The sequence below is a fragment of the Phalacrocorax carbo genome, chromosome 5 (genome assembly GCF_963921805.1).
Source record: "Phalacrocorax carbo chromosome 5, bPhaCar2.1, whole genome shotgun sequence".
NCBI classification, from domain to species: domain Eukaryota; kingdom Metazoa; phylum Chordata; class Aves; order Suliformes; family Phalacrocoracidae; genus Phalacrocorax; species Phalacrocorax carbo.
The window spans coordinates 58,796-130,884 of NC_087517.1; the positions used below are offsets into that span (position 1 = coordinate 58,796).

The following is a 72,089-nucleotide window of genomic DNA, read 5'->3' on the forward strand; positions in this document are numbered from 1 at the left end:
GCAGAACAAAGTGGTCAACTGGAATCCTAGTGCCAGAACACTACACCTTGCAGCATGTTGTGTGAAACAACATGGCCGACTGGAAGTCCTGTGTTGGAGGACTGCATTTCCTGGTATGCAGTGCAGAAGAACATGGCCGACCGGAAGCTCGATCCCAGAAGTTTGCGTCTCCCAGCATGTTGTGTGAGCAACATGGCTGACCAAAAGCATATATCTCCCAGCATGCAGCGCAGAAGAACATGGCCTACTGGAAGCTCAGTGCCCAAGTGCAGAGCAACCTGACCGGCTAGAATCCCAGTTCCGGAGGCTGAATGGTTGCTGGCATGCCGCAGTGTGAACAGCTGTGCAAACCTACGAACAGTTCGGTTCTCCTGTCCAGACCCGGAAGCCACTATGGAATGCAGAGCGCCACTCTGTGATCCCCAACACCGGCCGCTGCTACTGGCCTGCAGGTCAGCTCCGACAGTGTACAAGCCTCACCACCACCACCACATACAACCCCACTGCCCTCTGGCACCGTGCTGTGCTTCCAGATCAGCCCCAAACTGCACCAACCCCCTTCACCTCCCCTCCCTGCCCCGGACCCTCCAGTTCGACACCGCCCTGACCCGGCCGTGTGTCCAACTCACCCAGAGCTACTCCGACTCCTGGCACAGCCCCAGCACTCCAGCAGCTTCACACCATGTCAGCATGGCCCTACCATGACTCTGGCCCCTCATTGCCACTGTGCACCCTCTCTGCCACCTGCGGCCCCAGTACACTGCAGCCTCCTGCACTGCCCCAGGCCAGTTCTCCCTTTGCTCTTTGCCTGCTGGGCCCCTAACTGTTTATATCGCAGAACCTGCAGCCCAAGCATGAAACAACCACCTGTGCTCAGTCACTCTATGGTTGCAGCCATAGTTCTGGTGCCAGCTGGTGGTGTTAAGCAACTCCCCCACATGCAACTGTCTCTCAGGGGCAACACAGCACACACCTATCTGCCTTCAGTTGGAGCCTGGCCCACCAGCCCCTGGGTTCACAGCTGCAGTCCATCAGGAATACAGGGGCCATCAAACATAACCCCTGAGTATCTCCACCAGGGAAAGCTGGGCCTGACAGGGCAGCAAAGGTGTATGCTGACTCCCGAGAACAGCTTGCTGAAAGCTGAAGAGAGTGCCCTGGAGTGTGCAGATGGGAAAGAGAAGTATTATTAAGTGGACAAGAGAACAAATGGAGAGTCTAACAGTGGAACAAAAGGGGGGGGAAGAGAGGAAAAACCCACCATGCAGTAATGGGGCAAATGGATGACTCTGGGAGTGAGGAGAAGCAGAGGGCCTTGGTACACACCAAAGGGCTCCTAATGCATGCAGTAGGGCTCAGTGGAGCCAAGGGGAAGTCAGCTATCACCATGGAAACTCCATCTCCCACCCCTGCCAGCAAATGCCCTACACCTTGCCACCAGACACACTGGGAACATCTCAGGAAGCTGATAGCAAATCCAGGGGCAACACAGCACTGGAGGAACCCTGGGTGCTCCCAGGGTGATGCAAGGCATTTGTAATAGCCAAATGTCGATGGCACTGCAAGAAAAATCCTCTGCAGCCCTGGGAACAGCACTGGGGTTGTCCTGGAATGTTGAGAAACCTTTAAGTGGTCCAAAAGCCCGTGGGACTGGTCCCCAGTCTCTTAGATGAAACGTGTAACCTCCTCCCTGTGGCACTGTGTTCAGGCACTTTTTATTGAGCACAAAGGGACATGGTATAGTGGTCATGGTCACAACCTATGAGGGTTACCTGATCTGCAGGTCTGTAAAGATCATGACCATGGGATTCTCCGGATTCTGCAATACACAAGGACATGGATGTCTCTGTTTCTGAGAATTTCTTTATTACAAATTACTAACAAAATACTGTTAAAAAACAAATATATATATGCATATATAAGTAGTATATATATAGGGGGTGTGTATCTATATATACACACACATATACACAGATAACTCTACAAGTCACTACAGAATTACCATTAGGAAAGCAAGCATATGTATTACAAAAGTAAAGCAAATATATGCGTACTACATGATAGTACAGAATTCCAACTAGGAAGCAAGTATATATTTATAAACATTTACCTGTGTGTACGCCTATAAATATGTGAGGTATTACTGGTATGACACTCACCAAATGGCTCCCAGGAGTGAGACTAATCAACAGCGGAAACGTCTCACTTCAAAGATGGTCTGTATCATGGAGCCTGGAGCCAGCTATGCATCCCCAGTGAGGGTCCAGTCTATCCAGCAGATCTCATGCACAAAACCTCAGGCAGAGAAGCTCATTTTGGGTAGGTAGGGAGTTACTTTTGATACCTTTTAGGTGTGGATATGTAAATGGGTGTAGGACATCAGTTCCTGGAATAGTTCTTTCTGACTCCCGTTGTCTTAGACGGCCAGTTCGTTATCACAGTTTCTTTGTCCTGCACCCATGAAGGTTGGTTTTTTTTTTAATCCTGTCAACTACTCCTCATCAGGGATGTTTCGGCTGAGCTTACCAGGGACATCTCAGGGAGACACCTTTCTTTGTCAGTATGTTTACCGGGTCACCTTTGTGGTGGCTCTGTTGTATGGACATGACTGGAAAGAATAAAGCAATTGTTTATTAATTAATGCACATAAATGCACCTAGGAGTGAGTGTATCACATGGCTTACTCCCCCTTCCTCTGAGACAGCTGATTCCACTGTTCATCATTCCAATAGGGAAGGATCACCTCCTGCTCCTGCCCTTGATGAGGCAAGAAACTTAAGTAGATGTCACACTGACCCTCCACCTCCTTTTTCCTTCAGAGATAGGATTCAGCTCTAGTATTTGAGAGGATAAGCCCTGATTTAACCTGTCTGCACTTCTGCCTTATCTCTGGAATAAATCCCCCCAAGAAATTTTCATGGCGCTCAGCTCACTCCTCACCTTAGCAGTCTGACTTTGTGTGTGGTGGCTGTACCGTATCTAATCCAGACCCCAGATGAGAGCACAGAGCTGAACCATCATTGGCACAGGAGAAGGTTACAAACCCCACATCTTTCACAGCCTAGTGTTTACAGTTCAGGGCATACAGTTTATTATCTTAGGATTTAGACATTTCCATTTTTATAGGTCATCAATCGTGAATCTAAGTTGTACGATTAAAATTGTTATTGGGGATTTAAGGTTTATAGGATTATGATATCTTTTAAACCCTGATGCCTGGTCAATAAATGAGTAAACTATAAACCCTGGCAAATACTGAGCCTCACAAAAGAAACTATAACCTCTGAGTAAGCTACAAACTCTAAAAAATAAACCATAAATGAAAGACACTGTACCCTCATTCTTAAGTAAGAAACACCAAAGCATATATAAGCAGGAAAACAGTAAAGAGAACCCAAGAAATTGCCCGCAGCTTTATAAGTTTCCAAGGAAGACGTGCAGCAGAATGCACTCCTGCAGAACCTACCTGCAACACCGTAAGCACTGCATTAGGGACAATTAACATAATTTTTTGGGGTCCTCTCAGCTCCACAGGCAAACATCCAGAGCCAGTCACATTTATTACCAACAACCAGCCTTTCCTTAAAGAAAGCCGAACCTACTGAGAGACAAAGAAGCATTTGTAACAACTGGTAATATTCTTCCTGCAGTCACTAACAGCACCTCAATAGCCTTTTCCCCTCGTAAGTAAATCCCACCCTCAAAACTAACCAGAAAATGCCTCACAGAGTAGCCAGAACAAGGGCAGAACACTGCAGCTGGGGAAATGTTTTTGGGTTGAGGGTTTTTTGTTTGTTTTAATGATGTAGAACATACATTTTTTAGCATACTACTTACATGGTGATCATTTGTAGTCCAAGCTACCTAAGTACCTGGCACACCACCGAGATTTGTACTGCCTCTGGCACACACATCAGGCCTACAGCTTCAGCCTCACAGAAAAAACCTCCAGCTCCCTGCACCCAGCAGCACCCAGACTGTCACACTGTCTGCCCTCTGTCCTGCAGGGCTCCACCCACTCGCCTGGCACCCGCAGGTGCCTGCCCCCCCACAGGGTTTAACCCTTGGGTATTCTCTTCCTCTCTATCTCTGGCCACTGGAATATCATCCGTAAGACCACACCTTTTCTTTATTCTCTGGAAACAGCTTTTCTAATGTTTTTCAAATGTGACCATGTGTTACTGCAAGTGTGTTGTGAAACCCCTGCAGTACCTGAGTATGTTTGTCTCTAAACATACAAGCAAATTTGTAGACTAGTTCATCAGTTAGTGTGATGGCAAAGAAACCCATCCATAACTGAAAGTTATTTGTTCTCTTCTTGTAACTTACGAATACTCTTAAGGTATGGTTGTGCAACAACAGCCATCATCTGTGTCAACTTGCCTATCTGCTGGTAATCCACCATCATTTGCTAAGGTTTTCCGTCAGCCTTCCTAGCAAGCCAAAACTGAGAATTATATGGGCCTAATCACTTGCAAAGCACCTTATCTAAATATCCTTTAACCATTTACCAGTCACAGCCTCTGTAGGATATTATCATTTAGGTACCGAACAGATGAACTGAGGGTGTCTGGGGAAGAATCATGTCTGCAGCCACACATCTATGGAAAGCACTCACACAAACTCAGAAGGGACTTTCACGACTTCCTGAGCCCCTGAGAAAGGGCACCTGTGCAACTGTGTTGGGGAACCAAGCTCACAGCAGTCAGCTCTGTGGACAAAACAAGTTTGAATGAAGCAGCCCTTAGTCCAAATTCCCCATCCTCCTACCCCACTTGTCCACCCCAGAAACACCAGGTCACAGTAGGAACTTTGGGCCCTCTTATCAGGACACGAGGCAATGCAAAATCAGCATCAAGTTGTCACAGAGTACCTGACTCTACAAAGGAATGTGCCACAAATTTAGCAAGCCCTCACAGGCATTTGGAGACGCAACAAATCTGTAAGCTGCCTGTCCTGCCATATCTGCACTCTCAGGCCCTCCATTCCTCATAGACACAGTTATATTGACAGTGGGGCAGAAAATTTGCACAGTGGTATTGGTTTTCACTCACCAATGTACAAAACTACTTGTTTTCTATTAGCTGTATAATCCCTATGTTTATACAAACGTTTTATCTCTATAGTGTATTATCTTCATAGTTAACAAAATCATGCATGCACTAAGATGACTGAGGGATTGTGGCATCATATGAGGAGAGGCTGAAAGACCTGAGATTGCTTAGCTTTGTGAAGAGAAGGGTCGGGGGGTGTGTGTGTGTGAATCCTATCAATGTGTGTAAGTATCTGATGGGAGGAAGTGAGGAAGGTGGAGCCAGCTCTTCTCAGTGGAGCCCAGCAACAGCACAAGAGAGGAATGGATACAAAGCGACATACAGGAAATGCCATTTAAACCTGAAAAAAACTTCCCCCCCTCCATGATCATGGTTAAACAGTGGAACAGGTCACCCATAGAAGCTGTAGATTTTCCACCCTTGGAGATATTAAAAACCTGACTGGGTATGGTCCTGAGCAACTTTTTCCCCTCAACTGCTTTAAGCAGGATATGTGTATGTGTGGGTGGCGGTAATGTTTGGACTTGCGATCCCTAACATCCTCAACCATTCTGTCATTCTATGAATTGGAGGTCTCTGGAGCATACAAAAAGAGGAATGGAAGGGTCCTGAAGAGTTTGAAGGGCAGATGGAGCAAACATAAGGCTCTCAGTGGGCAACAGTGGGACATGACACAAAGGCAAATGGAGAGGTAATAAGGGGATCTGAAGACGCCAGAGGAGCAGAGTGCCCTCAGTGCAAGGAGGGCAGATGAGTCATGAGAAGACAGAGTGACAAATCAATGGGTCCTGAAGGAAATAGATGACAGTCAGAGGGATCAGGGGAACACTGAAACGGAGGGATCCTGAGAGGGATCAGAGGACCAATGGCGGGGGGGGGTGTCCTGAGGGAACTACAAAATAAAAAGAGGGGGGTTCCTAATGGGAGTGACAGCACATGAAAGCATCCTGAGGGGATCAGAGCATAAACAAAGGGCTCTGGGGTGCAAAAGAGGCAAAGAAAAGGGCTCTGTGGCAGACTATAAGGACAACGAAGTAGCCCTGAGGGGATCTGAAATCTAATGGAGGGCTGTGGGGCATAATGGAGGCAAATAGCGATGTCTGGGTTGCACCAAAAAGCAAACTGAGGGGTCTTGAGGGAACCAGAAGGCAACTGGAGGACTATGTGGGGCACACCAGAAGACTCAAGGGCTCCTGAGGGGGTCAGAGGGCAAATCAGGTGTCCAAGGAGAGTGGAAGGCAAACAGAGGGATTTAGGGAAACGGAAAGGAAAATGGAGTGGTAGTAAGATAATCTGAGTGAAACAGAGGACATCTGAAAAGGCCAATGGGCCAACAGAGGGCTCTGCAATGCACTGGAAGGCAAACACAGGGAGCATGAGGGGAAAGGGTGGCAGATAGTGGCAAATCTTCCACCTGAACATGAGAAAAAACTTCTTTCCTGTGAGGGTGGCAGAGCAGTGGCACAGGCTGCCCAGAGAGGCTGTGGAGACACTTTCCCTGGAAATATTCAAAACCCACCTGGATGCAGTTCTGTGCCCCCTGCTCTGGTGTGCCTGCTCATGCAGGGGCGTTGGACAAGATGATCTCCAGAGGGCCCTTCCAACCCCAACCATTCTGTGAAATGGGGCAGTCCCAAGTAGACTAGGAGGCAACTCTCTGTATTTACCCACTTCCATTGTGTTTGGCAGAAATCAAGGGCCTAACTCGGGAACTCCTTCAGCCAGCCTCAGCTGCCAATTCTTCTCAAGTGCTCAGACTGCAGAAGAAAACAAGACTGCGTGTCATTTTCTGTAACACAGAAATGCATTGCAGTCTCCTATCCAATTCCATTTTCAACTCAGTGACCTATCCTAGACACACAATGTTACATACACATCCAGAAGCAACAACAAAGCCTGCACCCACTTCCTTTACTAGAGATCCCAAGACTTCAACATTGCACCAGTTGCACCACATAGCTATCAAGCACACATGGTGGCCTACTGGGAACACTCCCCTTCATTTTCCAAACAAGAAGCACACAGAATTCCACACACATAACCCACCTGACTCTAAAATGGAATAGTTCAATTGGAAGCAGCCTACAACCTACTTGACTCTAGAACAGAATAGTTCAGTTGGAAGGGGCCTACAATAATCACCTAGTCCAGCTGCCTGAAACACAGATACCATAGCTAGAATTAAACCCTCTACCCTTCCAACTCCAGTGCTACCTTATTACATACTAGATGACCCAGAACTCCAGGCTTTTCTGTTCTTCTGAAAGCTTACACTGCTCATCCTCTGCTGTTCCAGCATCTTTCTAGACCTCCTGTGTAAGACAATTGTCCAAATATTAATCCTGAAGTCACTTCCTCATAACGAAAGAGTGGCAGAACAGCCAGAACCAGTGCCATATTTGGGAGGAGCCTAACAATGCACTAGATGAAGGACATTTGAAATAATATAGCTCAGTGCAGTGCATGCAACCAAGAAAATGAGGCTGGCACAAAACAAAAGAATAGTACACATGCAGTAACAGAAGTCAGAGCTATGACATAGGAAAACATGCTCTCCCCCAGCACAGAAGAGCTGTAGAACCCCAGGATGGATGCCTGCAAGCATCTCCATCTGAGGGTGCAAAGGACATCTGAGGGAGCCACAGACCTAAGGACTCAAAATGGCACTGAGCAACACCTTTGGGCCATATCAATCCCATGGCTCTTAACTGGCCCCAGGATGAGATGAGGCACTCAACTCTGCAGCTTATTCCCATCAGCATGATGCTATCTACACTTCCATCTGTCATCACTGGCCTCACTGGGGAGACCTGGGCCCACCACAAAGAATCAGGTATACCTGGGAACTGCTAGAATCAGCCACAAGCTGTGGCCATTCCCTATGCCTCCAAACCCAGGGAGAGAACATGGTGCAGGCGTGAGACAGCATCAGCAGACAAGACAAATGCATGCTTGCACAGACACTTGCATGAATACATATATGCTTTGTGCTGACACAAATAACTTGCATGGACCCACAAGGGCTTGCATAGACAGATGCTCCCATGGACAGAGATCTCACAGCACAGGTAATGGAAGACAACAAATCCTGGTTGCTCCTGGCTACCCTTCTATAGCTAGGTAGGGTCTGGGTTGCAAGGCAGAGCTCTACTCAGGGGAGGCAGCTAGGGCTGGCAGCAGCATTATTTCCAGCATTCCAACCCTCTGCTCTTCACTGATTTCACCAAGATATTCCCCCATGTCACTCCTTCATTTGCACTGGAGCTCAACCAGGCTGCAGGACAACAAAGTGACAATTCACTTGACCCAAATTTGTATGTGGAACTGCAGCTACTTAAATTGCTCGCCTCCATGGAATGCTATTTGTTACAAGGACAGAAAAAAAAATTAATATCACGTCATCAATTTATTAGGCTATCAAGAGACCATGCCTGTAACTCTAAATGTATTGAGTGCATATGAAATACTGTCTGCTTCACTGTATGATGTTTTATGAAGCTATACCAGCTAACTCAGAAATTATTAAACTTTTATTATAAACCTGAATTAACTTTCTCCATAAATTAGTTAGAAACATTTTCACGTATATCCGGACCTTTACTTTTCAAATGAAGGTCTGAAAGAGAGCTGTATTTCAACTAATTTCTGGAATGATACTTCTGAGTGTTGGCACCAAATACCCAATGCCTAAGGTTACCAAAATGAGCACAGAAATGTGCAATTTCCTTAGCATTCCATTTTCATTCAAGTCTTACAGATGACAGGCCATCTCACGTAAAGCTATCAAAGTTAACTCTTAAAATCACATTAGTTCATTTCAGCTGTTAAGGCACATCCTTTCTTCCACACAAGTTAGTTTTACATACTGTAATGATAAACTAAACTCAAGGTATTTCAACATACTGCACTCTTTGCAGATATATTGTTACTGTACTAATTAAAATAGCTAACATAAATAGTTATAGCAAATACAGTTTCAATACATGTATGACAATTTATTGTACCACCAGTCATATAAAGCATTTTGATCCAAAATGGTCAGAAACAATCTTGAATAACTGCATAAGAATTTACAAACATTAGTAAAGATATACCACAGACTATAGCTTTCTAAGTTTTCAAGTGTAGGTTCTGGTAGATATCCATGTTTAAATAAAATGGACAATACCAGTAAAGATGCATACCTCTATTGTTTTTATTTATAAAGAAGTGACAACACTAGAAAACACATTGATAACCAGTGCTTTGAACAGTGAAGGTGGGATCTAAAAAAGTCTGATTAAACTAAACAACTGTAGGTCTTTATCAAGTTGCATATCTGCCAGGAATGCTGAAATGCAAGAGTTAACACCTGCAATATTCCGTAGTGGAACAGCCACATAATATCAAATATAATCTCCAATTTCCAAACCGGTACATAAAAAAAAAAGAGCCATCACTAACGCTAAGTATTAGAAGACCACTGCAAGTTCTTATTGCTTTTTGAGTTAAAAAATAATCTTCACATAAACCAAAACCCAAACAATCTTTACAGTATCTTGCTCATCCTCCTGTTCATTCATTAACACTGGAAGCAATCAGTTATTATACGATGCGGCAACAGAGGCATTTAAAAAAACCCAAACAAAACCTATTTAAGTACATGGACATCCCCACCCTCCCTGCCCACCCTCACCCTGAAACCCACTATAACCACTTAGTGCCAGTAGAGGAGCAAAACTCGATAGATTAAACCAGAAATCTGACTACAGTAAGAAGGAAACATAAAGGGAGATACAGCTTCCTTAAATATTCAAAATCTGATGCCTTCCAAAACAAAGCACATCCTCCTCATCATTTAAAAAGGGAAGTTGCTTTTTATGTATCTAATCCTCGTACATGCTGAGTAGTTCTCAAGTCCACTGAGTTCCACTGTGCAGCAGCTGATTTTGAATTCAACAACGCTTAAAAAACTACAGTAATATTTAATGCGCTTTTTACTAAGGAAAGGAAAACCCAAATGCATGTTGATGTTGTTCTTGCCAATTCAGCATTTCTGCAGCAATTCCATTTGTCTCGCAGTATGAAAGTTCTACCAGCATCAGTCTTCAGAATCATCCTCAGAAGCTGTTGGAACAACACAGTATAATCAGAAGCGCTGAAAAAGGTCCGTGAAATTAGAGTACTTTAAGATGAGCAGTGGAAATAAAGAGTGTAATACCCGCCCACACCTTGTGTAATTACATAGCTTAATTTTTAAATGCATCTCATGCCTGAAAAATACAGCATTTTCAAATCAAAACTCAGTATTACAAAATGCAGTGTCCTCCTGCTGTTCTTCCTCAAAGTAAAAGGAAGAAAACTTAATTACGCCAGAGATTCAACTTTTATCTAGTGTTTACAGTGGCTAATTCCAACAGTAGTCAGAGGAGAATATATTCAATCCATGACAGCAGCACCCAACAAAAGGGGAAGAAATGACTCAAAGTTAACAATTTGGATACTAAAATATCTATATAGGTTCAGCAGCCTAAACAGACAGATTCTTAAAAATTGTTTTATAGATGTGTGCTGCTTAATGCAGTTAGATCAGGCCTACTTGGGAGCAGCTTCTCTCTCCAGCCCCATTCTTTCAGCATATGCAAAATGAACATAAAGCCCACATATGTGTCACGTTTTGCTGTTGTAAGCTGAATCAAAAGACAAATATGCACTTGTCAACTATGATTAAGAGGGTCAGTACACATATCTACAATAGGTTTGTGAAGTGTTAGCTTGTCTGTAACAGGATTTTATTCTGGCCTCTTAAGCAAACTTTGCAGTCAAGAAAGTATTTACACTCGAGTAACTTGTCCTCTGAACACAGGAAGAGGCAAGGTCTGTCTCCTCACTTCTCCAGTTCTTAGAAGAGTAATATAACTAAAGTAGCATCAATAATATATCTAGAACTCAGTATTCCTTACCTGCAAGTTAGATAAAGCCTGAATCAAATAAAGATTAAACTATTGTGTAAAATGGCATTCATTAATTTTAACTCTAAGAAGGATGCACAGAACTTAGGAATAAATTCTGAACTCAAGTCCACCTTTGTCTGCTCTGAGTGCAGAAATAATCACCTGCTCTTTGAACTAAAACGTATGCACATGCACACACCATTCCTCATTGTACTCCAAATACGTCCTATGCACTGAAAATTCATATACAATCTTTGAATTTTGACAGACATTCACACGCACACTAAAAAAAAAGAAGTCAGATCATCTACCCTTCTACTGCCTATTCATCACACCCAGATTCACTTAGATTCAGGATGCATTTACCAGAAGTCAGCATATAGTTTTGAATTTAAGCACACTGCAGAAGCCATTAGGAGAAAAGTAGGCTAGACCTTTGCCAAAATTAGCAACTGTTAAATTTCATTGCTGAAGTAGATAGGTCTGATCAATGGATACACAAAACTGAAAAGTGTGTGTGAACAGGAGAAAAAAAAAGGAAAGGGGAGCAGGAGCTGGGGGGAGAAAGAAAGGGGAGCAGGAGCTGGGGGAAGAAAGGAAGAAAGGGCAGCAGGAGCGGGAAGAAGAAAAGAAAGGGGAGCAGGAGTGGGGGGAAAGAAAGCAAGGAAGGGGAGCAGGAGCGGGGGGGAAATAAAGAAAGGGGAGCAGGAGCTGGGGGGAAGAAAGAAAGGGGAGCAGGAGCGGGGGGAAGAAAGAAAGGGGAGCAGGAGCGGGGGGAAGAAAGAAAGGGGAGCGGGGAGGAAGAAAGGGGAGCAGGAGAAATGGCAAGTATGCTAATTTAAGTACAGTGAAAATCAACTTTAAATTACTCTCTTCTGCTTGGACTCATGTAAAAGGCTACAGCCTGAAGGTCACCATCAACTCTGTAACTACATACTGCTAGAATTACAATAACTGAACTGTAACTAGTGAGGAACCTTTTATCACTTGCAGAAAACAATTCTGTAGTCTAAACAACTCTGTGCTGTCAGAAAACTAATCACGGAGAATTAAAACCAGTTCCCCTTGGAATAATTCTACTGATAATGGAAAAAGCACTGCTGGGTAAAGTAAAATTTTCAGTAATTACATTCAGTATTATGAATCTTGGCAAGGAGGATTGTACTCATTTAACTTTGAGTTGAACCTAATGGGAGCGGAAGGGAAGAGGGGAAGCACCTACTTTCAATATCTTCCATATGTGCCTGAAGAGTTCTTGCAAGGTTAATAAACTAGAAACAAGGCAGAGAGAAAGTAGTTTAAAAGTTGCAAAGTTATCTGCAGAAATTTGCAACAAGTTAGCAAAGTTTTCTTCACTTTTTCTTCACTTTTTACATCCCACAGCTTCATCCCAGATGCCGGTTATCCTAAACCCATTTGCCCAACTTCCAAATACCAATGCAAAATTTAATAGAAATCCCCACATGTTAGACCTCAGGTTGCTATTGCTTAGTTATTTCAGCTTCCACTCTATGTCAAATGCTTCTGGTAGCAGTTAGTGGCATCATCTTCATGTTCTACGGCCTTTGTAACACATCCTTTTTGAAAGTAGCGCATATAAACAATTGCCAGTTTTATTAAAACAGTTCCTAGAAATTGTAATGCAGAAAAACAATCTGTAAGGACTGCCTTAGTTGGATCCATTTCATTTACTTCACTATTAATATGGCAAAACAGAGCCCTCTGACTGACTGAGGTTAATGAAAAATGCATAAATACATTTAAGATTTTAATTGTAAATAAAAAGTTTAAGGGCAGGATTACTATTAGGCAATGGTGGCAGTTGGGTGTTAGAAGTATGTGGTATCAAAACCTAAAGGCAAATCCATAAGAACCAGGTTCCTTAGGCAACTGTGAAAGTGTCACTGACCAAAAAAAACCACCTGGCTGAGAATCTACATCATTGTTTCAGTTGATAGTCCAGATGTTGAGACACAGCAAATAAAAAGAAACAAGAATATAATGCTTCAGTTTCCATAGCTCAGTTGTACACTCCGTATCAAACACGCATAGGTGCTCTCATTGGTTTAAAATGCAGTGTCACTGTATAATGCTGCCTCTGATGAAAAAAACAGTAAAAAACCATCTAATTTCTGCAATACGCTCAAGTTAATAACTTGTACTGGATGCTGGCTACTATTAGATTTTGTGTCTTATGTCTCTACACTTGTAGCAGAGAAAACTGGACACTTTACTTGTGGATCATGGAATACAAGCTCTGCATTAAATGTGTACAGGAAAGAGGATCACCGTTCTAACACAGTAAGAGATTAGACGACAGTCCTGCCTCTACACCGAAGGCCTAGTACCCACTAGCAACCATTCCAATAAGCGTTGGACAAGCTTAATATTGTCACTTCTTTTAATGTAATTAAAAAAAAAAAAAAATCAGCTTTTCAGGAGCTCAGTTGACAAAGAACATCAATTAACTAACTAGTATCAAATAAACGTGTAGAATACCGGATTTCTGAATAAGTCGCTATGCAGAAATAACTTTGTGTGATGTTTTCTTAATGGTAAAATGCATACTTACTGCATTTCTAAGCCAAGCCATTTAAGTGACAAGAATACAGTCAAACACAACTAAAAAGAGCTTTTGACTAATGCCAGGAAATCAGACTAGAGCTAGTCAGTTTCAGAATGAAATATTCAAATACACATTTAGGAACAATCCAGCAGACAAGCATTTCAAGGTCTAGACCTTTGCAGTACAGACTGGCATAATGAGAAAAATTAATCAAATAAGATAGTCCAACACTCTCAACTGCATGTTTTGTAGAGTACAAGGTTAACCTTCCAGTTTTGCATAAACTCAAAATAATCATGACAACACACATGCAAAGCAATGCATTACCAACAACCTCAACAAAAATGATTTTGTAACACAGTAACTGCAATAAAGTAGTACCTTCAGTTTCAAATCAAACATGGTGTTACTGCATTGACAAACCCAGACCATTTTAGACCTTTAAATGCATTATATAAGCATGCTTCTTGGGTATCTAGCTCCTAGGTTGCTCAAGGTAACAATCTAGTTCTAAGCTCTCTGTACGGGCAACTCCTGCGATAATAATCACTGCATACTTACTCTGACACGCGTGCTGGCCTCACTTGCAGTTCCTAGCATATCAGAAAAGCGCTGCTCGCATAAGTGTAACAACACTACAAGGTAGAGACCAGAGCTGATAAATTCATAGTCTGCCTTAAAGGAGATCAAAAGAAACATTCAGAATGTCAGCGGTATGTCTGCATATATGACTCATTAAATATAACCAGAATTAAATTTTACTGGAAACATTATATATTTGCTCTCTAGTTGTCCCAAGAGAATTAGGGAAATATAATACTAAAAAAATTTTAATTACTGAAAAGCTATTTATACTTCTGGTTCTTCCCACCCACCCCAGAGATAACCTGTTATCCTTGAAGATAAACAGAGAGAGTTCTACAAATAAAATCTCAGTCAGCATGATTAGTTCACAGGAAGGAATCTGAGAATCAGAGTATTATACCACTGGGGAAAATAAAACCAACAAACTTTGCTGGTTTCTTTTCAGTGGTACCAACACTTCACATAAAGCCAAAATAAAGGGAAATATTATAAGAACTTTATGATGTTATAAATATTTTGAGAAATTACTTTCCCTGCTAAGGTAAACTTTCAAAATGCTACTGCTGAACTGATCATTTAGAGTCAATTATTTGGGAAAAAGTTTCAAAGCTCTTACTTCCATCAAAGTACAGTAACAGTAACCAAGAATCAGTAGTGCTAAAGATAAGATGATGGCCCTCTCGATAAATACTTCTCAGAGTCTGTCCCAAGTGACAGGAACTAGAGTACTAGGGTAAGAGCTTTACTCTAAATAATAAGAAAATTAGAGGTTGATGTTTGGCCCCAAAACAGACGTCACTTTGTATTTTCTTTCAACTTCTGAGGTAGGCAAATGTCATTAGTCTTTCTATATTCACAGAATACAACCCAGAGAATAAGGAAAACCCTCTGAAAGAAGTTCATTAAAATAACACCAGCTTTTTGTTATTTATTAATTTTTAAATACTACACAATCCAGTAGTTCAAGATAATGTATTTTATATAACGAGAGTAATACTAATGGGCCTTTAATTATTTTTTATTCAGGAAAGGACTTGAAGGAGCAGCAGGAAGCTGTTAGAAGAGAGGTTAGCTTCTACCACTCTAACGAAACAAAAGAAGTTTTTAATAGTATGTTTAAAACAACTGCTTAAGTGTGTTTAAAAAAACACCAAAAGCAAAGACAATTCATGACTTGATGTGAAATTGAATCTAATCATACTAGTACTCCCACTGCACCTATGTAGCAGAGACACTGGACTGCAACGCTAGATGACAGATCTGCAACTAAGAAAAGGATAAGAGATCCATTACACTTACTGAAAGCTCAGCTATAGGAAGCACAGCAGGAAGACAGAATTCGTCTGAATACTGAGGAGAAATGTCTGTTCCATGTTGACATTACTTAGTGTGCATAACAGTCCTTCTGAAAAGGAGATGCATTTTCCCTCTCTAAAGAAGAGCGCCCTCCCAGCACTAAACCAACACTTACCAAACTAGGCAAAATATACTAACTTGTTCATTTGCATGTGCCCTATAAAGTTCATGAATGTCAAAGTCTTCCAGATTCAGATGCAACTTTTCCTTGCACAGTTCACAGGTTGTCACTGCTTCCAAAGAAGAACCTGGTGGGGAGGAGCAGGGGGAGAGGCAGTGTCAAGTTGCAACAAACTATAATACAGGACACAATTATACAAGGATTACAAGCTGTACTAATTCTTGATTTATTTTGCAGAGCAAGGTTAGAAGAAAAGAAAGCCTTTAATAGAAATGTAGTGACTATCTGCCACTGTCATAATCTAAATGCTATAGAATCTTTATTCTCTATCCAGCTCCACATATTTTGCCTCATGTTCATTCTGGACACCATACGCCCCTTACTGAAAAGTCTGGCATAAAATTGCCACTTGGGCTGCTTGAATTCTACAGTCCAATCCAAATATACAAAAAAGTAATAATAAATATATTAGAATAGCTTAAAGTTATTGCCAGAGTAACATTCTGTCTTAAAGTACCAGGTTTCAAACAAGTTGCTCCATAAGCAACAAGATGAACAAAGCAAGTTTATGGTAGATTTACGTCTTATATAGTTAAATACTTCAAACTAATTTCTCCAACAATCTGAGGCTTCTAATACATCCCTACTCTCATACTGAGTAAAAATGTAAACAGGTGCTAGCCACCTATTTTTAAGTCTTAAAAAAACCTACAGACCACTTACTTATAAACTAGTCAATTTATTACAAAAACATTTGTACAGTGTGCAATTTCTGAACTGTTTCTTTATAAAATTCTCTATGCACTTTGAAGTAATTTTTTGAACAAGTGGTTTTACCTGCCTTGAACAAGTCAGTATCTTTTTTTTAAAAAAAAAAAAAAATATTTAAGTATAGTTACAATAGAAAACCACTTTTGGATTTTAAAACTCCTATCACTCTGCTACAGTCAGCCTGGCTATAGGAGTCTTAAAAACTAACATGAAGAAGGATGGGGAACAAACTCACCCAGAGTGATAGAGTAGCTTTAAACCTACACTTCTGCAATGTTGTATTTTATCTAATATCTTAGTAGATTATCCCAAAATTGTAATTCTCTGAATGACAAACACAGTTCTTTGAACTACTCACATGAGAAGCTGCAGAGACACACAATAAGCCTGGAAGTGCCACACTGTTGTTTGTCCCCAACTGCTTGTTTTTCAAATAAATACCTCCTGCTAAGCCTCCCAATGTAACTTGACGTCTGCCTCTGCCTTGGTTTAGAGTTTGCTTTACCTGAATTAATCTTGGACTGCAGCCATTTTTTCATGCACTCCTGGTGAACATACTGCAGACTTCCAGTGCATTTGCATGGCTCTATTAAAAGGTTGTCAGAACTTGCAGAGGACATCTGACAGATTCTGCATAAGTCACCCTCTTCATCTTCAGAATCTTCTAAAAGCAGGCTGAATAGGAAGGAATATCAACAAACACTGTGACACATTTCATGTAAGACTTTTTATAATGACAATTCCATTCATCAAACTGTTCTTGACGTACCAGGATTGACACAAGTTTGTCTAAACACAAAAGTGAGAACACAGGTGACAAAGGACTGAGTTGCCACCTTCTCTGAAGCAAAGTTTCCTTTTAACATCATGGTTACAGAAAACCTGCTCATGTTAACTCAGGTACATTTTGTTATCTCAAAAGAACATACTAATTTACCTCTCTTTAATTTTCTGGAGTCTTTCTGGATCTCTTGAAGGTGGTATCTTAGACTTGCCACTTTCTTGTCCATCAGACGGATTCCAGCCAGAGGGAATAATATCTACAGTTATCATAAGATTGTCAGACAGACTGCTCCCTAATGTTGGAGGCACTGCAAAGCGAAAGAGAGAACCAGGCAGAATTCCAGAACTTCTCCTGCTGTGGCCTGAATCTGGTGGGGAGGCAGTAGCTGTAGGAACTCCAGATACTGCAGGTGTTGGTGGTCTGCTAACAGAAGCCCGAGGAGGGCTACGTGACGCTTCAAGAGAGGTCTCCTCACCTGACTCTCTTCTTCTGAAGACATGTTGTGATCTAGCGGATTCATCTCTTCCTTCTCTTCTTCTTCTGGAAAACAGAGGTGTACATCTGTTCCTCAAAGATGAAGATAACCAGGATCCTGTGCTCCTACTTTCAGAGTCTGGTCTGTAACTTTCCCTGTCTGAATCAGGGTTATGGTTCTGTGAAACTCCTGATAAACCCCATCTTCGTCTAAGAAAACTAAATCCCTGAGAAGCTTCAGATGTATGAAGTCCTGGAACTTCTGGAGCTGCAGCTCCACTACTGCTTGACAGAGTAGAAGCTTGAACTCTTGGGACCACGGCTGGCTCTTCAGAGCCTAATGATCTTGTGTGCAACGACTCTTGGCTAGACCTTCGAGAGAAAAATGTAGAAGACATGCTAGATGCTAAACGAGACAGCAGCTGTCTGGTTGTGCGCCTCCCTTCACTGTCAGCTGCAGGCTCATTCAATGACCTCTGAGAAGATAAAACCCTTTCAGAACTACTTGAGGAAGGAGTTTCATCCCTAACAGCAGTAAGAGAAAATGCTGGCTGCATGCTCCTCTGGGGAGATTCCAATTCATTTCTCCTTTGTCTTGAAGAATAGCTGGATCTTGAAGAGCTCATGTTACAGTCTCTGTTGAAAAAAGATGGCTGATGGTCAGAAGGCAACTGGCGGTTCATGGATGAGTTCAGCCTCAAAGTGCTTAATGAGCTCTCTTTTGGTCTTGCTCCCTCTGCATATGAAGAGGCAGGTCTGTCTTGAAGATCTGTTGCAAAAAAGCAGAGGAAAATACTATGAGATGATGTGCTCCAATTATTACGTTCCAGATAGGTAACTCTAAAGTGTAAATGCAGAAGTTCAAGATTTCATGATCCTTACGTAAAATTGTTTCAAATTTGGCAGGTAGATTCCAGAGCAATATTAAGTTTAAATTTACTTATCAGAATTCTAAAGTTAAAATGAAACCTACACTGGGTTCAATCTTGTAAATCCATTTGGAATCTTAACGCCCCTGAAATCTTCAGATTATCAAGGTATGACTCACTTTCTTATACGCAAGTATGAAAATTCTAACTATCTGTCAGAAGTTACATAAGACCAGCATCTGGGTTAAAAACAGCAAACTATATATAATACTATTCCTAACTTAAATGTCCATTTTGCCTGTAGACTGAGAAAGACAAGTTAATCAAAACTTCAGCAGTGTAGCAGACACCAGAGCACATGAAACAAATGTATGGATAAAGCCAAGTATATTCCCCATCTATTACAAGCAGCTACCCTTATTCTTCTCATCATAAGAACATAAAGAGCTGCAGTTACAAACACTACTTAAAGGCAGCATAAAATTATTGACTTTGGGTAACAGAAATTGAATAGTATCTAAATTAGATGTGTATCTTACGATAATAATGTTTTAAACCAAGAACTCAAATATAAAAAGAATGCCCTAGCAATACTGTAATTCCACTGCTCCAGACCAAAAGGGTTATCAACGACATGCAGTAACTAAGTTAGTTCACACGTTCAGCTATGCAACTGGCTTAAGCACTATCAGATTTAATCATTCTGAAATCAGTAATCTCTCCCAATTATCTTGATTACCTGTAGTCAATTAGATCACTATCACCAGATTATTATGTCCTCCCCTGCTCTTTAAGGGTACATTCAATCACCCAATGCTTCCCAATGACCAGCAGGTCAAGTGAGGTAATTCTCCCCCTCTACTCCCCTCTGGTGAGACCCCACCCGGAGCACTGCTTACAGCTCTGGAGCTCACAGTACAAGACAGACATGGACCTGTTAGAGCAGGTCCAGAGAAAGGCCACAACAATGATCAGAGGGGCTGAAACCCCTCTCCTATAAAGAAAGCCTGGGTTGTTCAGCCTGGAGAAGGCTCTAAGGAGACCTTATTGCAGCCTTTCAGTATATAAAGTGGGCTAATAAGAATCATGACATAGACTGTCCTGAGTTGGATGGGACCCACAAGGACCATCGAGTCCAACTCCTGTCCCTTCACAGGACAGCCCCAAATTCACACCATTTCTCTGAGGGCCTTCTCCAAGTGCTTCTGGAATATCGCCAGGCTGGTGCCGTGATGCCTCCCCGGGGAGCCTGTTCCAGGGCTCCACCACCCTCTGGGGGAAGAGCCTTTTCCTAATGCCCAGCCTAACCCTCCCCTGGCACATCTCCCTGCCATTCTCTCGAGTCCTATCATTGTGTCACCAGAGAGAAGAGATCAGCATCTGCCTCTCCTCCTCCCCTTGGGAGGAAGCTGCAGAGCACCATGAGGGCTGCCCTCAGCCTCCTCTTCTCCAGGCTGAACAAACCAAGGGACTTCAGCTGCTCCTTGTACCATTTCCCCTCTAAACCCTTCCCCAACTCCATGGTCCTCCTCTGGACACTCTCCAGTAGCTTTATATCCTTAATGTCCTGTGGCACCCAACACTGCACCCAGCACTCGAGGTGAGGCTGCCCCAGCACGGAGCAGAGCAGGACAATCCCCTCCCTTGCCCAGCTGCACTGCAGGGCTCGATGCACCCCAGGGCACGGTTGGCCCTCTTGGCTGCCCGGGCACACTGCTGGCTCGTGTTCAATTTGCTGTCAACCAGAACCCCCAGGTCCCTCTCTGCAGAGCTGTTCTCCAGCCTCTCATTCCACAGTCTAGATGTACATCCAGGGTTGCCATGCCCCAGGTTTAAAATCCGGCACTAGCCCTTGTTAAACTTCATAGGGTTGGGGACAGACTTTTTAACAGGGCCTGTAGTGACAGGACAAGGAATAATGGTTTTAAACTAAAAGAGGGTAGATTTGGACCACATAAGGACCAATTTTATTTTTTTTTTTTCAATGAGGGCAATGAAACACTGACACAGGTTGCCCAGAGAGGTGGTTGATGCCCCATCCCTGGAAACATTCAAGGTCAGGCTGGATGGGGCTCTGAGCAACCTGAGCTAGTTGAAGGTGTCCCTCCTCATTGCAGGGGTGTTGGACTAGATTACCTTTAAAGGTCCCTTCCAACCCAAACTACTCTCTGATTCTTCTGAGGGCATCTTCTGTAAATATTGTGTAAGAACCTCAACGCACTGGGAATAATTCCATTGTGGCTGAACTGTAGTTAACATTACATGAAGCAGCTGAGGAAGCTAACATCAGCTAGTCTCCTTCCTCAAATGGCTAGATTTGTGGGGAATGGGGTGTAAGAGGGGGAAGGAGGAAGCAGCTGAAACGTGCTAACCTCGTAAGAAGGGAAACTTCTTCAATATTTTAACTGCTTAAGAAGCATTGGTAGATTAAGCTAGAAGGCAGAACCTTTCTCTATGTATTCTGGAATTGAAACCTTTCATGTTTGTAGTTTTGATAATGTTTTGTTTGCTTGGTTTTTTTTAATGGGTTCTGCATTGCAATCACCATTTATTGTTAAAGCTGAGGTTTATGCATCTGGCATATTCCAACTAAAGAAACATCTGCACAGATGCCAAGCATCTGCCATGTGGTTTTGATTACACAGCAGGGAACACAGTCAGGAGTTATTTTTATAGCACTTAAAGTGGCACTACTGCTATAAATGCAGTGTGGACAGTACAAAGCAAAGCTGCCCACCCATCCATTTCTCCCACTAGGTTCTACCAGGTAAACTCCACTGTCCACTTCAAGAAACAGTATGATTACATTAAAACATATTCTTCCGGTAAGGCAAGACTGAAGGATGAAGTCTGGAACTAGTTTTTATCTTTTTGGGTTGTCTTCTGTACTTGTAAAAATGCTAATTTTTTCCTTTAAACTTCTGCATTATAAAATACCACGTATTAATCTGCAAAAGGTGGCAGATCAAGGCTGATGACGAGCTTCCCCCTAGACAGCTCTAAAAGGCCACAACACTCTGAACAGAAAGTGAAAAATGACACTGCAGAAGTCCACACTAGTCCTAGCAGTTACCATGGAACAAAACTCTCGTCTCATGTTAAGTATGTGTTTATTCATTTTTAATTTTCAGTGGTGTAGCAGTTCTCCCTAAAAATCGCTCAAGAACCCAAATGGAAAGAGATAATACAATATGGGCACCTTCATGAAAACCCTTTCTTGAGTCAAATTAACATTATTTCTTTTCCCATACCTAAATACAAAGAGATCTTAAGATGAACACGAAAAAGAGGCTTACTGGCTATTCACACAGTTACTGTGGCAAACACCAATACCATTTTCTTATGACTGAATGCATCTACAAGCTAGACCATTCATATGTCCTACAATGGTTTACCCAACACATGGAAAGTGGCCAGCCAACTTTATTTAAAAGGATACCTTAAAATTAAATAGACTTTTTGGTTTTGTGTTTTGAAGACAATACTAAAAGAACATGTGAAGAAACTAACAGGCATGCAACCTATGGGTTTACAAGCTTTCAGTTGTACAATACATACATGTTGAGGGTGAAAAGTCACTGTTTCTGTAGCTGCGATCCACCAGGTTATTAACAGGCAGATCTGTTGTTCTTTCTACCTCTCTTCGCTCTCTCACCAGCTCAGTTCCAAGGGAGCCAAGCATCACTGATGAAGATCTAGGAATCCTACTGTACCTCCAAGAGGAATCTAGAAAGAAAAAGTAAATAAATCCCCTGCTTTTGTAATTATTTAAAAATCCATTAGAGTTGGTACTTATGCATGCATTCTGGTTATACCATATCAAGGGCGAGTTTAACAATACCACTAAGCTGATCAAGTCGCCAGCTGCCAACATAAAGCCAAGAGTAAGCAGCACTCTGCTGATGCTGGCACTTAATCTTGCAGCAAGTTCTGAAAGCTAAACCAGAAAAAAGTAGTAGTACTTCTGCAAAGAGTCAGACCCATTAACACTCATACAGAATAGGAGGGGGAAGAGGAATAGCATCTTGCTTTCTAGTGGCAGCTAGTTATTAAACAGGCTTCACAACATGGCAAAACAGCAACTTGAGACTTAATAAATGCTGCCATTCTAATGATGCTTGTTAAATGCTCCTAAAATTCATTTTCTAGCAAGACAGCTGATGCTGAAATGCAGCTTAGACACAACTTTCAGAACAATGACTATTACTGTTCTTGCTCATATTGCAGAGTAAAATGCTTCAGTTCAAGAAGGGATCTTGTTTTTTGCTAACAGCCCTAACAACTAAAAAGGGAACTGTACATACTGCAGCTGTGAATACAATTCTTGTTCCAAAAAAAGTGTTCTTCAATGGCTCTGAAAAATCCACCTTGATTTTGTTTTATTGCTGACTTATAAATCCAAATTTAAACATTCATTGGACAGTGTCATGACCAACCAATCCAGAAATGGAAAGACAGATAGTCCTACACCATAATGAGAAATGTTAATGGGAATCATTTTATTAACAGAATAAGAAAGCATCAACAATACTGGGTTTTGAGCTAACTTTTATTTGCATGGCTGTGTGGTTCCATAAAGGGATATAAGAAGAACACTGATCCATATACTCACAAGGGTAATCTGAATGGATCTAAAGGTCTGCTTCTTGGAACACAGAGTTAAGTAAGGTAAAGATTTCCTTTCTGCTGTCCCTGGCACATGTAGGTTAACCAACACAATTTGACTCGTGAACTAACATCAGCTGCACCAATTCTTTCCTTGAAATCTTAACCCATTAAGACATATTTGAGCCATGAAGTTCAGCTTTACTGCAAATGGAATAGGTACAGGTAATAATTTTGAAATTACATGAGTACAATAGGGTTTTCAAAAGACCATGCTACCAGCATTCTTAGTACTTCGGATACAGACACCAGTGTGAACATACTCTTCTGTTAAGCATAGGTTTTTAATATTTTAAAATAATAAAAGCATAATATTTCAAAGCAGGTCTTTTAAAATTTGACAAAGCCTGATCTTACTACTCAGACAGTTTTCATGTAACTCAGCTTTAGTAATCAACCTCTCACCTGAAAAGGCAGTCAAGCCATTACTTCTCACAGAAGAGGTAGATGTACAAGACAGCTTAGGTCTCTTTGAATCGCTATCTCGTGGCTGGCTATGGAGTCTTGAATATGCTCCCTGAGTTCTCTCAGACTCACCATAACACCCAGATGTAAAATGAGAGGAAGATGATGTAGACTGAAATAACAAAAAGAAGTTACATAGTATTTCAGATGTACTTACACTGAACAAAAGTGTACATACTGTAAGGCTCACAAAAATAGTAAAGAATAACTTCAAAATGCAAAACCTTTTTATTTAAAAATAATATCGGGTTTATGCTTGTGCTCTTGATCAGTATTCCCAGGTTTACTCAAGATTGTCCCACCAACAAAAAGCTGGTTTCTCTTACAATTAGCATTATTTTTCCTTTGTAGATAGATGTGGCTTACAGGCAAAAAAGATACTCCTGACTTGTAAGATGCTATAAACATGATCAAACATAGCTTTACAGATCTTCAAGGAAACATCATTTTGCTGTCCAGAAATGGCCAAAACTGATCAGCTTCATTATTTTATTTAATAGTTCAAGTAATCCAGCTTATTTTTTTACCAGCCTAAAATACACTTAGCTAAGGGGTCTGCTGTAGCTTCTAGTAAGCTGTTGACTACATTAGCTCAGGTGCAACCGCAACAGTTCAGAGTAAATAATGGGTACAAAATTTTTATAGGCTATAGCACTGAAATAAGAGTTTTCAGAAACCAGTACTAAAATTAAAAGAAAAGGATAGCTTATAAAGCTGTTAGTTTGGTTACTTGCAGCCAAGGCATTACTTTTCTATTTGAAATATTTGGATTTATATTTTGATGTGAAAAACTTGAGCTCAATCAAAAAGCTCAGTTGAGCTGTTTGATCACCCAGAAAGTATCTACAACCAAGACCCTTTAAGGATCAACCAAATTAGAGCAGATACCATAGTTGTGTTTTATTTCTGTTTTGTTATGTTGTTTACTAATCTTATGCCACTACTTTTTGCTCTTTAAAACTAAGAAGTACCTAAGTATTTCTCTTACCCCATCATAAAAGACAGGTGGGGAGACACAGAAACTAAGATCACAAACCAACTACAAAGCCAGCTTAATTTCCTTCATGAATCATCTGCTTGATGTATAACTTCTTTAAATAATTTGCTATTAAATAAGTCAAAGTTTCAGAGTGTCTTCTGCAATGTTCACTTGCATCAGAACTTAAGAGAAAAGTTAACCTTAACGGGAAAAAGTGTTTAATTTTGAGACCTCTATAGCACCAACTTAACTAGATAAGTTAGGCCACTTACAGCCACAGACTCCATTTGCATTTCAACTGTATGGAGAGACACCTCCTATGACTTCCCCTGAAGGCTAACATCTCCACACTAGTTCCTCCCTCCCCCCCACTTATCTCAAAGCATCTTCAACTCTAAGTCACAGTAAGAAAGCAAACACCTATTTAAGGTACCGCACTTTCAAGTGCCCAAACGTCTTTCAAGTCTCCAAGTGAAAAGAAATTTCACTATCTTCCAGCTAAGCATCTTCACAGTTTTCTGCTTTTCCCATCTTAATATTTCTACTGCAATTGAACATGTTTTATTGTCACTCTACAGTGCACAAGCATGTCAAAGCAGCAAACTATTTGTGGAGTTATGGAGGCACATTTTGGAGCCCAGTTAAGACAAGCTGTTAAGGCCTGAGCCTTGGATCTCAGTCAGGTGACAGTTCAGCCTCCATTTTCTTTCACAGTATGCCGTAAGCAGCGTGTAAGCAAGCACAGTCAGACTATGAACTGCTCCTCCACAACTAAGTTTTCTAAAGCAGGTCTCCAAAATTATGAACTTTGTGTTAACTCACAAAGCTGATACCACCCAAAAAACACACCCCCTAGAAATAACTGATAGAACAAGCCGAGTATAAAAAAAAGAGTAATTTTGTCATCCATAGGACTGTAACAGGGATGAGATTCCAATAACCCCTCCTTTCTTCTTTTTAAATGGATACTTGCAGAGCCACTCTCACTTCAAATTTATTTCTTAACTATTCATAAAACTAATACACATTATTATTTTAATCCTCTGAATGAATAATTTCTTACCACTGCTATCTTCTTGCTTTCCCTCCACGTTGACTTAATAAGACCTACTTATCTAGAAACATTACGTGAGCCACTGCTAGCAGCTTTTCAGATCGGGAAGGCTAAGGTAAAACCCAATATTTTTTTTTAAAGCATTATCTATTAACAATTCTCACCAATCTGCTTCTGCTTCCCCAAAATCTTCCAGAATGTGGATGATCAAGTGTCCCTGAGTAGCACGTTGGAGGGGACGTTGCAAGCTTCCAAGGAGTTTCATGGGTGTCTCTTTCTCCAATTCCCCAGTCTCTGCTGGAACTATTCAATGCACTGGATTCCTGAAGAAAAACATCATATACACCTTGTAACTCAAAATGAACTCAATATCTGATCTGAATATTGAAAATACAGGGACATGGAGGTACTAACAAACCTGAAAACCTTTCATACAAAATCTCAAGGGATACCCAATAATAAATGGAACAGGCTTACGAGAGAAACGCTCCTTTATCTGTCCTCTTATTTGACTGTGGACAATAAAAAGTTGAAGTGTAAGGCTTTTGAGGCCTTACACCAACCTAGGTACTCCAATACCAGGGCAGAAGTGTTACGTAAAAAATCCCACACACTTAGAAAAAAGTCTTCATGACAGCAAAAGTGTCCCAGCAGAAGTGGCTTTTGGCCACTGAAGTCAGCCCTCTGTCTTGTCCTGGTCATAAGTTTTAGTACAGGAAAGAGTGGGTGCAAAGAGGGGGGAAAAAGAAAAATCATGGTTTGGGCCTACTAACAGATGAGTATTTTTACATAAGGAGCATGATCTGTCCTAGTAAAACATATGGGACAACAGATGTAAACAATGTCATAAAATTATTATTAAAAAAAACAACCCAAAACCTATGCTACTGCAAATTACACAGTACCTTCTCCGAGTCTTAAACACTTCCCCTTTTACTGCTGCTTAAGTTTATTATTCCTCTGCAGTCTGTTTTAATAATCCATCAATGTGCTATTAGTAGGGAAGGCTTGCAAATTAGGCATTATTAATTCCAATTACATATCATGCAAGCAGCAAAAATGCATTTCTATTTTCACTACAGAATTGAAACTTTTGTGTCTCTAAGCTTCCTATAAATCACTAACATTGAAGACAGCCATAGAAGAGTAAACAGCACTGGAGACAAAGCCACTTTGGACTAAAGAAACAAGGGTAAATAGTTTTAATAGCTGATTTCAGACACAGTGCAGAGATACCAAATCCACAGTTTGATACGCACAACAAACTAAGACTGCAAAGCAAAACAGTCCTGCAAATAAACATTGTTTGCTGCATTACCTCAGAACAAAGTGCTCAAATTATCTGAAGGTTGATGACTGCAGCACAATGACTGTAACTGTTCTTTTTGTGTTTTCTCTTTCAATATACTCAGGAGCTCTGATCTTTACCTTGGCTACAAAATCAAGCTTCTAATAATAAACCTGGAAACCATTTAACATTTGAATCTGTCTATCTTTAAGAGAACTTACGGGATGAAGTTCTACAATACAAGCTTCTGGATTTCAATGAATAGATGATAATTAAGGAGAGACATTGCAACTTAATTTGCTCCACAGAATAATCATTGAGATTAGTAAAAGTAATAAATAACAGAAATCCAACCATTTTATCACAGCTAAGCAGAGTCTGTAAGTGATTATTTGTCCATCCTCTCTCTATGAACTATTAATACTAGAACTGCAGTAGTTTCTGTCACTATTTCTTAAAGGTTGTAGGATTAGGATTTAAAAAGCTGAAGAAATAGTCATGATCATCATTGTCACAAGCAAAATTAAACCTGAAAATGAAGTGTCAGCTGGTAAGTTCTCATATTTCAAAGTCTCAGTTGGATTCATCGGGTTTCTAAATTATTTCATATATGGATAAGGAGCCCATGATCATAAGACTACACAACTTTAAGATGAAAGTAAAGCTCTCTCAAAATGTTCTTAATTTGAGCCATACCTGCAGACTTAACTGATCTTGAAACACTTGCCTTTCCTTTTTCTCTAACTGTTAGATTCTTAAGATCTGATAATTTAATCTTAAGTGTCTGGATCACCACAGCAGAGATCTTAATCCCAGAACACCACACTCACTCTAGCACAGCACTGAAAGCCAGTTTACAGAAACACACCATCTATTATTCTAATGCCAACACAGCTTTTGGTGGCTGTGGCATCTCTGCACTGCGCTCATTTCCTTGAAAGATGTCCCAAGGCCAAAATAGAAAGAAGGAAAAGCAACATATTGGGTATCAGAAAGTGGCTTTAAGAGAAAGTAGATGATCAGGCATGATATCAGGAAAGCTCAACCTAACTGCTGTATCTGAAACAGAACAAATCTCAGTTTGCTCTCTTCCTTCATTTCAGCTAAAGACTATTTAACATCCCATCAGAACTTAACAATTGAAGCATTACACAAGGTATTCTCTTTTTGGTGTCTATTTTCAGTAGCAGAAAAATGTGTTTGGGAAAACATTCAGAACAATTTTATACATTACACTTGACCCTATCACTCCATTAACCACCACCACCCCCAAAACTTCCACTTCATTTCCCACAAAACGGTTAACAACACTGTATCATACAGCGTAGGATTTTTTCTCATACTATTAACTAATTTGATTTTTGTATTGTAAGTTAGCTAGAAACAATGCTACATCACATACATCAGGTTAATTTACAGTTAATCTGCTTGTTATGCCTCCTCAGATGAGCAGAGGCTACCTATATGAAAAAAAGGGAAGAGGAACAAACTCACCAGATAGAAACCTTCCTTTCTTTTTTTAGCCCTAGTCAAAACCAAATACTCACAATTTCACTGCTCTGTCTCCGAAAGTTTTTGAGTTAAGCTACAACCAAGTACGGTCTCTAGCTGTGGAAATGACTTTATATTAAAAAGCCACGTCTCCAAGTTCTCTTTCCTCTACATAACCAAAGCACCGATAGCCATACATTTTTTTTCTTCTAAATTATAAATCTTCTACATGATTTGGAACTGAAGCAGCTCTTAATATTTTAAGGTAGGCTTCTGAATGCTTTAGTGAAACAAAAAGGTCTGTCTGTTCCATTCCTAACTGACTGGAGTTAATCTTATTTAGACTATTTGCTGCTTCTTGCCCCAGCCACTTGTAATCTTAACCTGCAAGCAATAATGGAATTTGCTCCTACCTGCTCTATAAGTACCAAAGGTTAGTCAAGACAGGAAACTTCCCTATGCTTTTATCACCAAGCCCTAGTCTTGTGTAACATGCTCTCAGACTACCTTCTACAAACTGGAGTGGAAAGATGGGATACAACATAACCTTCTATACAATTCTTTTCCCCTATTTTAACTGCAAAGTGTCATAAAAATCACTCCTCAGATTAGAAGCACTTTGGTCAACAGAAAATAGTCAAATGATAATATGCAGTGCAGTGAACACACTGCAGTTCATGTAATAAATGAAATATAACTCTCTTGTGTTATCATTTCATAAAAGTGATAATACATCTAACTTCACAGCACCAGTTCAGCTCAAGACTCATCTTCTGATGCAGCTTTCATCAGGCTGTGTGGGTCCATAAAACCCTACAAAAGGGTAAGACTATCTGGTCGGTTCTGCTGAGCAGACAGCCAGTGAAAAATGTGTAGGAATCCAAAAAGCAGCAGTGACTGAAGACTACCCTTACACAGTCCCTATAGCCTATATACCAACCAACACATGCATGCTAAACAAGGTGAAATACAACACATATACATATAATTGTGCTAAACATAATTAATGCCCTATTGCTTGTAAAACTGTTTCTGGAAAAGACATTATGTAATACGATGTCCCAGATAGCTTGTCAGCAGGGACTAAACTCATAACCATTTTATCAAAAGATATCAACATTTAATCACAGAGTGAAGTTTCTGCAATTTCAGAGACCAAGATGGGCTTACATTTCTGGGCCCAAAATTGAGCTGAGAACTGTTGACAGGAACAGAAATAAAATAATAATGAGAACTGAGCCAAACAGCCATCTGTTTTGACAAGTGCACAAAATAATTTCTGAAGTAATTTAATCTCTACTTCCCATAATACTCTTTCAAAGTGAAAGTACCGGCAGAGTTTGACTTTTTATTCTTGTGCATGGCTCCTCCCCCCGACAAAAGCAATTTGGTTCATGTAAAATGTTGCATGCGAAGCAGCAAATGCCTTTAGTTTTAGGCACTAAATAATCCTATACTTACTTTTTAAAAAATAAAGCACTAAATAGACCTGTCTTACACCCAAAGCCTAGCTGTATTAACATAGTGGCGTTAAGCCTTAAGGTCCCCTTCTTACCTTCACAAAATGCAAAGTAGGTGCTGCAGAGCAGTGCAGCCTACTGTCAACTCCTAGAACTGCAACATACTCCTGTATTTTTTGCATCATCCACACATGAAGCTTAACACCCTATACACATCAAAATTCAAATTAAATCCTCGGCTCCCCTCAACAGAAAACCCCATTTACCCAGATTTAAGACTGCAGTGACTAGTGCCAAAACAGATCCATAGTATCAGGATGCCCTTCCTTCATCGAACAGGTGATTTTTAAAGGTGAAGCTACTAACAAAGGCAGGTAAAGACGGAAAAATGTAGAACTACCAGTTCACACTGCAGAATACTGCCATTGGCCTGGTTATTAAATCCTTGCATTTCAGAATTAGTCTTGGGGTTTGTTCACAAATGCAAAGCTCTGGGAAGGGCTTTTCCTTATATTCAGCCCGCACACCCCCCCTTTTTTTTTTTTGTATGGGTTTTAGGGTTTTTCTTGGTGAAAACAGACATAAAATTAATTTATACTTTACAGAAAGAGACAAAACGTATTACCTGGTATCCAGATTCTAATCTCCGTGGAGATTCTCTTGCGCTATATGCACCAGCTAAACTGTTACCAGTCAATGTTCTAGATCCTAGTGAAGAGCTGGAGGCCTGAACAGATATCCTTCGAGGAATTCTTGAGGGTTTTGACTCCATTCTTTGTATCCTGTATAAGGACACACTGATTATTTTTTTTCTTCTAAAAACAGGGACCTACATGCAAAACATGCACAAGTCATTCTGTGCAGATCATAAATATGACTCACACATACAAATATTTATATAGCGCTTTGGTCTGACTGTGCATCAGTAAGCTGGGGAAATGAGTTCTTACCCTAGTTTTTGTAGCCTCTTCTTTACATTTCCTCCTATTCCATGTTAAAAAATGAGAAACATAGCCCTTTTTGCTATTATTATATGACAACATATTCTTGCTATTATATTACAAGTAGGACTCTGTTGTCGTTCACCCCCAATCAGCAATCAAACACCACACAGCTGCTCATTCACTCCCCCCACCCCCATGGGATGGGGGAGAGAATAGGAAGAGCCAAAGTAAGAAAACTCATGGACTGAGATAAGAACAGTTTAATAATTAAAACAGCAATAACAATAATAATAGTAATATAATGAAAAAGAAAATAATGAGAGAGAGAGAGATATGAAACCTCAGGAGGAGGAAAAAAACCCAAACAAGTGATGCAACTGCTCACCACACGCTGACCAATGCTGCCTGTCCCCGAGCTGCAATTGCTGCCTGCGTCCCCCAGCCAGCTCCCCTCAATTAATATACCAGGCAAGACATCACATGATATGGAATATCTCTTTCACCAGTTTGAATCCGCTCTCTTAGCTGTGCCCCCTCCCCTCCTGGCTTCTTTTGCACCAGGCAGAGCATGGGAAGCTAGAAAAGTCCTTGACTAGTACAGGCACTACCAAGCAACAACTAAAGCATCGGTGTGTTATCAACGTTGTTTTCAAACTAAGTCCAAAGCACAGCACTATGCCAGCTGCAGTGAAGGAAATCAACTCTATCCCAGCTAAAACCATGACAGACTCCCTTAAGAGCTCTGCAGCACTAGAATTAACACAAAATGAGCAAGGCGTCAGGGAAAGAGTCCTTAGATTTCCTAAATTCCTGTATTACTTTTTTTGTTAATGACCTGCATCTCAACACTTGCAGAAACTACTCTCAGACTTATTCTTTAGAGTCAAAACTATGGAACTTCACTCTCCTGTGAAAAAAATACATTTGCAGTCTGACTTGAAGAAATATTTAACTTCTCCAAAGACAACTCCCATGAAAATTAATATATACAAAAGAGCATAGGCTGTCTCACAGGTATATATAAATTTGCCTTTGAGCCACTGAGTGTTTCTTTGCTCCTTATGTATTTCTAGGCATTTCAAAAGAAATGCTGGTGACTTTTCCACCTGAGAAGTGATTCCTTTTCCTGAAAGGATATCTTGACTTGATGTCGCTCTAAAACTCCAGATAGATAGCTAACTGCATTGCTAATGTTCCCAGATTCTTCCTCCTCAGAACGGTACAGACAGAATCAGACCACAAAAGGTAGCTCTTAAATAAAAAAATTTAAGAGAACTGCAGTATCCTCAGTGCTGTGGTGCTGGAAGAGTAGTGTGATAACCAACAACTCTGAAACGCATGGCCGAGAACTCCACTGGTACAAGGTGATTTGCAGAAGTGGTACAATCTGTTTTATTTAACCACCTTTAATTCTGGCCTAACCTTCTGAGAATGGGAATAACCTATATCAGAAAAAAAAAAAATTACCACTCGGTAAAGCAGTTTTTTTCCCACACAACAGCCATGCCCATCAATAACACAGTCTGTGAAAAGCTGCTGCATCAATCCTGACGTACCTCACGTCTACCTGCAGTATCAAGTTGCCTTCACACACTCAAAACTTTTAATTTTAGCTGAAAATCATGCTGCATTACATATTCTACCTTGTAGAAGCTAGTTTGTAGTTCTTATTGACCAAACAGTTGGACAGCTGAGGTTCATTTCCTTAACAGAAGATTTTTTTTAACCACTGTTCTGGTGCATGCTCAGTTGCTAGCTTTACAACACAGGTCACAACATAAAGTAGCCTAAATGCTTAATCTTGCAAGTAGGTCTTTTTTTTTTTTTTTCTTAATTTGGAAAAGAAGTTATAAAGCATACCAAATTTACATGAGTGTTTACATTCATGTATAAAAGAGCTACTTGGTTGTATTAGAGAGGCACACCAGCTTCTAGACCATACTTCAGACATTAGCAATCCATTTGTTTTTGCCATAGATACCACCAGTTAAACAAAATCAGTTCAGGAATCTGAAGTTCTCGCTTGCCTAACTTTGGATTAGGAACCTGAAATCATTAATTCATTAAATTTCCCAGATCACATTTAAACCCAAGTAAATATTGAGCAATTGTATGCAATTCTCAGAGTGGTAAATACAGCTGTATCGATAAGAATGCTCTAAACAGTGTTCCAAAGAACAACACTGCCAATCATGGAACTTTAAAAGAAATTCAGTAAGGACAAATCTAATAAACTAAGCTACAACACTTCAAGTGGATTGTTTGTGCAATAAAATATAAGAATCATATTTCTTCATATTTGTAACATTAGACAAGACACTGTAATGATGGTTAATTTAAGCTTTAGCATAATCTGCCATTATGTGCACTGCAAGTTTAATACTTGTCTGAAGCTGTACCAAGTGTGGAAAAGCAACTATTCAAGGTGCAAACTCTGAAGCTAAATTAATGTCACAGTAATATAGACTAGGGTGTACACTGGACAGGACAGCACAGCTGTAGGTCTTGATGATATATGACATCCAAAGCACTGTTTATCCTCATTTTACCCTGATACAAAGTATAAGAGATAGACACAAATAATAATGGATCTAATTCTGTACTATTAAGTGCTTAACAAAGAGCACCAGCATGATCACTTTCATTATGGATCATTCTGCTTCTGGATCACTTAGCTTCAGATAGGGGTGGAACCAGATAAATGAAATAACATAGGTAGAAGTCAGATACAGACATATGTAGAACATGCAAATGTTCCAGAAGAAGGGATGGACGCTTCTACAAGTAGAAATTTATGTCCAGATGAACAGGGGGAAGAGACAGAGCGTTAAGCAGTTATAACAACTTCAAGACTAAGTTAGAGATCATTTAATACTAATAAAATTGCTTATGCACCATCCACAGAGCAGACAAAATAAGAGCATTCAGATACGAAAGGACAGGGTGGAAGACTGGATACCAGAGCCAACTATCTCTAGAAGCTGAAATGGAGTCCAAGATTAGCAAATTGCTTCTACAAACATACATAAGGCACAAGACTGATTTTCTCTTTCAATGGTAAACCCAAGATGACATTACTATCAATCAGCTTTATCTTGTAGATTAGCACCAGCTGTGATTTCAACCTGAATAAGTCAGGATTACACTATCTATATAATACTTTCTCTAAGTAATGAAATCTTGCAGAAACTATACATAAAAAAGATGTGTTAAAACAAGTTAAAGGCAGCACTTTAGAAAATGCGAAATGTAATAGGTCAGTTTTTGCAGACATATAATGATTAATTTCTTTAATACAACCGTACATTTATTTTTCTGCAGTCCTGGCCTGAGCCAGCAAATGAGAAGGATCTGCTATAAAGATGAATCAGAGTTGTGTAAGAGCAGGCATTTGACAACAAGAACCCTGCCTTATTTGATGCAGAGGTGGAAAGATACTGCAAAGGCCTTATGGTCTAGGCAAAGAACCACTGCTGGAAGAAACTGGATTCTATCTTTGTTAAAAGGCATGAAGCATCTCATTCAGATTAACAATTTTTTAGAAACCACTACACGAGAGCTCTTCAATTTCTGGGCATCCATCATAAAATTTACTTGGAATCCAACTAGCAGAAATCAGGGAAGTATATATCTGCAACTGAATTCAATGGAGCCATGACTTGAATATATTAGATAAAACTAGATATTAGGCATCTTAGCTTTGGTAATCAAGACTAGTAAGAAGTCCTCTGGGGTTTTTTGTGAGTTTTGGGGTTGGGTTTTTTGGTGGGTCCTGGGGTGTTTTTTTTTTTCTTTTTTTTTTTTTTTGGGGGGGGTGGGGGGGGTGGGTTTATTCCAGAGTTCTTGGAAAACAATTTTAAGCACTGTACTTTGCAAGTTTGAGAAGCAACCCTCTTCACTGTTGGCTTGAATACACACATATAAGGCTTATGCTGATGATGGTAACACAATGAGGTGGTCAAGATGAACATGCTACACTATCATAGAACACAGGACAGGGTGAGACAGTGGTCTCAATTTAAAAATAATACACTATTAAAGCCACAATAATACTTGTCTGCAGGGGAAATATCATGTTTTTATAGGATATTTCAGAATGAGAATGGTTCCCTTTTACAGTATCAGCTTCTTAAGGGTATTTTTGAATGAGCACAAAGACACTCAAATTAAAAGCTCCAACATTTTGTCTACCCACACAGGAATTCAACAAATCCTAAGTGGTAATTAACATGCTGTAATGAGTTCTATGACAAAGTAGTCACCACAATTTACACAGAAGGTAGTGAGCACAAAAAATACTTAAATTACTTATCTGAGGAATTTAAAAAAAAAATCCCTAGGTCGTGTTGCAGTCTGAACTGATTTAAAAGCCTGGTCTTGCCACACAGCAAACGAACACCTTACTCAAATGTGTCACCTGCTGTGTCCTTCATTGAGCAACCTCAACACACCATCCTGGCTTGTCCATCATTTTGACACTACTCACGCTGCTATCCAACAGAAAAATGAGGAAGGGAACAGCAGAGTGAGAAACACTCTTCTCATCAAAGCAACTTATTTCATCAGCTCATGCCATGTTATGCAACTTAGCAACCAAAACCTCACGGAAAAATCTGGAAACAATTTTTGTGTCTCCTGGAATAAGGGATACATGTGATGTCTCTCAGGACTTGGTAAGAAACCAACTTCTGAAATCAAACTTGAAATTTAAAGTTGTACCTGGGAAACAGATGACCAACTTGTAACAGGAGGTTGAGCTGAACAACCTATTTTGAGAACACAGCTCAAATATCCTGCCCTTCTTGATCTGTCATCCCTCCAACTAAATTACAAAAGATCACCTAGACCTAACATAGCCATGGATAGAACTAACAAGAGGTAAAAGATCCAAGAGGTCTTTGCAGGAAAGCAGTGCAATCTCAAAAGGTAAAAATAACACATAGAGCAAATATTTCGAACATAGGCCTCTCACTCCTCCTCTCTTCTGCTCTGACCCCCTCTACTGAGAAATGAGGGGCAGTTTGAGGTAGTCGTGTCTATCAGTAAGGGAAGCCTTTACTAACTTCCACGCTTGCTGCTAAGTCCTTAATGCATTCTTGTACCCTCAATCAGAGAGAAGCACACACTTCACTCCCAGCACCTAAATTCAAGTTTTCTACCTTGGAACTATGTGGTGACACTTCTACCTAAGACTTGATCTTTCATACCTACTGTGTTTTGTATCGTCTAATATACAAATGTTCGTAAGACCTTCCCCCGAGCAACCTGTTATCACGTGTCTTCCTCAGTGTTTACTCACAATCATGCTTTTATGACGAACAAGATGGAGTTCGGGACAACTCTCTCTGCGCAGTTCTTTGTTCGCGCTATTTTCTCAGCCTTCAATCAAGGAAGACTGACAAAAAAACAACCTCAGCAGCCTCTCAGGAGCCCCATGACCAAGAAAAATATTTACAAAAGCCGATCGTCTGCCTACACTGCAGCAGCTGGTGCCACGACGCTGGCTGTTCCCTGCAGGCTCTAGACTGCGGGTGCTCTGCGGAGCCGCCGAAGACGGTTCTCCCCCACAGGGCTGAAGGGAGAGGCCCGGCAGCACGGCCCAGGCCCCGGCCAGGAGCGCAGGCCGCACCCAGCTCCAGGCCGATACCACCCTGCGCTCCCCCGGACTGCAGGGCAGTGCCGACCGCTCTGCCTGACCGCGCAGGGCAGGGGCTCCTCCGCGGGAGGGAGGAACGGGGGGACAGAGGCCGTCACACGGCTCCGCTGCCGGAGAAGGCGCGGAGGCGAGCGGCCGGCCGAGGTGCTTCAGAGAGACAGCCGGAAGACCACGCGCCAGCCCCGAGACAAAATGGTTCCCCCCAGCTCTGGCGCGGAGCCCCCGGCCCCGGCCCCGGCCCCGGCCCCGTACACAGGCGCGAGCTGGGCCGTACAGGGATATCTTCCCCTCCTCGACGCCGTAAGCGGCCCGTACTCACTCTGACGGCACAACCCTCACGACGCAGACATTCAGGAGGTAAGGATCCACCGGGGGGGGGGGGGAGTGAGGGGGTGTGGGGGCCAAGCCGGGCCGGACCGCCACGCCACGCCAGCCGCCTTTCCCCGCAACACAATGGCGACAACGCAGAGACCGCGCGCCTGTCAATCACCGCCCGTGCCCAGATCTCGCGAGAACTGCGGCTGGAGCCGCCTGGGGGCGGGGCGGGGCGGGTGGCGGCCTGACCAGTCGTCTGGGCCCAGCTCGGCTCGGCTCGGCCCGGCCCAGCCCGGCCCGGCCCGGGCTGCCCCGGGGGGCGGGCGCTGGTGGCCGGCTGTCGCCGGCCTGGGTTTGCACATAGCGAACATTGTCACGGAGAGGCCCGTGATCCCATTTAGCACGCCCACCTCAGTTGTTGGAGATTAAAATTGTGGCACTCCGCAAAATGACGGCGATCTGAAGACAGAACGTCAGTTATTTTTGTGGAGAAACGTCCCCAAAGCCCCAGCTTGAATTGACTTTCAAATTCAACCCTCAGCCTGAAAACTGCAAGCAGAGGTTTTGGGTTTTCTACCTACGCTACATACGCTTCCTAGTTTCAATACTGTTTTATAAATAAATCCACTGTATCTCATCAACAGCCACACGTAGCCTGGATTTTATTTCGGTTCCCCGAAGGACGTGCTGGGATGAGGATATTGGAGAAAGCCTCCTCAACCGCAAAGCAATGGAAATGCTATTCATTCGAATTGTGTTCAGACTTCAGTTTTGTCCTCTTGGAAGAAATAGACATCGGCAGACATTTTTACTTGAGGGGAAGATTTAGCATGACATCTGAAACCAGGAGATAATCTTACCAAATTCTGAAAATACCAAGTCTTTGCAAAATCTCTCTCAGTCCTAAATAAATTATGGTTTCCAGTGTCCCTGCCCACTACAGAACATGGCAGAGATCTCACTATTGTATTTTCTGAAACAGGCTCTGAAGATATGTTATTACTGTGGAGTCTAGGCTTCTATCACTGCAGTAACAGGTATCAGTATTTTAGTGACTGGATATCCATCTGTCATTGGTCCATAGCAGAACTTTCCTGAATGCCAATATAACAGTAAGTGTCCTAGATTGCACTGTTGCAAGTCAGATAAAGGGGTGTGCAATAGTAGCAGTGGCCATTCTTTAAGGGAGGAGAAAAGAAAAAAAAAAAACAAACCACAAAACAGAAAACAAAACCAGCCACCCTGGCACAGGGTTACGACACATACAAAATCAATGTGTGCATGCCTAATAGCTCTGACAGATCTGGGACACATGTAAGACCAGCCAGGCTGGTTAGAAACTAGCCAGGTGGCACCTCTAAATTACAGGACAGTCCTATGTTTACCAATATCCTGCATTCTGTTTCCCATTCATGCTTTTAAATGTGTTTTTCCATATGTTTGGATTGTGACAAGTTTTGTTCACTGATTCTCTGTCGTAGAGAAATGGTGGGCAAAATACTAATGAATTGGAGATGAGGACAAAGGGCTGGGAAGAGCTGTAAACAGAGAGAAGCAACTGAACAAAAACTGATAGCAGAGAAAGCTGCTGGTTTTTTGCTCATGGGCAGGGTGCCATTCGCCAGCATGCCCAAAGCAATGCTTATTGGACTTGGAAAAATCTTGTCTATAGCAGCTGCCCCTGCCAATACCATTTATTTGGCATAGCCATCTCCAAGAAAAGAGGACAGCTGGGAACAGACCTCATGAATCATTCCAGGAGAGTGACTGCCCTTTTTCCTGGGTAGCAAAAAAGAACACATAGAAAGAGTTAGATCTACACTAAATTCAGTCATTAAAGGAGGCGTTCTGTCTTCTAGTCATGCACAAATCAACTGTAATTGATCAAGTAAAATGACTGTGTGGATTTAGAGGACAGAGCATTCAGCCCTCCTGCAGCCAGAACAGATTATGGCCACCACTAAGCATGTCCATTATGCTTTTCTTTTTAAAAGCAAGTTAAAAGGTAAGTAGGGCAAGCTCTATCCTGTACAAAACTTTAGAGCTCTTCAACTCAGTCTCACTGTCATCAGAAGAGGATTTACTGCGGGTGCTAAGAAAGATATTGTACTGTTCACTACATTAGCCCTGTCCAATGCAATGCACAATTTGTATTACTTGAGGGTTGATGCAATACCCAGTTATTAGCAATCTATGAGCCATTTGTTGGCCATAGTCTTGTCACAACTTTGTTCCTCTTCTTAGAATAAAAAAAATTACACTATGACCTGAGCTTGTAAGCTTGCATTTTTTAAATCTGCATAATGGATCAAAGGTCTACCCTGTAATATTGCAACACTGCATAAGGAAATTAGTTTAATTACAAATATGCAAAACTGGGAAAGATTAAGATATAATGGTCAATATCACCACATTGCACAAAGACTTCTCTACATTGTGAATCATTGCTAAAATGGCACCAGCTAATGAGCCTAGGATACAGTTTGGAATTTGTCTTAAGGAAAATCTCAAAATGTTGGGTAAAGTCACAAAAGCTTGTGTAATAATACACTTGTAAATGGCAAAGCAGCAGGTTTAGATCATCATGTCCTCTAACCATATCAAGAATATGGAAATAGGCATATTCAAGCCAGATAATTATCCCTAACTGCCCATTCTTACATCCTCTCACAAAAGCTGTTTTTCCACAAATGACTGAACTTTTCATAGAGTCTGTCCTTAACTTCAGTAGAACATAGTCTGAAATTTTAAGATGATCTGAAATTGGTGCTGTCTAGTTGTCTAGTTTAAATCTGCCCATGTTAGTAAGTAATTCTTAAGTAAAATTAACTTCTAATAACCATCTGCAGATAGACAGTTTCCAAAGAGTTTTCATAACATTTCTGACCGGACTGAAAGAATTTTTTTAGAGACCACTAACTTTTTTTTTTTTAAATGCAGTTTAGATTGCATCTGGAATATTCATTTGTTATGAAGGGCTTTGGAAGTTTGACCCTCTCCTTTCAGTGAGAAATGGCAGCAAAAATGCCCCAAATCAAGAATAGGGTTTTGGATATGGCATGTCTTCACATAGATGGTCCTAAATATTACAGTAACAACTCACGTTTGCAAAGCTGGGCACAGGCAGGAGGACGACCTCCATGGATTGCAGATATTGTGTCCTAGAAAAAGGAAAATGCGTCCTTGAGTCGAAAGTCAGTCCATTCAACATTACTATGAAATACACTTTTTGGAATACACCACCTGCTGTGTATGTGTAGCTTAGACTGTAGAAAAGGAATAGGTTGAAGAACTCGCAGACAGGCAAAACCGGGGAAATGTCAAATCATCCTTTTACTATGTTGTTTTCTGCATTGAAGAGTTACTTGGGGTTACATGCGGATTTGTTCTTATTCTATCAGCTAAAACAAGTACTATGGAGATAGTTCATGCAGTGGACTCTATACAGATTCCAAAGGCTATCGTCAGTTAGTTTAACCCTTGCCTTTCCTTCTTCGTGTTGTACTTTACCAGCAGGCTGTCTTGTGCACTATAGTTACTGAGCATGGCACTAAATGTATTATAGGTTCCCTAGCTTCCAGCCTGCCAGGAGGCGTGGAGTTGCACCTGGTTGACTTGCTAAACAATACAGCTGCACCATGTAAGTAATTTTATAACATGTTGCAGAGGGGGAAAAACGGGGATGTGAGGAAAAACAGAGTTTATTTTAGACTGTCTAAGGTAATTGTTACACAGGAAAGATTTCTGAAAGCGGACAGTGAACTCCAAAGTTGTCCTCAGAGGACAAATCCAAACCACAGTCCACAGCTCAAACAAACCTTTTAAGTATGGTGACTGTGAAAGGCTCATTCTAACCATGCAAATGGCAAAGTACACAGTAGTGATACAAAAAAAAGAGAAAAAAATTCGTTTATTGCAGAGAGAAAAGAATTTAGAACAGATAAAGCCTTAAAGAAACTACTGTAATACTGCCAGTGAGACACACTGCATAATTCTTACAGAAATAATTTATGAAGATATATATGTCTAGCCTTTACAATGCAGGCATTTTGAACATAGGTTTTTTTTTTAAGGCAAGGTCAAAATAACTGCTTTTAAAATTTTTCATATGGGAAACTGATTTAAATAAAAAATAATTTTTATATGGGAAGCTTTGAAACTAAAAGTCTTTTAACTTTATTGAAATCAAATTGAAATAATTTTTGCCCATACAGGGGATCTCATCACCGTGTACCAGTACTTAAGGGGTAGTTACAAAGAAGATGAAGACTCTCTTTTTACAAGGAGTCCCATGGAGAGGACAAGGGGGAACGGACACAAGTTGCTCTTGGGGAGATTCCGATTGGACACCAGAGGGAAATTTTTCACAGTGAGGACAGTCACCATTGGAATAATCTCCCCAGGGAAGGGGTTGACTCGGCCACGTTGGGCACCTTCAAGAGTCGGCTGGAAGGGGTGCTGGGCCATCTTGTGTAGACTGTGCTCTTCCTAGAGAGGTTGGACTAGATGATCCCTGAGGTCCCTGCCAACCTGGCATTCTGTGATTCTGTATCTTGTGATTCTGTGACAAATTAGATACCAGTTATGTGAGATAAAACACAGCGGTGCACACCCATTTTAGACAGGCTTTCTTCCTGTTACTTTACCTTATAAATCTATACTTCCTTTTCAGTATCCAGAAAAAAATCATTGTTCAGTGTTCCTGATAATTTATATTTTTAAGCATAAAAATATTTACTTCATTCTGTTACCAATTTATTTTAATCAAGAAGGTTTTATGTGCCTTCTGAATTACAGCTGTTCTTGCTTTAGAATAGTGTAAAGCATAAGGCAATTAAACCATGTTAATAGATTAAATGTGTCAGGTAATAATACTTTTGGTAGACAGACCAAGTGTACCCATATCTTCTTTTAAAATTTTAGTTTTAGAGTACAGATATAGTTTGCAAGCTAAAAGAATGCATCTTAAAAATTACAGAAAGATTTTAGAATTGTTAGAAATGATTTGGTTTTGTTTTCTAAAGGTGGTTAGTTCTTTTTTAATTGTAGTTATTATTTCTGGTATTCTAATATTAGAGAAAGTGTAAATGTTTTAAAATCTTTATTTAAAGTCTACTTCCTTCAACAGTGTACTCCAAGTCAGGAAGAACTCTAAAGCTCTATGACGCACAGAATTCAACTTCTGGTAATGGTTTATTCACTAAGGACCTCTTACAGCTGATTTGAACTAAAAACAGTGATCAAAATGCATCTCCTGGTTTGTCTTCGCAGAATACCTGTGTTCTCTTTCATTCATTTCTGTGGAATAACTAGTCGTCTTCTGCCTTCTGCTAAGGCAAATATTAAATGGAGATACATAAACCTAACAAAAAAAATTCAGAACTAACATATTCTTCAGCAGACAACAGGAACCACAACTACCTTTCCCCTTTCCAATAGATTTTATTATATGCTTAAAAAAAGGGAAAACCTATGTATTTGTATATCTTGTATACAAATATGCTAATAAATAGGAAGAATTCTTCACTTGAAATCACATATATGTATTGATTCACATTTTTTTAATGTATGAAGCTGACGGAAAACCAGCGGGAGACAGGCACCATCCGATGATGATCATCAAGTCTCGTTTATTGGCAATTAGCAAATATCTTTTATACCGTTCGTAAATTAGCTCATACCTATTTGCAAAAGCATAGCTCATCCTTGGCTGGGAGGTAGATGCCAACTCCTCCCATGCTTATCTCCTGTGTTCAGCCTTGCAATTAGCAGTTACTTGTTTCTCACACTCCTTTACCGGTCAACAACAGCTGGGCCCAAGGTCGCTCCGACCCTGAGCCTGTCCTTCTACTTCAATGCCCGCTTTCTGCTAGCCGTTCCCGGGCTAGAGTTTCCCACATGAAGCTAACAGTGAAAAGTCACAAAACATTTTAGAGGAAAGAGAATATTTAGACACCAATATCCTCTTCCATCTTCCTGTCCAGGACACTGTCTTCAGTTAGGGACAGTTCTTGCAGATTTAGGAATATCTGATCTCTGTAGGTGCAGAAAAACCCTGGTGTCAGTTAACTTCTATTGCTTAACCCAGGCTAGAGCAGTGGAAATTACTCCTTTGAAGATTAAAATATCTTTGCCTATTGTCATTTAGGAAGAAATCTTTGCTACTGAAAACAAGAAAATCTGGATAGCCTTAAGATATCTTTCTATGTGCCTCAGTTACAAGAATCAAGTAATGGCACAAAACCAACATACACACACACACACACACACGCTTAAAAAAGTTTTTGAACAAGAATAATAGCAATGTAAGATTTTATTGAAATCTACCTGAGCTCTGTCACTGAGGATAGTATGCAAGTAGAGTGGGGAGTACAGTACAGCTTACTACTGTGTTGATGAGAATGGATTGGAATCCATGAACAACATAATTATTGTTATTGTATTATTGTGACTAATTTAGTGTTAAAGCAGAGAAGGAAGTGGGAGGAGCGAAGCATCAGGAATTATTAGTTGCATGTGCACACAACAAGGGGATAATTGTGTATTTCCTGTAATTGAAATACAGGCAGTAAAGTTGTCTCTCTCCCCCTCTCAAAATAACTACTTGGATTTATTTATTTATTTATTTATTTATTTATTTATTTATTTATTTATTTTCCATAACTTATATTATGTCCATCGCTTTTACAGGTAGGAACAAACCCTAAACATATTATTAAAACAGAACACATTTTCAACTCTTGGTGAAGCTACACCTCTCTGTTGCTCTTGCTATATGGTTGAAAAGAGTAATATCCCGTTCTTGAGGTTCAACTAAGAAAAAGTCAAAATGAACAACTGTGTTTTCCTGTGCACTTAATAAGACCAGAGTAAAATTCCTGTTCTTGTGCCTAACACAAATGAGAAAATAAATATCAAGAAGATTTTACCTAAGAAATCAATTGTAGGCTTAGGAACATAGTCCTGTTTTCTACTATTCTGTGTACCAGAAGTGTATTTCACCTGTGGAAAAGCTGCTCAGCTACTCCCTGGCTGCCTGACTTTCTTCTGCTTCACAGTCCAGATGCGATAGATAAAGTAATGTAATTTTAAAAAGATATGTACTTATTGATTTAAAATGAAAGGGCATGTACATAAATACAACAAAGGCCTAGTGTCCTGGTTTCAGCTGGGATAGAGTTAATTATCTTCCTAGTAGCTGGTCCAGTGCTGTAGTTTGGATTTAGGATGAGAATAATGTTAATAAGACATGGATGCTTTAGTTGTTGTGAGCAGTGCTTGTACTAGTCAAGGACTTTTTCAGCTTCCCATGCTCTGCCTGGTGCATGAGAAGCTGTGAGGGGGCACAGCCAGGACAGCTGACCCAAACTGGCCAAGGGGATATTCCATACCATATGACATCATGCTCAGTAGGTAAACTGGAGGGAGTTGGCCAGGGGGCTGCTCATGGACTGGCTGGGCATTGGTCGGCAGGAGGTGAGCAGATGCATCATGGTTTTCCTGGGGTTTCTCTCTCTCTCTCTCTCTCTCTCTCTCTGTTTTCCTTTTTGTTACAATTTATTATTACTACTATTACTAATCCTATTATTATTTTATTTTAATTATTAAACTGTTCTTATCTCAACTCATGGGTTTTCTTTCTTTTGCTCTTCAGATTCTCTCCCCCATCCCACTGCAGGGGGAGGGTAAGCAAGGGGCTGGGTGGTGTTTGATTGCTAACTGGGGCTAAACCACACCACCTAGTTTACCTGATAGCAAGTGATTTGCACTAAAAAAAACAAACCATATTTTTATTGTGCCCATTTTATACCAGCTAAGATAAAGAAATTGAAGGAGAAAATGATTATGTTTTGACCAAGGATGGGGAGCCAGCAGTCAGCAGAGACGGGAAGGGAAAGAGAGGAGATGAGGCCACACTTCTGCTTTTGGTGTAAGGTATTCTTGTAGGTTTTCAGACAGCACACAGTGCTTCTAGCCATGGACTCCTGAGTGCAGTGTGCAGTCCCAGTCAGCAGGTCCAGCCTTTCCTCTTCGCTCTCCTACTCTTTGTGTGCTGAACCACAGTAAGTTGTTCTGATCTCCATATAAATGTTCTCATTTATTTTTATGTCTCCCAAAGGAACAGGCTGCCCATAGCATACTGCTATTATATACTGACTTTCAGGATCTGCTTTTTGCCCGTACTTTATGTCAGTTTAATTTAATTTGCTTGTATTTGGCAGCAGAAAAAAAAATGGTTTCACACTAGACGACCCTAAAATATTTTTATACTTTATAATGTGTCTGATTTCTGCACTCATCACTCTTTGGGAGAGCACTCAGGTTTGCTGTTCCTTTCCACAATCCCACACTCTCCCTCATCAGAGCCCAAAGCTGCGGGCTGTCGCATGATTGTCAAAAGAAATGTCAGGGAGAGGGAGCTAGGTGGGGTGTGTACATACGTGTGCGTTGGATAGGACATGTATAAATAAGAGACATGGGTGTTAATACTTATGGTGACTAATGAATGGGAAATACTAAGGGTCAGCATACCTGTGCAATTGCATCCCACATCGCCTGTCATGACTGGTAAAGCCTAGTACGCTTTGCATGAGAGCAGAACTATACTTTCATCTGTTTCTAAAAATTATTATGACTGAAATAAAAATGCAATGTGTGTCCTAGCCCTGGCACAATTAGGCATACCATGCTGCAGGGCCGACCTGATAGTTTTGAACATAACCAGGATCCAGCATACGTTCCCACATGTGTATGGTAATCATGGACTTAGTACCACAGTCTAATAGAGCCCATCGTGGGCACTCGCTTCTAGATAAGGATGTGGTCTTATGAAGAAGAGCGCTGCTAGTCTGTATTAGCATTATCTCTGGATCTAATGTTACACAAGGATAGTTAGATAGCTCTATCCCACCACTTGCAAGCTTTTGATCCTTTCTGTTTAAGTGGAGTTCCAAGGATAGACATGTATTAGTTGGCTCTACATCTGTTATCATTCCTTTATATTAATGGTGTTCCCACTGTACTGTTTTAATAGTTCATTGCTCTTTTAATCTCCTAAGTATGTGAAGGAAGCAGAGGTGGTTACTGTCTCTGTCTTTACCTAAAATTCAGCGTGACTATGAAGCAAAAAAGTTAGCTTGCTGATCTTGCAGTTCTTCCAGCATTACCACAATGCGGAGCACACACACGTAATTTCTACACTAATTCCAGTAGAGAAACATTTGTAAATACTGCAGTCATGTTTCCAATGCTGTTGTCCATTTATGTTCTACACCTTTTTTTTTTTTTTAGAGAGCAAAATGCATGAGTCTGAATGATGGGAAAGAAGAATACCTACAAATCTAATATTAGGTTGCTGACACAATGTAGTCAATTACTTTTTAAAATATGCTAAACACAAGTCTTCAAGGGCATATGCAAGACAATTTGACAAATAATTTTCTTATTGATTTAGTGTTAATGTTAGCTGTCAGCTCTATAATACGACTCCACACATATTCCCTCCTCATTTGAAAAAAAAAGGGAATATAGCCTCGCTGCTTACTCCGAAGATCATTTGGAATGTCGCAAATAAAATGGAAAATAATTTCTGAAATAACAAATACAGCAAAATCACAGGTAAAAATCTTAGCTGGAATCAATTGGAATATTCTGATCTTAGCTGTAATAAATTTTTTTTAAGACTCTATAATTTAAACCAAAAATTTAAAAGTCATCTTGAAATGTGTGGAAAATTCCTGATACACATGCATATAAGTAGTTATATAGTAGTAGTAGAGGGTGCCAGAGCAGTGGCACAGGCTGCCCAGAGAGGCTGTGGGGTCCCTTCCCTGGAGACATTCACCCCCCCGCCTGGACGCGGCCCTGTGCCCCTGCTCTGGGGGTGCCTGCTCAAGCTGGGGGTGGAACGGGATGAGCTCCAGAGGGCCCTTCCCACCCCTGCCTTCTGGGATTCCGTGATATATACACACACAGGTATTTATAAGTGTACATATACACACATTACAAGCAATGTCTTCTCACTCTCCATTTTATACAGTGAGGGGATGTTCTTGGAGATTTGTCCTTGAAGTAAGTATGGATCATGCTAACAAGTGAGGAGGCTCAATCTGAAATAAGGAGGATTTAGTTCTGGGTCAGTAGTAATAAGAAAGGAATTTGAGTGCAGTGAAGCCAAGGGGTCAAGACTGAACTGAACTGCAGTCCCTTGTTAGGAGATAAGAATACCCATATTAGGTAGATGAAAGGTCCAGTCAGTGTGGTATCTCATCTCAAATAATGGCAGGTAGACACATCTAGCAAAGAGTATAAGAACAGGGCAAATCCACTGTGAAACTTTTCTGTGTTTCACCAATCCCAGCTTTCAGCAATTTGGGCATAATACACATGTTTTCAACAGCCTTTGATGGATCAAATTTTTACTTAATTTTTTTCTGGAACTTTTTGGATATTTTTATACATCCTGTAGAAGTAGTTCAGGAATTTAGCTTTGAGCCATGCAAAAAAAAGGACCCTCTCGTTGTTTGTTTAGAACTCACTATCTGATAATTTAATTTGATACTTCCTAATTCTTGCAGTAAGAGAAACAGCAAATAATTGTTTCCTTTTCAAGTTCTGACTTTATAGGTGCCTATTGTCTTGACTTTAATTTTTGCCTTTTCTGAGTTACAAGATTCTAGTCCACTTTTCAATCCATAAGTGCTTTTACAACTTTAAACATCTTTTATTTCGTTTTTTAGTCCTACTATATCTTTTCTGACAGGAGTAGCTGGAACAGAGCCGATTATTCAGGATGTAGGCACCCGATGGATTACTAGTGGTTCAGTGGTGCTTTCACTTTTGTACTGTATTCCCTTTCTATGTGTTTGTAACAGGGTGCTTGGGTTTTAGGTCACTACAGAGCATGAAGTAGTACAGCTGCCTAAGGATTCAGTCTGGAATGAATTTCATAGTGCTTCCCAGAGGAGAGTTGAGCAGTGCCTTGCTCTTTAAGCTAGAAGCTGCCTTCTAGGCAGCTAGTCTTGCCTGGTTGACATGGGGCAGGCGGTGGATGTTGTCTACCTGGACTTCTCCAGGGCCTTTGATACAGTCCCCCACAGACTCCTCCTGGAGACATTAATGCATTATGGCCTAGACAAGTGGTCTGTGCAGTGGGTGGGGAACCGGCTGACAGGCCGCACCCAAAGGGTGGTGGCAAATAGCTCTTTCTCAAACTGGCAACCTGTCACTGGTGGAGTCCCCCAGGGATCAATATTGGGCCCAATGTTATTCAACATCTTTATAAGTGATCTGGACAATGGCATCAAGTGTAGCCTGATGAAGTTTGCTGATGACACCAAGTTGAGTGGGGAAGCAGACACTCCAGAAGGGAGAGCTGCTCTGCAGGAAGATCTGGATAGGCTGGAAGAGTGGGCCAGCAAGAACCTTATGAAGTTCAACATGGAGAAGTGTAAGGTCTTGCACCTGGGAAAACATAATCCGGGAGTGCAGCACAGACTGGGATCCACCTGGCAGGAGAGCAGCTCTGTGGGAAGGGACCTGGGGGTCCTGGTGACCGGAAAGCTCAACATGAGCGAACAGTGTGCTGCTGCGGCCAAGAAGGCCAACAGGATGCTGGGCTGCACCAGAAAGGGCATTGCCAGCAGAGAGAAAGAAGTCATTATCTCACTCTGCTCAGCGCTTGCCAGGCCACCTGGAGTACCTGGAGTACTGTGTACAGTTCTGGTCCCTGCTGTACAAAAAAGATGTGGACAGGCTGGAAGGGGTCCAGAGAAGGGCCACCAAGATGATCAAAGGATTGGGAAGCTGCCATACGAGGATAGGCTGGGAGAGCTGGGTTTGGTCAGCCTTGAGAAAAGGAGGCTCAGAGGGGATCTCGTCACCATGTACCAGTACTTAAGGGGTAGCTACAAAGAAGACAGAGACTCCCTTTTTACAAGGAGTCCCATGGAGAGGACAAGGGGGATGGACACAAGTTGCTCTTGGGGAGATTCCGATTGGACACCAGAGGGAAATTTTTCACAGTGAGGACAGTCACCATTGGAATAATCTCCCCAGGGAAGGGGTTGACTCGGCGATGTTGGACACCTTCAAGAGACGGCTGGACGGGGTGCTGGGCCATCTTGTGTAGACTCTGCTCTTCCCAGAAAGGTTGGACTAGATGATCCCTGAGGTCCCTTCCAACCTGTGATTCTATATCTTGTGTTATTCCTGTACTCTCACTAGCCATCTGCTATTAGCTTGTATTGGGTTTACGTGGCAAGGGTTTGGGAGCAGGAGGGCTGCAGGGGTGGCTTCTGTAAGAAGACACCAGGAGCTGCCCCATGTCTGACAGAGCCAGTTCCAGCCGGCTCCAGGATGGGCCCACTGCTGGCCAAAGCTGAGCCCATCAATGACGTTGGTGGTGCCTCTGGGATAACGTATTTAAGAAAGGGTAAAAACACAGTGCAGCAGCTGTGTGAGAGACGTGTGAGAGAAAGGTGAAACAATTCAGCAGATGCCAAGGTCAGTGAAGAAGGAGGTGGAGGAGGTGCTCCAGGCACTGGAGCAGAGTTTCCCCTGCAGTCCATGGGGAAGACCATGATGATGCATGTTGACCCTCTGCAGCCCATGGAGGACCTTGATGGAGAAGATATCCACCTGAAGCCCATGGAGGACCCCATGCCAGAACTGGCTCCTGGCAGAAATGGTGGCCCACAGAGAGGAGTCCACACAGGAGTAGGTTTCCGTGGGGGAACCATGCTGGAGCAGTCTCTTCCTGAAGGACTGTACCTCATGGAAGGCACCCACACTACAGCAGTTCTTGAAGAACTGCAGCCCATGGGAAGGACCCATGTGGTGCAGTTCATGAAGGACTCTATCCTGTGGGAGGGACCCCATGCTGGAGAAGGGCAACATTGTGAAGAGGAAGGAGCAGTAGAGAAGTGTGTACTGGTTTTGGCTGAGATAGAGGTCTTTTTCTTCATAGTAGCTTGTGTGGTCCTATGTTTTGGATTTGTGATTAAACCCATGTTGATAACAGGAATGTTTTATTGCTGAATAGTGCAATCCCCATTCCCCATCCCTGCTGTGCTGCTCATGGGGGAGGAGGTAGAAGAGTCAGAACAAATGAGTAAAGTTGAGCCTGGAAGAAGGAGGATGGAGGGAGGGTGATTTTAATTTTGACTTTGTTTCTCACCATCCTGCTCAATTTTAATTTGGTAATAGATTAAATTAATCTTCCCCCAGTCAGTTCTGTTTTGCCCCTGCTGGTAATTAAAAAGTGATCTCCCAATCTTTATCTCGAGCCACGAGCTTTTTAATCTTATTTTCTCCCCCTGAGCTGTTGAGGAGGGGGTGTGGAAGAGTGGCTTAGTGGGTGTCTGGCAGCCAGCCAAAGTTAACCCACCACATAGACACTTGCAAACAAGATATTGGCCTGGATATGCTCATTTTCTGACCCTGCATTGGCAGACTTGTGTGTTTATTCACATTCTTTGAATGTCCCGTTAGTAGGAAAGGCATCAAACGAAATCTCTGCCAATTACTGTTCCTTTCTTGCATGTGAGTTTGATAGCTCTACTGGCAAGATGGCTCTACATTGACCTGAGGAGAGGTCTCCTAATTAGACTGGATAGTTGCTTGACAGAATGACAGTTAGAGACAAATGGCACATAGCTGTCATGTAGAAAATATCTTTATTGTTTTCACTCCGTCTGAGATTATATGGCTGTTGGAGACTTCAGCACGGCAAGCTGAAAACACCAAGCTATGGAACAATCTCATGACACGGTGAACTCAGAATTATGCTCAGGTCCATTTCTAGAAACATTTAGGTGCTGAAGTAGAATTTAATTTTGTAAATCTGGGAGGAGGATGCTGAAAAGCAAAAACAAACCAAAAAAAGCAGCTAACCCCTTTTCTGTCTGTTTGTAGGTGACTATGCTTTTTCCACTTCCATAGGCACTTGCTGTTCTGCCACTGGAAGTAGCTAAAGACATTGCCACAGATCTCCAAAGTCTCTTACCGGAACAAAACAGGTGGTTTTAAGTCCCCTAATGATGGAGTCTTGATAGCATAACTAGCACACAGACAATACATTCAGCATAGAGCACATTAGCAATTTAATTCAGCTGGAGGGAGAGGTAGCGATCTCCACTACTTACCATATAGCCTAATTATTAGCTAACTTTATTACTGCTATGCATATGCCCCTAAATAAATCTGAATCCTCCTGCCTGGAGGGGCTGAACGTGAAATCAGAATCTGTAGTTAGTGATATATGGCTTTTTAATTTAAGGCAAGCTTGTGTGAAATTTGGCAAGTCTGAAACAAAGTAATTAGATTATTTCCTTCCCAATACTGTATCTAAAACCATTGGGTGTCTCATATGCAGCACCTTACGTAAGAAGGGACTTGTTTTGATCATACTGGCTTGATCCACAACAGTTGAATTTATATGCATTAATTTCTGTTCCAGTTATTGTAGTACATCTAGCCCTTATCCACATGCGTAAAGGAAGTGGCAGATCTTAATATCCTTCCCTTCTTCCTTTTTATACACTATCTCAAAGATCGTTTTTTTGTCTCTGCTGCATGATAATGGGTGCGTAATCCGGAGACACTTTGGCCTAGTGTCTGAGCAGTTGTGGACAGGGGAGGGGGATAGGAGGGTTATCCAGGATGTGCTGTTGCAAGTGAGGTAACACGTTCCCACCCTGCACATACCATTTTGGGGGGGGATTTTGGCCAAAGCCTTAGGAGAAATACACAGTTCTCACTGAATAGAAGGCCTACTGCTTTCATTGTGTTCCATTTAGAGGTCACATGCCAGTGACTCAGAGGGCTATGTTCTTCATCCTGGAAATCAGGACCTAATAGTCAGCAATAATTAAATGTAGGCTTCTCCTATTTCACATGCATCTTAACTTCATATTTATAACTTGGTTTTTAGGAAAATAAGAATGTCTTTGTCTCCCCTAGCTTCATGTAATTTGTTTCTGTTTCTTTCTTCATTTTCAATGTCAAATACAACATTAAAAAATTTCCATTTAGATGTTTTGTACATTTTTTGGTTTTGTAAATAATGAATTGTTTTAATCCGACTTCTATAGCCTGAATAACAAACATGTAATATCACATGCATAAGATAGAATATGAAGATATAGATTTTACATTTTTAATCATATTCTTAATATAGTTATTTAGCACTTCTTAACCTTTTCATTATTAGAGCTTAAGACTACTAAAAAATCTATTGCTTCCTAAAGTAGTCAGGAGAGGGTTTGGCCACAAGCTGTGAAAATAAGAACTTATCACAGCTAGAAGTATCTGCTTTCTTTGTAAGTGTTGGGTGGGTAGATGGGAACTAAAATGTTAGTGAAACAATCACATTTTTCAAACCACTAATCAAATTCTCCGTCTTGTTAACATAAAAACCGTTAGTGTTTTGACTGCTTATTTAGCTGTACCTGGCAGAAAGTCATAGAAATAAAATGTATGGCAGACTATTAGCATTTTCACTTCTCACTAAAGATGTAAAGAATAAAAAAGATCCAAAAATACAACCAGTAACATTTTACTCATAAAACAACGAAATGTGGGAGAAAAGGCTTTTACAATGGGAGCAGCTCTTACATGCTGAATAGCAGCTGGTAGAGGCCTATTTAGAAGACTTTTGTGTGAATACTATGCTGAACAAAATGTGGAATTTAAGCTGTTGTTAAATGCAGATAAAGGTCAGCGGTCATGATCTCCAGAAATGATCATTTGCAGTATTTCTAACTTCTTTTATGCACAGGAGGGATGTGCAATGCAAAAAAGTAGACAAATCACTGCAAAATAAGGTTTTCTTGGTAACTGGGAAGAATTTACAGCTCCTAACAAAGACCAGCATACAAATGGGTTTGAAATTCAGACACAGACAACTGTTGGAAAAGAACTGCAGAATAGTATTTGTCTTGCATCAGCTGGCTGCTAGAGAAAGGCCATAATCTGACATTCTTTCTAGGAAGTTTCCCTTTCACTGCTGCAACTCTTTCTTATGAGTTCATACTTAGAATGTGTAAACTTTTTAGTTATAACTACTTAGAGATGTAAATAATGTTACAGAAACTGTAGTTCATACACATTAGCAGGCCTGTCCCATTTACTTTTATTATTAAAATGTATGTAAACATTCCTTACTGCACTGTTGTAGAAATGGAATAGCTCTTACCATAGTGTATTTATCATCTTCTCTATTAAAAAATGAACATATGTGCTATGTTTTTATTTTTTTTGTTTATTTTTCATATATCCTCCAATGAATCACAGATATATGTTTTGGTTTTGACCTATGCATATATTGACATCTTATCATGTTCTTCGCATGCTACTAAAAACTAATACTGCATCTAGAATTTGCTAGTGGAGTGATTACTGCTATATTGGAAATGGTTCTGCAGGCTTCACTGAAATAAGCTTTGTATATGCAACTGACAGTTTAATAATAAACTTATATTTACAGATGTCACTGACATCCTCTATAAGACAGCCTGTGACATTCATACTTAGATCTCTAGCCTGATTATCAAGCAGCTGCCCTTACATGGTATGTGGGTTATGGAACTTCTCACAAACCATAAAGGTTAGCATACTCATAAATCTTTGTAATGCTAGAGGTTGAGAGTAGCAAAACATAATATTGTGTTGATATAGAGATGTTGGCTGTACCAACAGTGTGTTCATAAATTTGCAATAGGAACTTCGCTTGGATACCATCGCCACATGGTACGAAGTATATTTTATAATTTATTGAAAACATACTGGTTTTCTCTGGAAATAATTTTGGGATAGCTGTTTTAACTGGTTTGGAAATGTAGCCTTGCTTTTACTCACTGGTTACCTTGAGATCTTGCCACACTACTGGACTAACTATAGTAATTTTTTTCTCTTGCAAAGACTGCAAAGTCTACAGTCAGGTTGCTTCTATAATGTATACCGCATTTCTCTCTTCCAGTGATGCCTGTGCAAAACTAGAAAGCAGTTTAATTTCCTCTTTTCAAATATACATAGTCTTAATCTTTTTGTATAAATGCACCAAAGCTTAGTTCTAATTAATATCCTTCTAATATGTGTATGATAAACAGAAATATAAGCAATGATTCTAAGCCTTCTTAAATGTTTTCAAAGAAGCATTTATCCAAAGTCAAACTGCATAGGATTAACTTATGATTGTGATGGTAGTTTAAATAAATTTTTAAACAGAAAATGTGCATAAGAAGAACATTATGTATGGGCATGTACAGAAATACTTGCAAACATTTCTGCTTATGTTGCTTGTCTGTGGAGCACCCAATAAATGTATTATTTTGTACATGAGACCAATTACATCTACTGGTAGCAAAATTAACATAGCTTATTTTGGGTTTCAGGGAAGACAGAATTCCTCGTGTAAGCTGTTTCAGGATAGATATGGTTGAGTACAGGGCTACTACACCCTTTTTTCATCTATGATATAGCAAATTATAATTCTGTTTCATGTTTCCCTTCAGATGAAGCTCCCTGCACCTGCAACATAATGGGCTTTGACATGAATCAAAATACGCAGAAGGAAAGATAATTTTTATTCCCCAAAAGTCCAGTTTTATGCCAGTGGAGCTTTTCTAGCTTTAAGGTATCCATACAATAAAAGAATTACAGAACGTAAACTTGTTTTAGCAAACTAGAAGTTCACACCACCCTGCTGAGTTTTCCTTCGGGTCATTGTTGAGACTGGGTGGGGAAACAATGAATGATGCAAATATACTTCTGCCCTGGGACAAACAGGAAGATCAGTTCATGGTAACTGATGAGGTTTTGCTAATCTACCAACTTCCTTTTTTACCTGACATGACACTCCTGCAATTCACAGAAGCTTTTTCCTAGATATTAAATCCCACTACTGGGTCATATACTTTCTGGAATCTTTCAAACATTTGCCCACATCAAGATCCTTGCGACTTCTTTGACTGAAATATATTTTGGTATACTGAGATTCAATGTATTCAGAACTGATGTTCAGGCAGATAAGGTTTTTGTCCTAGATTTAACTTTGGCAAATCTTGTGGCAACCCAAACTTGAATTTCATTACTAATACACACTGAAAAGTGTTCACTGCTCACTGTCTGTTTCCTTTGATCACATTTCCATTCAGTGATCATTTGCTTGCATGGTTTTAGTATTCTTCCCCTCCACTTTGTCCTTCTATACACATAGCTCCTCTCCATCCAACGAATTACAGTTTGTTTCATCAGTGAAAGAAGAATTCGCCCTGCTGCTTTTAATAGTTTTGAGACTGAATATCAAAGTGATCTTGGACAGAGCGAGGATTGTTTGCTACTGAAATTTCTTTCAGAGCTAGACGTGAATTTGCAATGAGCTAATATCAAGAGCTATCTTACTTCAGTAAATATTTATGTATTGAGTGGGAAGTGAACAAGATTTAAGTATAAAATTGAGAACTATGTATCATTGTAACCAGGTCAGAGTCCACATTCTTCTCAAACACTCACTACTCTCATTATAATGTCTTTTGCTTTTGTAGCTTGTACTGTTATTTCTAAATGAAGTTACAGAATTCTCAGACCACACAGAATCTGCAAACATAACCTAACTCAATGTTTTATTTCCTTCTCTGTATCCACCTAGGAACAAATCTAAAAACCAATAAAAATTTTATTGTGAAATGTTGCTTAAGTTTTCTTTTTCTCTGGAGGTTCAATTTGAAACCAGAGAAGCCATAGAAAATTTACTTGCCAAGCTCTTGGCTACTAGCATCTCACTTCTTCCCCACAATCATAGAACATTCAAAATCCCACCTGGAGTGCATTTGATTGTGGTGGTGTGATTGACCTGCTTGCTTGAGTACCACTAAACATCATCTTTCATGCGTATGATTTTTCTCCTATTCTTCATCTTGATTAAATACAGAATCTCAACATAACTTTTGGAAACAAATTTATACAAGCTTGTATTTGCTTAACGCAGTGTCGAAAGCTTGAAATGTGATTAAACTGACACCAACCTGTAGGCTGAACTGCATTCACCAAACAGAATGTGGTTTTGTTTTGCAGAAACCTTATGACTGACTATATAAGTGGATTAGGTGCTGTGTTACGGTGCATATTTATTTTTTATATAGGTATATATATTTCTGCTGAGCTTTTGAAGTAACGTATGCTAATAAAAGGTACAAGGTCCTCTGCAAACCTGCAGAATAATTTACTGACTTATCAAACCAACTGAATCACTTTTAAACAAGAATTTAAATGGGTTTTAGCTTTATTGAGCAACGACTTAAAAGGAAGAAAAAAAAAAGGTGGTGGATAGGAGAAAACACTCTGAATGTGGTAAAGGCAGACACTTTAAAACACATGCAAATCAAAACAACAGGCTACTACTAGAGATATTATCATTAAATACTGATTGATTTATAAAAGCAGGAGCTGTAGTAGCTGGGAATAAGAGTGAGTTCTATGGCTACATGAAGTTACAGCCACAGTCACTTTGACATTGCAACCCACATCCCATTTTAATGTTTCTCAAGACTACACCTGTGCTTGTGGTCTAGATGCTAGGAATGGGAGATGTGCAACGTATCAGGTTAGGACTTCTTCACATGAACAAGTTCTTGGAGCTAATCAAGATCCTGCTTGTTCGCTGAGCTATGCCGTGCACCCTGGCAGAGGGCCCAGTCTTGGACCATGGTAAATATGAGGTGATATATCCTAATTTAAGACTCTTCCCTTTCAATTAATTGAAAAAAACACTTCAATTGCTTTGAAAGTATAACACAGCCATTCATGCTGGAACACAAAAAGTAAATGAAGAAAACAAATGCAAATACTCAGAGAGTCAGAAACTTGGGAAACATGCCAGATCATTCTGAAATAATGTCAAGTCATCAAAAATGCAAACTGTGACTTGGATCTGTAAGAGGAGTTAGATATATAATACAAGAATTCAATCTTTTTGTGGTCAACTGACCCCTTGCCTAGGAGAGGTTAAAATCAACCTCAGCCTCCTTCTGGACAAACTCATATCTTTTATGAAATGTGCTTACATTAGACTATTGGCTGTGTATACGAGAAAGTGAGGAGGGTGCGTCCTGTCATTGGAAGCTGTTATGTAGGAAAAGGTTAAAAATAATTGAATAGCCAAAAAAACAGGAAATAAGATAATCTCTTTTAAAACAGTATTGCCTTTACCACTAACAATCAGACATATTCACATATGCATTATTGGTTTGTTTTCAAAGAGCCATATTATTATTATGGATTAAAAATTAACTTTTACATATAGATTTTCATATCCAAGACGTTATTTAAAAATTAAGGGTCTATTTGGAATGTTAATGATGGTAAATGCATTTATGAAGGCCTCATCCAAAATCCAATTAGAAAAATTGTTTCTTGGAAATAAATGTTTTTGTTTTGCTGATTTATTATATTTTCTTCACTAAGAACTACAGTTTTGTATTGCATATATTTCTCATGCCTTATTGACCCTTCACATGTGGTCCATGAGGCTTTAGTCAATGCCTTAGTGATACTTTCTTATATATTACCTGTAGCATGAAGCACACATAAGCTGCCATGACCTGTTTGATCTTTTTGAAGTAGCTGCTGTTCTAATACAGAAAGGAAAAAAAAGTTATTATCGTAAGCCTAATAGCATGTAAAGTAAGTAGACAGGAAACACAACACTAGACAGTGAGAGCATATTTCTCACTAGATAGACAGTCGTCTCAGCAAGACGTCGTAATATATTTAAAGACTGAATCCTAATCCATATGTACAGGAGACCAATGTAAAGATGGTTAAGGTGCAAGTGCTTAAAGATTTCTAAATGCGAGACTCTCATTATCAGGTTATCCTGGGAAATAAATTGCTAATGTACATTGGCAATTCAGCAGATGGCACCCTTTCCTCTGTGTAACTTAGGTACAACTGTCCTGTACTGTAGCGGGAACAGTGTTCTTCTACAGGTGATAGGCTATTTGTTTCTCAGTTTGCATGTAAAATCAAGATCCTCAGCATATGCAATTATGTAATCTAGGTCATTATTTGCAAGAGCTAAAATATTGATACTTATGTACTCCTTATATCCTCATTTGGGAAGTATGAGTCTCTGTCTTACTTTTCACAGTTTCAGATTTAACACTATTCCTCTTTGTTTTAAATGTGTGTCATGTTGCCATTTATTGTCAAATAGATGCTGAGTTCCGCTTCAAGACTGGATTCAGTTAGCACTGAGTGACAGGATCCCTACACGCAGTTTGCATCTTGGATTGTTATGTTGCAGTTATAAAATATTTTGACTCCTCAGGATGAAAATTGTTAAATATCTGTAAAATAATTATTGCTGTAATAGAGGTATGCAAAGCCTGGGCAAATAAAAAGCATTTAGTTTGAAAATGTATTTTCAAGTATAAAAATAAGGAGAATATAGCCAGAAACAAATAGAGAGTTCTAAACATATAGGCTGTCAACTACATAAATCCATTGGAAATTTTTAAGTTTAAGACCACTAGGTGGGGTTGTAAACCATATTGTATTGGTGTTATTTGTTAGATGTCTTAGATTTCACAGAAATTGTACACTGCCGAAAATGTAATCTCCAGGAAATAAAGAAAGCAATAGTACACTAACAAATCGTAACTAAGGCTTTCACAATAATTCCTTTAGCTTAAAATACCAATCTCTACATCCAAGTGTAGGTAGACAAAGATTTCTAAAACACACCAGGCTCAATCACTCTATTGTGTAATCACACAATATCATGTTGTACCTTTTTTTTTCTTTCCTTTTTGTATCTCAGTATCCATTTTCCTCACTGATGCAGCATTCCTCCCCCCCCCCCCCCCCCCCAGTTTGTTGTAATAGTTTATTAGCACCAGTTGACGCAGTAACACTGACTGGTGAAATCAGACACCTTGTGCTGCAATAAAAACTGATTTTCATGTACTCTTCCCATTTCTTCCTCCCCTTGTGAGGAAAACCATTCAGATGAGTAGACCTTGCTCTGGAAAGCTACACACTGAAGCAATTTTATAACTGAATTCTTACTGATTAACTGTATCTGAGTGATGTACAAAGAGGGGCAAGACCACACAGCAAGACAAACTGTACCACCCGATCCTAATACTCTCAAACTGCTTTTAAATACCCTTTGAGAAATTGCTTTGTTGCAAGACATTATGCTGCGTTGTTGTATAATTTATGCGTACTTTTTGAATGTAATATGAGAAGGACAAGGTCACTCATTACATTGCTGGAATGGCTGAGTGTATATTCTGGGGATAAGTTATCTTCTTTAAGTTTTGAGCGTATCCATTGCATCTTCCAATAAATTTACTCCTTTTCTTTGTCTGTCTTGCAAATAAGGCTTGCATCCATGTAACTGCGTGCAAAAACACCAGTCTTATTTGTTTATATGTTATTACCAATGTTAAAGATTCTTTTTATAATATATTAAAGACTTTCTACTCAGTTATAATCATAAAGGTTGATGTTACTTCTTTTTGCCTTCTGAGTCTGAATCAGTTAAGCATTGGTCAGCTTTGAAATCAGTCATGGATGTTTTAACTGTCTCCTGCTTCATCTTCAAGATCATCTGTCTTCTTAGCTTAGTCTATAATAAGAGTTTAGCATATTGCTGAATAAGTAATATTGTCTGGAATTTAAATAATGTAGATCCAGTAAGAAAAATATTTGCATTTGAAGAGGAGTGGATTGAATTATGGATTATTGCTCATCTGTGAAGTTAAAAACCCTGGATTTGAATCTAGCTCCAGAGAGCAAAATAAGTCTGACAAAAAGAAAGCTTATATCTTAAATATTTTATAACATAGCTCAGTCTACTTCTATTTGCTGTGCAGAATTAAAATATTCTTTTGCTAATATATTTAGATTCCTGTGATTACACTTGACATAATTAAATTTAGAATATGTTTTGTTTGGAAGGTGTAATTTAGCCTCTGCATTATTATGACTTAATAAGATAAAGAACAAATATGGTAAGAAATACTAATAATTTCTCATAATTTAAGGTACATTCGTGTAATTAGTTAAATCACCTAATATCTTTTATTTGATATCAAAACCATAGGTTCTTATGTTTGCCTTAATAAATAAGCATGACCGGCAGTTTCATATGAAGAGATAATGCAGGGGAAAAGAGAACACATGATCCTAGTTCCATCACCAAGCTCTATGAGCTGCAAGTGAGAGGTGAAAATAAACACAGTACTCCTTCAAGATAGTCAGTCCACATTGATCATTGTCAGCTCTAAAATAACTACTTAAGGGTGATGTTTACTTTATGATAAACAGTCATCCAAGCAATTATCCAAAACAAATATATGCAATTAACATTGATTATGGTCCTAAATCCAAATAGTTACTGACCTAAAAAAAAAAAAAAAGAGGAAAGAAACCGCCACCCTGAATGACCAGCCAGAATAGGGGGAACTTAGTTTTCATATTACAACCTCCCAGCAATTTTGTGAGAAATCATTTAGGCAACAGTTCTAGACTTTTAAAAGCCTAGAGCCGTCTTAAGATTCACACAGGGATTTTAGAAGTCCAGATAAAACTGATGTTCAAAGCTTTGTGCTCACAGGTATTAATTAAGTGCTTTACAAGAATCCGAATTGCTGTTTTCTGTCCAAGACTGAAGTAAAGGTTATATTGTGGCTCTCCAAAGATTTGTTTACTAATAGGCTTGGTGTTATTTGCAGCGTCTTTTCATCAGATGGGTGGTTATTTTACTGGCCTGAGATATCAGTGACAATGATCCCTAAAACCATCAGTGGGGCTTTCTGTCCTCACCTTCACCTATCATTACATGCTAAAACATGGCAGTTTTGGCTGATACAGCATTTGGAAAGAAGTCCTGGAGCGTGAGGTAAGTCCACTGCCTGTAGAAGGCTGATGCTTACGATGCTTACTGTCTGTCAGTATTGCTTCTGAACGGTGGAGGAAACGGTGACATATGACAAGGGGAAAAATTAACCACCAACACATTAATTCACTTAATGATAGTCTACTTGTTCCACCCAACTTCTGTTGCACATCTCTTTCTGAAGTTAGTAAAATTGTTCTCTGTGTTCTTTGCTTCCTCTATGTTGTATATACACAGTGACTGATTTGGGAGTCCTCCAAGTATGAAATGGGGTAGCTTTTTTAACATTATACTTGACCATCTATTTTTTTTATAATTTTGTCCACTTTTCCCAAATATATTCTTCTTTCCACTGGTACTTCATAATGAGAAAAGGAGTTTCCTGATAGAGCCAACAACTGAGACTCATGAGAAACCATCATTATTGTGAAAGTAAAAAGAACAAACACGAGAAACTTGTGTCTCTATCATGTGGAAACAAAGCTAATTGAAGAAAATGTAGGAATAATGCAAAATGTTGGAAAAAGAGTCATATTATTTTGATGAAATTTCCTCCATTTTGTACTAAAAATATTTTATTTAAAAATTATATCTATCCCGGCATCTTCTCCAACCCTCTGCAATAAAAATATGTATAGTGATACATACACATTCCTGAAAAAGTCTGCAGTTGACCATATGCATGCATTAAGGACCCAGCAAAACAGCTAGTCCCATACTGCTGGAAAACATGCAAATGTCAGGAATTAACTGCTGCCTTCTTACCATTTACTAATTGAAATGAAACCTTTCTGAAAGTATTAACCAATGTATGTGTAGCAATTGTTCGCTTTATCTAGAAGATTACAAAAAAAGCCTTACACGAGAGTCTTATATGAAGACAATGTACCTGCTTAGTTTTAAATACTGAGCCAGTCTGGTACTTTGAGTGCACTGTGTACATCTTGGCAGGCTTCTGCTCCCACTTAGAAGATTAACTTCAAGTGAGGATCAGAGTCAATCTCAATAATTTGTTTGAAACAAATTTTGATAGGGATTCCTCTTCATAGCCCTAAGTCATTAATTTTTTCCCCCAACATGCCTCTGTATTGAGAAGGATCTTTTACAGATGTCAGAAACCCATAGCTCACCAAAATACCCTTGTGCTTTTGCCTGCTTTCTTCACTTCTCCTTGCCAACAGCTGCCTCCTGCTGCCTTTCCAGTAAGGTTCACTTTCAGCTCCTCTTCCATTCCTGGTTATCACCTTCTTTTGCACTTGAAAAAGACAGGAATAATTGTGTAAGTCATTTGCTGGTTACTTTTTCTTTCACACATATCTATCTAATGTAAATATTTGGCATACATAAATTCCAGTGTTTTGTTAGAGACTTCTTGTAAAATCACAGGAGTGGATGTGCCTAGGCCTGATAGATAAGATTATGCTGGAGGTGTGTTCCCAAAGGGAACAACTGTGTATCTCTGCTTACCCTGTAGCTGGAGCCACTTTGACCCCAGCATAGGCTGCAATGCTCTCACCAGCATAGCTGCGAGACATAATTCTAGCATGCTTTCCCAAGGAAATGAGGCTCATACAAACTGTCAGTCACATTGTTCAATGTCTTGACCAATTTCAGCCCATTTTGAAAGATGGATAGAAATCTTAAAGATAATTGTGTTCATGCAAGTTTTCTGAAAATCAGTGCCTGTACAGAGGTAAATGCCAAAATAATAGTAGCCATTTCAGTAATAAAACCAGGGTGCATGGGAGCAGATTTCTAAATCTGAGCCTGAACAGAGAGAGTAGTTGCTTGCTGGGGTGCTCAGTGAAGATTCTGGGAGAGCAGTACAAGCAGACAGCAAGAAAACTTACTGGAGGTCTCAGTGGCTGGATCTTTCCAAGCCTGAAGGAGAATAATATGAATAAATACTTCCAAAGAGGAAAAGAATGGCAGGATGCATATGCTCTATGTTCTGGTTGGAACAAACCTCCTGGCCAGTCAACACTCCTACAGATTTGCATTAGCATAACATGTGTTGTCTCCTGCCCTGGAAAGGATATCAAAGGAATCATGGCATAAACTGGACTACTGTGGTAAGAGATGAGTCAAGGGACAAAAACATATAGAAATAATGATTTCCTGATTCTTTTGTTGACTGAAAATTGTGTTTTGTGCAAACATAAATATTCAGGCGAACAGTATTGCTTTAAGGACACCAATAAGCACAAGTTAAAATAGCTCTACAACTAGTGGAACTAGCAAAGCCTAGCTTCCTTTCCCTCTTCCAGAAGGCCAGATCACAGCTCTTTCTGTAGCTAACAAAAGGTTAATAGGAGATAGGACTTGGAATCAATGCATGGATTATTATCTAGTTTTTAGACTAAAATCTCTATTTTTAAATTCAGTTTCATTAAGAAAGTTGGATTTTAAAATGAGAACTAAGCTTGTGGAAAAAAGAAATGTTTAACTTATGGAGACAAAAATACTCCTGAAATTAGTAACAAAATAGATTCGCCACCTTTTTCACAAAGTGAAGGCTTTGAAAAAAATTTTTTTAAAAAATTTGCCATGCTTACAAAGCAACAGTAATAAAAATTACCTTTGGACTGAGATGCATGAGTAAAATAATTCTGTCCAAAACGCCAGCATTCTAAGAGCAGAAATCGTTAATGAAACTACCTCTCCGGTCTCAAATCGCTGTTGTGTCATTTTAGCCATGGAAATACACACCAGATTACAAGGAGGTATTTTAAACAAGTCTTCGTATGTTTGTTACTTCATTGACCATAAATCAGTTGCCCTGTTTGAAAGCAACTGAAGTCAAACTACAGAGCCAGATTATGTGGCAATTTCTTGTATGTACAAAATGAAGAAGGATGACAAGTTTCTACTTCTTGTACTGTAGCAATGTACACACTAGAAAGGCACAGGAGGAATTTATCAATTCAGAGGCAAGAAGTAGGCTATAAGTAATGATTTTTTTACAGGTTAAAATTAATCTGGAACAAGAGCAGACATTAAAGTAGATTCTTTATAAGATGGTGTTTAGGCCATGCATGAGACCTTGTTTACACAACTGTTTATTCTGGAATAAGTAGTCCTGATTTGGCATGCCAGTTTATGTGTGTTACAAATGATTTTCTCATTTTTCATATGTGGCATATTGGAATACATATCTGCTGACTTTGCTTGACCAGTTCAGCTACTCAGATCAAGCATCTATGTTTTGTGAAGGCCTTTGATCAAACTTATGTCAGTTGCAGTTGTGAATACTCTATACTTTCAGAAAACACATGGTCAAACTGCGTATTTAGGTAATGAAGATTATTTACTGACCAGGTCTGAAAATTCAGTTTAAGAAAAAACATTTCATGTCAGAGGTAGAGATAGAAAGCCTCTCCCATGTGGTGTCCAGTTTCCTTAGCTTAAAGACCAACAACTCAATATTTTATTAATTCTGTGCTCCAACTTCTGCAACAAATGAGTCAGAAACTCAACAGACAACTGCCTCCTTTGTGTATAGCCCTGATACCCCACCAAACCACACTAGAATAATAAGCTCCTGAGCACAAGGAGGCCAAACTGATGTCACACATGCAGCTTTAGTTCTGTTTGTTCTTAAGTCAGAGAGCTTGTCTTTGCAGTCTTGACAATATTTTTTTATATAACAGCAAAATATAAGGTCAATGAAGAGGTGCAGGATTATTTCTATAATGTAAATTTTTGGTCCTTAGGCCTGCTCGGCTCATAGATGATTGACATTTAAAACTGTCAACCTTGTAGTCCCTGACTACAGATTTAGGAAGCTAAATCTGAGATCTTTGTCTATTCAAGTTTACTGAAAAATTTAAACCAATGGAATAGGAATCAAAGTTGTCAGTTCTCACTGCTCCCCTCCAAAAGTCTGTCTTCTTTCTTCTTTTACAGCTGCCACCCAGGATTTAGGAATCCAGACACTTTTTCCTTGGCCATCCAAATCTCTATTGCACTGGAGTGTTATTACAGACATACACATCAGTATACAGTTGTCTTTTGTGATGAAGTTCTTGTGCTTATGAGAAACACCAGTACTGTCCTCTGGTGTAGATTTTCAAGCATACATGAAAGAGGTGTATTTGGAATTTTGACTTCCTTAGTTAAAAAAACAAAAGAAACCAAAACAAAACAAAAACTCAAAAGATGATGGACAGTTGCACTTATTGTGCATACATCTTAATATATAAATATATAAATGAAACTACAGAATGTGAAGCCAGCTTAACTGCACTTAGAATAGATCAGGTTGAAAGGGACCTCATGAACACCATTTGTAGTCCATGCAAATTAAGAACACGGGCAGGTGTGGAAGAGATCATTTTCAGGGCTGACTGCATCAAGCCAGCCCTTCAAAACCTAAGTTGTTGTTAGTGGGCTAGTCATGCTGTGCTTTCAACCTAGCCTTAGTTGAAATCCAACTAGTGTCTGGACTTAAGAGCAAAAAGCCTCATTTCTCAACTTCTTCAATTGTGTATGAAGATTAGGCTTGTTATACCAAGGAACCTGCCCCCCCATTTATTTTGATTCCATATACTTCAGTGCACATAGAAGACAGCAAAGAAATCTATAAACACTGATGACTGCAAGAGAGGATATCAAGGTAAGTCTCGTACAACTTAAGAGGTAACTTAATAGCTAATATCAAATACCTGCTGGTGTGCTTATAGAACTCAGACTTTTATGAAAGGACATAGTATCCATCAATACGATTAATATTAGGCAGCAAAAGTAGGGCAAAGAAATAAACTCAGATTACTTTTGTCAATTCATTTGACTTGAAACAAACTGGTGTAAGTAGGATGGCTCAGAGAACTGAACTAACATATTTGACATCAGGGAAACAAATAGCTCCGATTTTTATTTGAACTCTTCAGTAGAGTGAGTGGAAAAATATTAGCAAAAACCAATGCATAGCTCAAGGTCTTAGAGCAGAAGCTTACCCTTTGTACTCTGTAAGATGGAAAATTAATGCTTGGTAAGAACAGGTTCAGAGATTCAGTGTTTCCTTAGTAAACATGTTTTCTTCATAAATGCCCCATGGAGGAAAAGATAGACTATTGAGGACTTGCTTAGTTTCAGGAATAACTACAGGAATTCTTTACTACCAGTTTCCTTGCCAGCACCTAGATCTCTTGACAGTAGCAGTATAATGATACTATGAAGGTTAGCTATTAAGGTTGTCTGAGACTTACCTGATCTCAGATTTCTTGGCTGTCTTCTATGTGCAATGAAGTATATGGAATGAAATCATTTGAGGTTAGCCTGCAATGGGAAAATTGGCTGTTGTTCACAGTTAGTCCTTACTCTTAAACAATGTTCAACACTGGACAAACTTGTTTAACTGCCTCTACGACCAACACTGATTTTTGACAGCAGATAATATGTCTAATACAAATCAAGCCTTTTTTATAATTATTTGTTATAGGAATTTTTCATTCAGTTTCCACATTGTTATCTCAGAGGAAGAATTATTCCTCTCTTTCTGTATGTATTGAGAGAAAAAGATCCAAAACTGGCTTGTTTTTTTTTCTCCTGTAAAATTTAAGACTTGCACTCATGATTAGTCCGGAGGCATTATTGTTACCTTTACATTGACTGTGTTTATATTGACTGTGTTAAAGCTCAGTGTTCCTGGCTTCATAGTTCAGACTGCATCTATGCCCAAATACACGCTCTTTCAAGGTGAAATGTATATATTTGCCCCAAAATGTTAAGAAATGTTTCCCTAGCCTCTTTTTCAGATACCATTAATAGGAGATCGAGAAGAGTTTCTGCCATTACCTTCAATACTTTTACTGTAGTGTTCCATGCTAGTGCCATGCCCAGGAGTGAAAAAAGATTAATAAATATGCCTAGTCTAGCTTTTCCATAGTCTTTTTATGAAAGACATAACCTTTCAAGAAGCAAGTACACCCACTCACCTGTATGTGTAACTGGTTTGAGAAATGGAAGGAAACAACTGAGTCTTTTGTTCCACCCAAACTGTGTGTTGATGGCTACTCCTGTCCCCCATTGTCTGCCTTGATTCCATGTGTGCAAATATGCTCTTACCTACTCTAAACATTCACATATTTTACATTAAACATTTCAGTTGCTTTTGCCTAACAGTTTTTATGTACATAAATTGACTAATTCAGAAGCACTGCCCTATTTGACACCTGCACACATTTTAAACAAAGAAGCACAAACTGCATTTCACTGTATTTAGAAGAATCCTTGCCAATAAGTGAGGCAGGTGAGAAAATCTAATTGTGCAATAAAACACTGCAGTTGAGCATGAGCTCACCTCCAGTCCATCTTATAATAGCAAAGTCCAGCTGCAAGCAGAGGTAGTTTAATTACCAAGGTGGGACCCGGACCCAAGTGTTTTCAGGCACTCAGAGGCTGGTCTGGTAGCGGGAACGCAAACCGCAGGAGAGCAAAAGTCAGTTGAGTCCGGAGCTGTCCGTCAGTTTTGTGACAGACCATACAAGGAGGAGACAAGGCCGCGCCGCCCCCCGCACCCAGGCAGCTGACATGGCTGCCCGACTCTAAGTTTGGCCAATCACCGTGAATGTTAATGGGTGGCCAATCAGCATGCAGGCCGCGCTACCCGCCAGCCCTCTGCCTCGGCAGGGTTCTGTACGGCGCGTGGCGGCGAGTGAGCTTCGAGTGTGTGAGGGGCGAGGGTGAGGGGCGCCGGTGAGGGGCGAGGGTGAGGGGCGAGGGTGAGGGGCGCCGGTGAGGGGCGCCGGTGAGGGGCGCCGGTGAGGGGCGCCGGTGAGGGGCGAGGGTGAGGGGCGAGGGTGAGGGGCGAGGGTGAGGGGCGAGGGTGAGGGGCGAGGGTGAGGGGCGAGGGTGAGGGGCGAGGGTGAGGGGCGCCGGTGAGGGGCGCCGCGCGAGGGCCTGCCCTACTGGGCCTTCCCTGTCGGTTGTAGTACAGAGCCCCACCGAGGGAGCGGAGTGGCGGGGCAGAGCTGCTGCAGGATGATTGGTGCAGCGAGGTTTCCTTAGGTCACTGACTAGATGAAACTTGCGTCGTTTTATGTGAGCTTAGAGTGGGCCTTGTTTGGATACGCATGAGTGTAAGGGAAGAGGTGGATAACTGGGAGACAATCTTGGGGCTTCGGGGGTAATGAAGGTGCTCAGGTGCTCCTTGGCTTGACACTTCATGTGTGCCGGTGTAGGACTGTGAAAACTCAGGTCGGCTTCAGTTTGTGTGCTGTCTTCAACAGCTAGAAATCGAAAACATGACTGAATGCGGACCAAAGGCCATTAATATGCTAAAATCTGAGAAAAGGTGCGGGGTCTAGCAATTAGCTCCATAGGTATTCCACTATCTTTTTTTTTTTTAATAGGTTTTTAAAGTCTTTACTAAACTGCTGAAGTACTACAGGAAAGGAGATTGAATTTAGTATATATAGTTTATTAAAAATGCTGGGGAAAACGTCGAGGTTATTTTTAACTCTTGCATTTTATGAATGTATGCAGTCTTTTATCTGTCATGCAGCTGTATTTATATTTGCTGACTATGATTTAATGTTGAAATTCAAGACTAGACACTTGGAAAGTTTTTTATTTAGTATTTCTCTGTTTATGTTAAAAAATAATGACATGAGAAGCATCAAAGGAATCCTTACTGATTTCCTTGATCAAAATGTGTTCAGAAAACTTATTTCTAGAAGCTAAAATTTGGATTGACATGCTTAATTGGAGAACGGTATTTATTATAGTCATAAAAAGTTTAAAGATGATACACTTTTCCCACTTATGAGAATTCTTATGTGCTTTCACAGAACCACAAATCAGTTGTTCTACCGTGCCAGCAAGTGCTTTAGGCAAGGTTTTGTCATAGAGCTTTGCCAAAAGCTCTCTCTAGGGGATAGTAATGAATTTATGCAGTTTTAACTTTCAAAAAGGAAGTTAGTATAATTTGGAGGGAGAGAAGAAGGGAAAAGGTAACAGAAGGGCAAGATTGTGAAAGTTTTGCGTTATCAATATGCGTACATCAGCTTTCTACTTTTCTACAGTAAGCAGCTTTTTACAATTCTTTGCCTAAGATACCCACAAATATGTAACAATAAACACAGGGCGTTTTAAATTTTCACTAGTAAGGAAAAGGTCCTTTTCATGCTTGCTTCATATCAAGAAATGCTATTTATTTGATGTATGCAACAGAGTGTAAAATTTCTTTAATACATGTTTCAATATTTTCAGAAACATTTTTGAAAAATATTCAAGTTCTGATAGCTACAGTAATAATTTCTAGTTCTGTAGTTCAGCACTCTGTAGTCCTCAAGGAAGACCGATCTGTATTTGGGTTATGTTGTGCCGTGCATGGTGATGATGTTCTGAGGGTTCTGAGTGAGTGTGAAGAGTTGAGAAGTCAAACTGATGATGCAGAAAATGTGCTCAGATTAAGAAACAGCAGATTAGCAAAAGTTTCTGAAGCATGGAGGTAGGATAAACATTTTTTAAAAAATGGCAAGTCAGGATTGTATTCAGGATGAATACTTATGAACTCTTCTACAAACTGTGTTGTTATAAACCAAATTCCTAGAAAACAATCAGTTTCTGGAATGTGTAGTCCTTTTCCAACAAGTACAACTAAACATAGTACAAAACTCTTCCTAAAAAGTTTTTGTCTAGTGTTTGGAAGCTGGAACTTTGTAGGACTTAGAATCACAGGCTTACGATTTCAGTTTATAGCTGTCTACCTCATTCCTTATCTATAAAAGGACATAATCATTAGCAGTTTTCAAATTTAAGGGTTACTGTTTGTGAGACAATGAAGAAAGAACAAGTAAATGTAACTTTTAAGGATCATTGTATAATTTACCTTTGAATCTAGCTCTCAACTAGAATAGCATTTATGATATAGGGGAAAAATGGAATATACTAATAGGTTGATTCTGTTATGCTAAGGGCGGTCTTTGGACATTAGACCCATGTCCTCTGTATTTCTTTCACTTAATGGTATTGTTGGAAAAGCCATTATCCCAGTGGCTGAAGAGATGAGTCAGAGCGCTTTGACATATTGCATACTTTGTCTTAAATTACTTCACCAGTTATTGTATCTGCTGTATTTAATAAAATCAATGAAGTTATCTGCAATGATACAGTATCAGATTAAGTTTTCTGGGAAGAAGTAGTTAATAGAGGCTTTTGCAACTGAAAGGTATGTACGTACATACGATCAAACATACACAAGTATGTTGGATGAGTGGTATTTTAGGACATTGGTGTTTTTTCTTAATGAACACAGTTTTGTAAATTCATGCAATTTACCCTCCAGGTTAGCTTTCCTGCAGTTATCCTTATCTTGTTTTATGTATTTTCTATTTTATGCATGCATTGCTAAATTCTCAAAAGATAAAAGTGTGTTTATAATGTCTTTAACGTAATTTTAAACACAGTAAGGGTAGACTAAGAGAAGAGCTAGAAGCCTAAGAATCTGAACTGCATAAGCAAACACAGTTTGCACCTCAAAACTAAAGGTTTTGCAGGCACCAAAGATCTTAATCAAATTAAATTTGGCCAGCATGCATCTTTTTGAAAAAAGAAAAACCCTCCACCAAAACCCAACTAACCAACCAAAAAAAATCTCTGTTGTGTCACAGTATTGGTGAGTGTTGGAAATAGTTCTGTATTATTCTGTTATACTGTGGTGTATTCTGTTCTGTGTTATACTAAAAATTAGCTAGACAATATGTAAAAATTTGATGTAGCTTTAAAGGTAGCCAACTGCATAGTATTTTATGGATAAAATGGTTTAAAGTATGCTAAAGGTAACTTATCTTTAATAGCCCAAGTGCAACCTGAATATGTATATACTGACCCAATAATTTGTCATAGCTTCTTTTGGTGCATGCTGTACTATATATGTGGTAGTAATATGCTGTGCTTTCAAATTAAGTTCGTGGACAATTAATGAAGAGTGTGCTGAACTTTTTGCATAATTTCTTAATCCTCGTGACCTGGCCAGATTCCAAGTTGGCTAATTACATAAGGTTATTTCCTGCTTAGCTATAGTTTAATAGGAGATGCCCTCACTTCCTGTCCTGAACTATTGTGTAGTCTTGTCTGCTGTGTACAACAGCTGTTGTACTCCGCCCAAAAAAAGCTTCTTTTCACTTGTGGTGTAATTCCTACAGATCCACACTGAATTTTGAAGTGGGCGTTTTGAATCCTTGTGATTAAAGAAGCAACAGAAGAAAAAACCCCGACACTACATCCTTTGGTTAGAGAAAACTCAGCTTTAACTTTGGTACGGAAAAAACAGAGCTTCATAGACATAAAGAAAACTAACCAATGTATTTAGTAAGGTATTTCATAGATTTATACAGGGAAAGGGAAATGCCAAATGTGGCTAAGTAGCAAAAAGCATCTAACTTTTTGGAAGATAAAAATGAACTGGTTTTGCAAGTTAGCATTTCCCTGTCTTATTTCTTACAAAAGACTTAGGAAAAAATGATACAAAAACCCGATTACAAAACATTTGTTTTTATGTATCTCTTCTGGTCACTTTATTTTGCAAAGATGTTCATAGAACAATGTGAGCACTCATGGTAATGAAAGACTTTCAGTACCTTAATTGCTGACACTACCTATTGGTGAGGCTGGTGTTCTTTGAGTCAAATAGAAACAAGTACCCTAAGCCTTTTCTAACTCAGAAGTATTTTATTACCAGACTGAAAAATTTAAAATGAACTTATTAATTCCAAGGGTCAAAATTACATCCTGGATATCTGGCCCAAACAACTTGCGGTTGGAAGCACTCTTGTACTTAGAATCAAACATTGGTTCGGAGTACAAGCCAGAGCCATATATTTTAACTGTGAAATGGAATAAGAATACTAGTATAGAGGGGACATAGTGAAGAATATTTTTTTATCTTTCTACTTTTAAAGGGTTAATAGTTTAATTGCTTAGAATGATCTGTCATTTCTTGTTGTTAGCGATTAAATTGCTTAATGAAGATACTATTTTTATTCACACTCGGAGCTTTCAGATGGGAGAAGACGTGAAAGAGATGCTGGAGTAGCTATAGAATGTGCAAAGTTGGAGTATTAGACATTGCTAAAATGTGATTGGCAGAATAAATAATAGATTTCTCTATCTTTAAGAAGAGCAGAAGTACCCTTTAACAATTGAGGACTAAAGGGAAATAACTCATAGCTAATTTTGTATGTCTCAGTGAGATGTGTAATAGGAGGAGTGCACTTTCTAGTAAGTGTATTTGGTAAGTTGTCTGCAACATAGGCTGATGCAGAAGCTCCGTAGGGAGGATTTTTAGGCTTTGATAGTATGTGTGAAAGTGCAGTCTAGATTCTTTCCTATCCTTTGGAAGTTTGTACTTT

The 72,089-nt window shown here is 39.9% G+C and overlaps 2 protein-coding genes across 5 annotated transcripts; one reads left to right on the top strand and one right to left on the bottom strand.

Annotated features, from left to right (window-relative positions):
• Window positions 1–9,028: 9,028 nt before the first annotated feature.
• On the bottom strand, window positions 9,029–36,923 carry MARCHF7 (membrane associated ring-CH-type finger 7). Of its 4 annotated transcripts, none has more exons than XM_064450864.1 (11): window positions 36,835–36,923; window positions 30,541–30,697; window positions 25,841–25,999; window positions 23,584–23,755; window positions 22,072–22,239; window positions 17,646–18,413; window positions 17,324–17,426; window positions 16,892–17,061; window positions 15,633–15,742; window positions 14,115–14,228; window positions 9,029–10,160 (listed from the first exon to the last, which is right to left on the bottom strand). In XM_064450864.1, the coding sequence occupies exons 2-11, from the start codon at window positions 30,685–30,687 to the stop codon at window positions 9,999–10,001; spliced, it is 2,073 nt and encodes a 690-aa protein (XP_064306934.1). In that variant the 5' UTR covers window positions 30,688–30,697; window positions 36,835–36,923; the 3' UTR covers window positions 9,029–9,998. The 4 variants fall into 4 exon arrangements, with proteins under 4 accessions (XP_064306934.1, XP_064306933.1, XP_064306932.1 ...); XM_064450863.1 differs by having other exon boundaries at window positions 17,324–17,477; XM_064450862.1 differs by adding an exon at window positions 12,210–12,258 and having other exon boundaries at window positions 17,324–18,413.
• On the top strand, window positions 35,718–42,368 carry LOC135313623 (uncharacterized). Its single transcript, XM_064453231.1, has 4 exons — window positions 35,718–35,737; window positions 36,148–36,872; window positions 40,396–40,470; window positions 41,045–42,368. Exons 1-4 carry the CDS (start codon window positions 35,718–35,720, stop codon window positions 41,320–41,322), a joined length of 1,098 nt encoding a protein of 365 aa, XP_064309301.1. The 3' UTR covers window positions 41,323–42,368.
• The last annotated feature ends 29,721 nt before the right edge of the window (window positions 42,369–72,089 follow it).

Coding starts and splice junctions, on each gene's coding strand:
- MARCHF7 (XM_064450860.1), bottom strand. CDS start 30,687: ATGGAGTCAAAACCCTCAAGAATTCCTCGAAGGATATCTGTTCAGGCC. Junction 23,756..25,840: donor GGGGAAGCAGAAGCAGATTG/GTGAGAATTGTT, acceptor TTGTTATTTCAG/TCTACATCATCTTCCTCTCA. Junction 22,240..23,583: donor TGGCTTGACTGCCTTTTCAG/GTGAGAGGTTGA, acceptor TTTTCTTTCTAG/ATTCCTCTTGGAGGTACAGT.
- LOC135313623 (XM_064453231.1), top strand. CDS start 35,718: ATGGATAGAACTAACAAGAG. Junction 35,738..36,147: donor ATGGATAGAACTAACAAGAG/GTAAAAGATCCA, acceptor TGTCTTCCTCAG/TGTTTACTCACAATCATGCT. Junction 36,873..40,395: donor ACGACGCAGACATTCAGGAG/GTAAGGATCCAC, acceptor AATGTATTATAG/GTTCCCTAGCTTCCAGCCTG.